The following is a 72,089-nucleotide window of genomic DNA, read 5'->3' as shown; positions in this document are numbered from 1 at the left end:
GCCTTGCCAAGTCCATGCCCGAAGACAAACCTCCGGCAGCTGTTGGTTTTGCTCTTCGTTAGTCTACAGGGAGGGGCAAACCAGAAACTCCTGTTGATCAAAGGGAAAAATCAGACAAATCACATCTTGTCTGCACCCACTGTAACAAGAACGGGCACCTCGTTTCTGGATGCTTTGAGTTGATTGGCTACCCCGAGTGGTGGCCCAGTTCGTTCAAGATGCAGGGGGGTGCTGGTCGTGGAAGATCAGCAACGCAGCCACCTAGCAACAACAGAGGTCGTGGTGCTCCGGTTAACACAAATGCAGTAGCTGGTCCAAGCAATACCCATGGCTCATCTCCTTCGACTGGTCCGTTCAATTCACTAGTCTTCTCGGCCGAGCAATGGAAAGCCTTGGCTGGATTTATTGGTAACACTAAAATCCCTCATGATTGATTAGCAGGTGAGTTTGATTGTCATATGTGAATCATCGATACCGGTGAATCAAGGCACGTCACTTGTATAGATTCCTGGCTTCATAATGTACAGCAAGTTTCATGTCCAGTAGGTCTTCCTAATGGGAAGACTGTGCCAGCAACAAAAGAGGGCTCCGTTTATTTATCGAGCAAAAGAATCCTTAAAAACGTGCTTTATGTTCCGGAATTACAATGCAATTTAATTTCTGTATAGCAATTGATAGATAATTTACAATGTACTGTACAATTCACTTCAAACTCTTGTGCTATACAGGACCAGTCGAGGATGCTGATTGGAACGAGTGTTAGACGTGATGGACTTTTTTATTTTGATGGTGTCAAGCAAGAGCAGCAGATTTCAGTGCATGCAGTTTCTTCTACACTGGAGTTATGGCACAAACGAATGGGTCATCCGTCTGAAAGAGTAGTGAAGCTTCTTCCCCCTGTTAGTAGTAGTACGGGTAGTTTAAATAAAGCATGTGACATATGTTTTCGTGCTAAACATTCTAGGGATTAATTTTCTTTAAGTGAGAATAAGGCTTCTAGAATTTTTGAAAAAATTCATTGTGATCTTTGGGGTCCTTATAGACATACATCCTCTTGTGGTGCAAGATATTTTTTAACCATTGTTGATGATTATTCTCGAGCTGTTTGGCTTTATTTGATGGTTGATAAAACAGAGGTCTTTCATATGTTTATGTCTTTTGTTGCTATGATTGATAGACAATTTTCCCAGAATGTTAAGGTGGTTCAAAGTGATAATGGGACCGAATTCAATTGTTTGCTTGATTATTTTAATTCTACTGGTATTTTGTTTCAAACCTCTTGTGTTGGGACGCCACAACAAAATGGGAGGGTTGAGCGAAAACATAAACACATATTAAATGTCGCGAGAGCCTTGCGATTTCAAGAAAACTTGCCGATATATTTTTGGGGAGAAAGTGTTTTAGCAGCCGCTCACTTAATAAATCGTACTCCATCACCTTTTCTCCAAAACAAAAGTCCATACGAAATTCTCTTTAATAAACCACCCTCCTACGACACCATTCGAATTTTTGGTTGCCTTTGTTTTGCCCAAAACCAAAAATCCAAAGGGGATAAATTTGCAAGTAGAAGTCGAAAGTGTATTTTTGTCGGATACCCATTCGGTCAAAAAGGATGGAAACTTTTTGATTTGGATTCAAAGGTTTTTTTTGTGTCTCGTGATGTGAAATTTTTTGAAGATGAGCTCCCGTTTGTTGACCCTACTACATCAAATATTGATCCGGAACATATTGTGCCTCTGTTTGAAAATATTCACTATGATTTTACTGCATGTGAAGATGATTCGTGTGGAATTCATGAAAATATTGAAGTGCAAAATTTAGTACAAAATGAAAATGGCAATGCACATTTTGAGGGGGGGTTCACGCCTCAAAGAGAGGCTCACACTAGTGGGCTGCCAACGCAGGCCCAATCCAGCAGCCTGCCAGCAACTAATGACCAGCGTGAGGCTTCAACTCCGCAACTCACTGACCTGTCCGATGGATTACCAGCATCCAATGGGCTGGATCAGGCCCAGCAGTGTACTCCCACACCTTTTTTCTTCAAATCAGCCTCCTTTGCTTCATGAGCAAGCCCAGCAGCCTAGTGAAAGACAACATGATAATTTTGGGACGTGGATTTAGGGAGAAATTTCCTAATGTTCGGCATCGTGATTATGTAACTCACACCATCTTTACGAAAAGTCCATCTCCTTCATCTTCTAACACTTCGTCTCCTAAGCATTCCTCAGGTACTCCTTATCCTATAGCACATTACATTAATTGTAACAGTTTTTCTTTGCAATATCAGAATTTAATTGCAGCTATAATTTCGGGCAAAGAGCCACGTTCGTTTAAGGAAGCCACGAAAGATGAAGGATGGAGAAAGTCTATGCAAGACGAAATTCGAGCCTTGGAAAATAATGGTACATGGACCTTGGAGAATCTTCCTCCTGGAAAGCGTGCTCTTGGGAGTCAGTGGGTCTATCGTATCAAGTACAAGTCTGACGGAAGTGTGGAGCGGCTCAAATCCTGACTTGTTGTGCTTGGCAACCATCAAAAGGAAGGCATTAACTATACTGAAACATTTGCTCCTGTGGCTAAAATGGTCACTGTTCGAGCGTTCTTAGCAATTGCGGCATCCAAAAATTGGGAGTTGCATCAAATGGATGTTCACAATGCCTTTTTACATGGAGATCTTGAAGAAAAAGTGTACATGAAACTCCCTCCAGGGTTTGATTCCTCTCACCCCACTAAGGTATGTCGCCTTCGCAAATCTCTGTATGGATTAAAACAGGCTCCTCGATGTTGGTTTGCCAAGCTTGTATCCGCCTTGAAAGAATATGGTTTTCTTCAGTCTTATTCCGACTACTCATTGTTTACTTATACACGTGACTCGGTGCAAATCAATGTTCTTGTTTATGTTGATGACTTGATCATATCTGGGAATAATTTCGCTGCTTTAAGTACTTTCAAAACATATCTCAGTGATTGTTTTCATATGAAAGATCTCGGGACTCTGAAATATTTCCTTGGCATAGAGGTGGCTCGTAGTAAGTCTGGTCTTTTTCTTTGTCAAAGAAAGTACACTCTCAATATCATCTCTGAAACAGGTCTATTAGGGTCTAAACCATTTGGTTTTCCGATTGAGCAAAATCACAAACTCGGTCAAGCATCGGGTGAATTACTTGTTGATCCTGAATCATATCGCAGACTTGTTGGCAGGTTGATTTATCTTGCTGTCACCAGGCCAGATTTGGCTTATTCCATTTACATACTATCACAGTTCATGCATGAACCAAGGACAGAACATTGGGAAGCAGCCTTGAGAGTTGTACGATACTTGAAAGGTACACCCGGCCAAGGCATTTTGTTGCGATCAGACAGTGAATTGACACTTCAAGGATGGTGCGATTCTGATTGGGCCGCGTGTCCTATTACACGTAGATCTTTGACTGGCTGGCTCGTTTTTCTAGGTCAGTCTCCTATATCATGGAAAACAAAGAAACAAAATACTGTTTCCCGTAGCTCTGCAAAAGCAGAGTACCGATCAATGGCTGCCATCACTTGTGAATTGAAATGGTCAAAAGGTTTGCTTTTGAGCTTGGGGGTACATCATCCCAAGGCAATCAGTTTGTTTTGTGACAGTCAGTCAGCATTACACATTGCCAAGAATCCTGTTTTTCATGAACGAACAAAACATATCAAAGTAGATTGTCATTTTGTCCGTGATGCAATTACTGAAGGCCTAATTGCTCCCTCCTACATTCCTACTCATATGCAACTTGCTGATATATTCACCAAGGCTCTTGGAAAATCGCAGTTCGATTCTCTATTAAGCAAGTTGGCATTGTACCTTCACATCCTCCAACTTGAGGGGGGGTGTTAGAATATATTGTTAGAATATATTCTTAGGATATATTTATTACCTAATTATTTGATTTATCTTATTTTAGGAAATATCTTTCCCAATATTCTCTCCTTAATTCTAGGCCTAATTTGATTGTAATTGGGAGAAGATCTTTTTATAACTATTTATTGCTGATGAATGAGAACACTAACACAGACTTCAAACCCCAAAACCGATTCTACAGCTCTGAAATCACATGGACTATTCGTTTACTCGAAGAACTGGGCATCACTAAATTACGTCTTGTTACCCTCCACTGGGATAATCAATCGGCTTTCAACATTGCTCACAATCTGATATACATGATAAAACAAAACACATTGAGAACGACTGCCATTTTACTCGAGAAAAGGTCATGGAAGGTTTCTTACTACTTTTATATTTGCCCACGACATCTCAATTAATTAGCTGATGTATTCACTAAGATTCTTTCTTCTACTCAGTTTCAAACTCTATTATCCAAGCATGGCATGTTTAAACCATCTCAAGCATGAGGGGATGTTGATATTATGCATTGCAATAGTTCGTTCATGCCAGCCCTTTTAGTTTTGTTTCTTTTGTGTTAATTACTTCTCCTATATAAAGGAGAGCTTTAGTCTTGTACAATTGTAGTATTGTAGTAAGACAAAATAACAAATTTAGAAAATATTTTTCTCTCTCCAAACTTCTTTTCTCTGCAAATAATTTTTTTCATGAATGGAGGTATTCTAATCATGTGTCCATATTGTAACAAGTAATTTGAGTATTTAGAAATTAGAAGGTAGTGCGTTGTGCTACAAGTTTTGTCTAAAAGATAAGTGCATTTTCTACTAGTTATTTTAGGAGATAAGCATAATTTCTTCTAAGATGTATCTAGGCTCATAAATAACCTAAAAATTAGGTGTGGTATACTTCAAAAAAAATAAATTGATTTGTCTTATTTAAATTCCAAGATTTTATTTTCTGTTTAACTCAAGTTTAATTTCTTGATAAACAAGGGTTTTGGAATCTTCTAAAACAAATGCGAAAAAAAAGTAATACTCTATATAACCCCTTTCTAAATTAGTCTTCCATACAAGCCATCACAATTCTTCAATTAGCATAAGAGCTTTGACTCGTTTAAAAAAGATTTGTTTATCAGCCAGTCTCTTGAGAGAGTATCTATTTAAGAGATGTATCTCAAGCCCAACCCATTAAAGATTAATATCTACTTACTGTATTCTTAATACCTACTTACATTGCCTTTAATGCTTACTTATCTATCCTTAACGTCTACTTTCAATATTTTAAATGTCTACTTATATCATTCGTAAAGCCTACTTACAATATTTTAAAAAATATATAATGGACTGGCCCATTTACAGTTCATTTCTCACAAGAATTTGCATTTATCTATAGCAGATGGTTGTATATATAAATGCTCTTCAAACAAAACTCATTACTCGAAGCAAATTGATTCACTATTTTCATCAACAACCTAAACTCATCAAGCAAGAGTTTACTAATGAAGAAAAAGTCCTAATGTTACTGCTATAGAAGCGGATGTGAAAGGACCACCTTCTCCACCATTCTGGCCTATTATTGATAGGGATTTTACTAATGCTGAAGGTAGCTTGCTTACCAAGTCACCCACTTGAGAAGCTAGTCACCAGAAAGAAGCGACGAGGGCTGTCTACGAAGCCCATCCTGATGCAAAACGAAGGCTTATTGCGGCCTTTGTTATGCACTGATAAATGTGTAGCGGAAGCCTTTATTGATTACACACACAAAACTACAAAATGACAATGAAAAGATCCCTTGACACACAGGAACAGAGCCAAGAAATCCTTTCTTGGTTTTCTGATGATGTTGGTCAGTGGCTATTTCAACGCCGTTCTAACAATGATAAACGTACAATGTCTTCCAGACTATGCACACACGGTTTTTCTTGCAGTGCCAATGATTGTTCCACAATCCTTGAACCTACAAAGATCAAAGGATACTCCGTATACCTATGATGAAGTCACCGTCAACTTCAAAAAAGGAAAAAACAGAAACAACTTTCTGAAATACATCTATGTATTGAATCATATGAAACTGAATGCTTGAATGTCTATTACATGGGGGGAGGCTCTCCTTATATGGAGCACTCAACTACCTTAACGGCTAAAACTAAACACACGCTTAATTAAAGAACACGTGCTAAATACAAGGCGCTTTAAAAACAGAAACAGAAGACAAAATACTTAAGTACATTCTGATCTGGAGAATCTGTCAGACAGCCCTCCTTTCACTCAGCCTCTAGGATGCCACGTGGTCTATCAATGAGATCCTGGGACCTAGATGGTTTGGTCCATGTGCAAAGGTGACATCCCAGCCTTGATCAGGGTCTGGGTGATACGGGTCTGCGCTCAGGGGACTCAGCAAGGTCTGTTGGTCGACAGAAAATGCTTTGGTCTGGGATCTGCTGTCTGTTCCCATTTCCAAGTGTATGCTATTGTTCCTTGTTGTAGTCTTGGCTTCCTTGTTCCCAACATAGTATCTTGAGGTCATGTTTAGTCCTTGGCAAGCATCCTTGACCCAGTTCTGCTCTTCATGCACCATTGGCGTAGGTGACAAGTTAGGAACAGTGTCTTGTACTTGTGAGCTATTTGCAAAGTCCTGGTCCCTTGATGCATTTGCATCAATTCCTCCTTCTTGGGAAAGAATTGTGCTCAATTCTGATGCTGTATAGTATGGTCTCAGGCCTTTTATGTTGAGTATGACAAGGGCTCCATATTGCTCTAACAGATTTGTTTTGAAAGCATTATCCCCAATCTGATGCTTGTTAATCCCCTGCTGATATATAGCAGTAGCTCTCTCAATGATCCTTTGCATTTGCTTGTGTATTTCCATCCTTTTTCCAGCATGTTGTGTAGCATCCCCATGTTTTCTACAATGTAAAGAAAGAGTAATTAGTAATACAGATAATGTAATATTCATTTCACTTACGCATTCAACCCTTGTGTAAACAGTTCTGAAGTTTGGATCAGCTTGATGTTTTCCTTTAATCATCTTAAATCCCAAAACCTTGGCTTGTGGTATAGCTAGTAAGCGTTCTTTCCTACTTAATGCAACTGTCACCTTGTTAGATTTCCCATTTTTATTCTGAGCAACAAGGTTGAAATTTTGCATAAACTCAACCTTCTTATTATGCTTGGCATTAAGTCTATTTTGTTCCCAAATATTACAAAAGTATTTATGGTCTGAATTGTTAGTGAACTGTTCGAAGAAGTTAACATTCCCAACATCTATATTGTTACTCCTTTGTTTAACCTTCTTGTTAATTAACAGAAAGGTTTGCCCTTCCCTACTGTCTTCTTTAATCTTTGCCTTCTTGTTTATCCAGTGTATAGGTGCCTTAGTAGTCTTAGATGGAACAGTTCTGTGTGGAGGCAAAGGCACTAATTCCTTCCTCTTCCCACTGTGCCTAAAGGTATAGGTGTTAGTGTAACCATCATGTATGGTTCTTCTGTCATACTGCCAATGTCTCCCTAGCAGTATATGGCATGCATCCATATCAAGCATATCACATAACACTTCATCAGTGTAGGTGCCTAAGGTCAAGCTCACTAAACACTGCTTGCTCACAAACCCACTTCATTTATTGTCCAACCATTTTATCTTGTAGGGATGTGGGTGAGGCTTGGTTTCTAAATTCAGCTCATTCACCAACTGTTTGCTCACACAGTTTGACTCACTACCTCCATCTATAATCAGGTCACATATTCTTCCTTGTACCTTACACTTGGTTTGGAAGGTGTTCTCCCTCTGATCTGAATTTTTTGACCCAGGTGTAGTGTGGAAGCTCCTTTTACTAGACAAACTATACTGTTCTTTCTCAGGTAATATCCTCTCTAGGTTCTCTTCCTCTTCTTCCTCAGTATCCCCTTCAAACCTATGTCTATTCCCATTCTCATCTATTATGAAGATACCATCATCATCACTAAGGTTAGGTGGATATATTTTTTCTTCCTGCCCATTTCTAGACACTAGGATCTTCTTGGGTCTGGTGTCCTGTCTGATCTCATCCCATTCTCTCATGGTGAAGGCGCTAGCATTTGGGCAATCCTTCTTGTAGTGTCCCCTGCCATTACATTTGAAGCAAACTATATCTTTTGAAGGTGCTACCATCTTCAAAGTGTTGGGCTTGGATAGGTTTGGTTGTATATCCCTCTCAGGTGCTACTGTGGTGCTAGTGCTCTTAGAGGTGTAAGTCTTAGTGGTTCTATCGTAGGAAGTGGCTGCCTTACCCATATGTTTCTCAATATCAATGGCCATTAATCCTGCTGTGTGTATGGTCAGATAAGGTGTGTTAATCAGTTTCCCTCTGATTTCTTCCCTTAAACCTGCCAAGAACTTGCCCACTCTTAATTCCTCATCATCATGGACATTACAAATCACAGTGAGCTTCTCCCACTCTTGAATATACTCTTGGACAGTCTTATTTCCTTGTTTCAATGTACTATACTGCACATACAACTGCTGCCTATATGTTGGGGGTACATACTTCTCTTCATGTGTTTCTTGAGTTTATCCCAAGTGTGAATTTTATTCCTACTCTCCCTAAGTCTCATCCTCTGTATTCCTTCTAGCCAGGTTGAAGCTACCTTCGTCATTTTCACTTTGGCAACCTTAAATTGTTGGTCTGGCGGTGTTCCTTTGAATTCAAAGTATTGGTTCATCCTACTTTCCCAATCTAAATAACGTTCTGGGTCATGGTTAAGGCCATCAAAGTCAAGAATGTCAATCTTTATGGTTCTATCATTGTAGGGTCGAGGATTAGGGTTTTACGGTCTATCGTTTTGATTATCTAATCCCAAGTGAATCATCAGTCTACGCATACCATCCTCTAACATACCAAATCTTTCCTCATGGTCCATGGTCTCTAAGTCAACAGCTAATAACCAGCACAACAATTTTCCAACAATCAATCGAATTTATCAAAAAACAAGAATCGCACAATCGCAATATCAAATAATAATTTGTGCACTGATGTGAAATGTTTGATTAAATTGAATGAAAAACTTAAAATGAATGACAAAAATGAAATCAGAATAGGAGGAATCACTCCCTGAATATCGTAGAAAGCAATGTTGATTGATTCTGCAATTTATCGCCTGATAATCGCCTTCAGATTCTTCCTTCTGAAATTTCCCAAAACAACTGACAATGTTCTTGAAATACCCGTTTTCTATACTACCTTTGTCCCTTTCGTGAATTGGCTCTGATACCAATTTGATGCAAAACGAAGGCTGATTGTGGCCTTTGTTATGCACTGATAAATGTGTAGTGGAAGCCTTTATTGATTACACACAGAAAACTACAAAATGACAATGAAAAGATCCCTTGACACACGGGAACAGAGCCAAGAAATCCTTTCTCTGTTTTCTGATGATGTTGGTCAGTGGCTATTTCAACGCCCTTCTAACAATGATAAACGTACAATGTCTTCCAGACTATGCACACACGGTTTTTCTTGCAGTGCCAATGATTGTTCCACAATCCTTGAACCTACAAAGATCAAAGGATACTCCGTATACCTTTGATGAAGTCACCGTCAACTTCAAAAAAGGAAAAAACAGAAACAACTTTCTGAAATACATCTATGTATTGAATCATATGAAACTGAATGCTTGAACGTCTATTACATGGGGGAGGCTCTCCTTATATGGAGCACTCAACTACCTTAACGGCTAAAACTAAACACACGCTTAATTAAAGAACACGTGCTAAATACAAGGCGCTTTAAAAACAGAAACAGAAGACAAAATACTTAAGTACATTCTGATCTGGAGAATCTGTCAGACAGCCCTCCTTTCACTCAGCCTCTAGGATGCCACGTGGTCTATCAATGAGATCCTGGGACCTAGATGGTTTGGTCCATGTGCAAAGGTGACATCCCAGCCTTGATCAGGGTCTGGGTGATACGGGTCTGCGCTCAGGGGACTCAGCAAGGTCTGCTGGTCGACAGAAAATGCTTTGGTCTGGGATCTGCTGTCTGTTCCCATTTCCAAGTGTATGCTATTGTTCCTTGTTGTAGTCTTGGCTTCCTTGTTCCCAACATAGTATCTTGAGGTCATGTTTAGTCCTTGGCAAGCATCCTTGACCCAGTTCTGCTCTTCATGCACCATTGGCGTAGGTGACAAGTTAGGAACAGTGTCTTGTACTTGTGAGCTATTTGCAAAGTCCTGGTCCCTTGATGCATTTGCATCACCTCCCCCTCCCCCTTTAGTCTTAGTACTCGGCTCATTGCTACTTTGATTCAAAAGGTAATCGACAGTTCCCGACTTTCTCCGGTTTTTGCAATCGTAACCATTTGTCATTCCAATTACCTTTTTTTCTTTTTTGAGTTAGAAAGAACAAGGCCTTACTTATTCAGGGAAGATGAGAGACAAATATAGAGATCAGAAGGCTTTATGATCGGAGAAAGGGAAGTGGCGTGGTTGGTGTGTCACTAGATCGGTAAGGGAACCCATAGGAAGGCGGGCTAGGTGAGGCCGAATTCACAAACGAAATCTTGAATTGCATTATAGAAGCAAAACGAACCACTTCTATTCTCGGAGCTGAGGTAAATGAGGCTTTTTGGTCCCTTTTGTTCAATGGTTAGGACATTGTCTTTTCATGTCAAAGACACGAGTTCGATTCCCGTAAGGGATAGGTACTCATCCTCAGCCGCTTTCAGTTAGTGTTCATTGCTAAGTGATTGTTCGCTATCTGGCTGAAAAAGGTGGTCCAGAAGCTTCCTCTCTCCCAGCAAGCAAGACGAGATCACCACTTCTCTCAGTAATGTACTTTCTTGAACAATTTCATTGCCTTAGATGTCTTTTCTTTTCATAGATTTTTATATTCGACAGAAAGAATCTCCATGCCTTCTTTTTCTTCTCCTCTCAGCCGTGACATTTTTGTCTTTTTAGATTTGTTTTTGTTAGGCATTGAACCTTACCTTAGGGGCTGAGTGGTGTCCTCTCTCTCCTCTAATACCTAAAAAAGAGTCCCGTCTATAGAATAGGGCTTAAAGCTTCAACCATGGCATGGCAGTAAGTTGGCTCAGTCTTCGCCTTCTTCAGTGGCCTAGTTGAAGCTCAGGATTAGCACACTGGCACACGATGATCTTCTTAGAAAACCAAGTACTCAAGAATTATTATTAAATGAAGATGGCAATATACATTCCTCATATCCTAATATTGATCTTAAAGAAACGAAGGTGGATGTATTATTTAAGAAGAAAGCATATGAATAAATCTATAACTAAACTTAAGTAAGAACGAAGTATTAATCTTTGAAGCGATCAAAAATAACATATTACAAAGATTCAGAGAATGTGATACCCAAATTATAGTGATAGACAATCAACAGTCAACTGACAACGCCCGAAGTAGAACAGGCTTCATTCCAAATGGGAATCAACATGTTCTAGAATGAAGCTTAAAGGAGCAGAAAGCCGAACAAAAAGAGTTACAACGAGGCAAGTAACATCGCCCGGATTTTAGCTCTAAGCTCATCAGGAACTTCCGTGGTTTCAAGGGGAAGTAAAGACGAAGTATTTTCTTGGTAAGATGACTTTGAAGCCTCCACAGAAGCTTCAGTGCATGTATCATCACCTACGGCTGAGGAAGAGTGATCTGTAGATTTAGTTCTGATCTCACCTTCTTCCAACTCCACTTCCTCCCTTTGGGACCTTTCACCCTTCCTCGATCTCCCTTTAAGCAGGTCCTTATCTTTTTTGGAATGCTTGTGCTTCCGTTTACGGTGTTTGTGCTCATCTTCAGACGAACTACAATGCTTATGCTTTCGCTTATGGTGTTTGCGCTCATCTTCAGACGAACTACAATGCTTGTGCTTTCGCTTAAGGTGTTTGTGTTCATCCGCAGAAGAGCTATCATGCCTATATCTGTTATGTCTGTCATCTTCGAGAGAAGATGAACTCTCTTCTCTGTGCCTATTTCGAGAATCTTTAGTACTGGAAGATGAATGCTTTCTTCTATCTCTATGTACATTCTTGCGTCCTCTATGGCGCCGCGAGGAATGGCAAGATTTCTTCCTAGAACGCCTCAGATCATCTTCTTTGTCTTCCTCTATCTTTTCATACTCATCATCTTCTCCGCTTCCATCATGATTTCGTGACCTATAATGACGCCTCTTTCTTGCTTTCACTTCTTTCTCATCATCAGAAAAATTCCTCACTGATATATCTTTTCTAGTAAAAGTCCCAGCCTCAGCTGGAGCAGAGCTTCCCTCCCGATCTTTCACTTCAGCAACGTCAGTGGGCCAACAAGGTAAACTAAAATTGGTTGGCTCTGTGGAAGAAGCATGCTTTGGTTCAGTACCCAATGGTGCAGCACCACTCTTAATCATTGCCGCAAACATCTTCGCCCGTCTCAATCTTTCAGCCTTCAGCTTCTGTTCCCTAGTTAAACCTGCTTCAGAAGAGTCCGCCTCACCATCTGCTGCACGAGCAGCAGTTTTGGCAATTTCTTTAGCAACAGGAATAGTGATGCAGGGCTTCCTACTTTCCATTTCCTTCTCAGAAAAACTTTGATGCTGCGACGATTGAAGACTTCCAAGACTTGAAGCCTGTCCCCCGTCATTGCTGGAACCAGGACTTGCACCACTTAAAGATGTTTGGGAGAAAATATCCAAATTTGGTTTCTTTATGCCTCTGGTGGCAGCCTGAAGTATAGCTGCAGCAGCAGCAGTATCCACAGTGATTCCAGATTGTTGACGAGTCTCTTTGGATGGTTGATCCTGTGTGTCCTTTTTTGACTTCCCAATTATCATTATGAACTTCTCTTTCTTGTCATTGTCCAGAAACAAATCATTATTTCCAGATCCTAAGTATAAGGCACTGCTTTCGTTTCTGGGAGCAGTACCAAAGCTTTTGCCAATCAATCTGGACTGAAAAAACAAGAAGACTAATCAGAACTTGAATACCAACAGAGTAGGCGGAGAAGATGCATAGTAACAGGCCAATTTCCTACAAAAAAAATGGTGATCTATAGGAAACCAATTGTGCAATGACACAGCCGTCATATTAGAAGGTAACGTTTCCTGCAGATACACATCATGGTAAAAGAAGATTGTTTAACAAAAGGCCTCAACACGACGTACCACTACCTCAAAGACATCAAAAAGTCCCTTTATAACAATTTACTAGTTTGAAGTTTAAAGAGTAACCTCATCAAAGTAATGCAGACCATCAATTGTGTAAATGTCAATTTTTCAACAGATAAAAATATAAGACCAAAAATATAAAATATCACACTATTAAGGAGCAAACCTCTTGAGCTTTCTTCAAAACCATTTGATAGTATGCATGATACTGGTTGGATGGCAATAAGAATAGAAACTTCCCATGCTTTTTGTCCTGCTCAAGAAGCACCGCCTCAAAATCTTTACCATTTTTCAAAATGAGCTCAACAATCCGATCAATTAGCCTTTTTATTTCTGATGGAGGGTCTACAAGCAATGTTTCAGCTTTGGAAAGTGGAAACAAACTTGAAGACATGGATTTGTCCATGATAGAACCAGAAGAATCTACTATGTTAGCGTCTTTTTTGAAAGCACTAGTACTCGCAGACTTAATGCTACTCACATGGTTCTTACCCAATGTACAGAGTTTAGGTTTGGAAAAGTGTGCAACTTTAGAAACCATTTCATCATTTCCAGACATGTTTCCAGGACCAGCGATTTTTCCTGATTTTTGAGACCTTGAAATAACAGCTTCTGTAGAAATTTTATCAGAGTCTTGCTTAGTTTCAATGTCATTTACAGCAGAAGCATCTTCGTCTTCCTCTGTCCCATAAACCGAACCCAGTAGGGAAAGTGCACCACCGGTCCTATCTTCACTAGTCTTCTCCCCCTGTGACTTGCCACCATGGTCAGCTTTTAAAATCTCGGGATGATCAACAAGATATCTGAAGTATGGGTGTAGATGATGATGTGGCATCAAAAACCCAAATGTTGGGTTATCTCCCTGTTTCACCCTTAAAACAATTTCAGATTGGCCACCATGTTCACTGACAAACAAAGCAGTTCTTGCAATAATCTGATGCACTTTTTCTGTAGGAGGCTGAAAAGAAACAAAGAAAAAAATATGCATCAATGAAGTGAAAAAAATTCTCACATTCTAGATCAACCTAACAAAACTCTAGAGAACCTAAAATTACAAAAGCCAAGGGAACTTAATTAGCATCTCACATAGAGCTCGAATAATCATAAAACGATAAAACATCAAACTCTATGAAGAAACATTTCATTCCATATGCTCCAAGCTGACTACGATAATTTGCATTTCCAGCTAAAGTAAAGAACTCTATCCTCCTAATCCCACCTGCATGGCCCATCTGTCATGACATCAAAAGGCAACAAGGTGCCCCACAATGGCAACCTTAGGTCAGAAGAACTTCGTCCTGCTCCAAGCATCTGAAATCTTAGACATAATAAGCCTCAGAATAACATGCACATCCAACAAATATCATTTGCCCACATCATCTTATATCCAAAAAGAAAAAAAGCATCATAAAATTCCCACAACACTTCATATAAAGAATATGTGAGATGTATAGCTAAGAGAATAGCTTACCATGTTCTGAACTAAACTTTCAGGCACGGAAAATGATGGATGAAATGCAGAGAGGTCCGTAGCCACATCAGGATTCTTTTGATCGCTTGAATTAGCATTTTCACCATAGGAGAAGGGTACAGAATGAAATCCAGAGGCTTCCATCCTTGGCACATCAGTTTCTACTTCTAATAGAAATAAGAAAAAAAAATTAGTCAGCAAAATTACATTTTGTACAAATTAGATCAGCATGATTTTCCAAAAAAAGGGGCCCAAGACGGAAATAAGTACCAAATAAAATCAGGCGTATTATGATACTAGCAGAGTGAGAACACATTCTTACTTGTCATTTTGAGAGCTCAACCAGTTGCATTAAGTCATGTTTCCTGCAAATGAGGAAATATGTAGGAAAGAAGCATAGCACGGACCTTTACCTAATACTTTTACATGCAAAACTAACACCTCATCACTTCCTCATCTTTCACAAGGTTTAGCAAAGACTATGTTATTTAACTATAGGTAAATGTCACTCTGTCAAACACAAACACGATCACAGGTATGGATGCATGGATACAAGTGTCACATTGGGCTATTTCATCAAATCATCTACTTTGATGCTCTAAAACAAACTGAATATTGCTCATACTACAGCATGAAAAAGATCAAAAATTGCATTATAGCCTAGAGATAAGTTTAAAAATGGACTAACAGGGCATTTAGACAAGCTTCGTTTAAGGGCAAAGGCAAAGCAATGAATTTATTCCCAAATATGTTAATACACTTACGCGAATAGAGACTCTGCATACATTTTAGTAATTCTAATAAGTACTAATTATTCCACCCCATAATTGAGACTACATGTAAAAATTCAGCCCCAATAAGACCTTAATGTAGAAGCATCTTGTTTGCTCTGAGGCAAATCAAACACTACATACACCTAGAAAAGTCATTCTTGTAATCACTATTGTTATGCCAAATAATATTTATTTTTAATCAGACTCTTTCGAACAACACCCTGATATGACAATCTTTTCTGACTTAATACTCGACGAAATCTATTCTATACTAATACTCCCTCCAATCTTAGTTGTTCTTTTCCTTTGGAATGAGAAGAAACCAAGGAGAGTAGTCAAGTTTTGAATGATTTCAATGTCATGTAATTATTGATTATTGGGAGTAATGAACATGTACTCGAAAACCATATATTCTAATTATAGGAGTGAAAATAAAAATAAAAGAGCCTCTTTCACATCTATTAAGAGGGAGGGGTACACATAAAAATATCATGTTACTTTTGGTAAAACTTTAAATATATGTTTTTTTAGCAATGTTTCAGGCAAATAGGATTATTTTGGTGAAAAACACATCACAAATTCAAAAGATTGTAACTAGAAAAACTTAAATTTCCATTTGACAAAATAAAAGAGAAAACAAATACGCATATAACTAGAAATGTCCAAATTTAGCCATATAACATAACCGAATATGGTTTGACTCAACAAAAAATTACAATATAAAAATCAAAATATCTAAGAAGAATTGATATTAATAATCCAACCTTTTAGTTAACCGCTGAAAATAATATCACCTTTAATTATTTTTTAATAATCTCAACTTTAGCATTGATTTGCTCACATCATACCCACATTACTTCTCACCTGCTACAAAGGTTAATTACATCTTCTCAACCCCACCTACACCACAACCCCTCCGGAATCACCATAGCGCTACCACCACCACCACCTAGCCCACCTTACTTTCTCTCTCCTCTACACAACTTCACTTTAAAAAAGCACCACCACAACAACTATGGCATATCCTCCACCACCAAGCCCACCTTACTTTCTCTAGCCTCTACACAACTTCACCTTAAAGAAGTACCACCACGACTATGGCATATCCACCACTATCACAATCACTTTCGCTGTACTATCTATCTCCTCTTCACAACCCGCAGTTGATGTTGGTAAGTAAACCCAGAAACAAAAGATCAAAAAAAAAACTAATTTTGGGTAATCTCAAAATGAAGATCTATCAATAAAGAATAACTCAATTTGTTTATGGCTTTATTATCCATTTTTGCAATTACAAATATAAGTTTCAATTGTAGAAGAGGATTTTACAAATGTAAATAAATTGAATCTCATTAAGAATTTTTTTAGTGATTTTCCTTCGGCTAAAATAGAGTTTTGAAGAGATAGAAAAAAAGGTGGAATTGGTGGTGGTAGTACATATGCCACGTTTATTGTGATGGTTTCAAAAGTTAGTGCAATTCCTTTTACATCAATAATCTCTCCACAAACAAATGATTTTGAAAGCTCCAATCAATCCTATAGTAACATATAAGCATTTTTATGGCTGGGTAGCGGTGGTTGGATGGCAACGCTCTGGTGGGCGTCGCGAGGGTGGCGTTGGTGAAGGGTTTGGCAAGCGTGAAGGGTTAGGCTACACTGGGACTATGGTGGTCTTTGACTAAGGTGGATTTGGGGTGGGTTTTTCCTCATCTTAAAAAAATTCTTTTATTTCTTTTTTTTTTTTTGGGAAAATATAGCAGGTAAAGTATTAAGGGTATGCAGAGAGCAAACCCATGCAAAGGTGAGATGAGGTAAAATTATTTCCAACATATGTGTGTATGGTCGGATTATTAATACTCCCTCCTTCCCACTCACTTTGCATCAATTGTCATCTTAGGTCCGTCTAACCCATTTTGCATCACATCATTTCAATTTTTAGACAATCATCCATTACTTTTGTTTCATTGACATCCATATATTTTAGACCCATTACTTTCTTTTATTCATATCCATACATTTTAACTCTCTTTTGATTTCATCTGCACATTTCATACTATATTCATTTATTACTAATATCCACTTCTTTTTTATATCACCATTTTTCTTTTTGCGCCTAACAGGGAGTATCAATTTTTCCAAATATCTACGTACAGATAAGCCCTAAGTTGAACCAAACCGAAACATCATACTCCAAGACCCATCCCAACTTCCGAATGTGGAGCTCTATATATAACGAAGCATTTTGAAATTCTAGAAACTAAAATAACCTGAATTTTATCTCCAAAAATTATAGCTCTACATCATAAAATCAGCTAAATGTTCATACAATAAATTAAATAATAATAATATCATAACAATCACTTCAATTACATGATTCGAGAAAAAAGAAACAAATTATTGAGAAAAACAGATTTAGGTGAAAAATCATAAAAAAAACAAAAGAAAAATACACAAACCTGGTTCATTGGAAGGTGGAAGATCTGCATAACGTTCAAGGTCAAGCTCAGATTCAAGATGAGAATCAGGAAGAGATCCTCCATGACTGGAAAGCTTGCGAAAAGAAGAAGGAGGATTTGAGAGAAGATTACGAACATCAAAACGGTCGATGAAGAGAGAATTCCATTCAATTAGGGCATCTTTGGAGTTTACGAAGGCGGCGGTGGCGTCATCGTCGAAGAACATCGCATGACGGCCAACAACTTCCAGTTCAACCTCCATTGCTGAGGTCGACTGTAGAAAATTAGGTTAAAAACGATTTTAATTGAAGGGGAAAAGAGGATGGAAGAGTAAGTGGAGAAAAGAGGAACTTTTGCAGAACAAGGTGACGAAAAAAAACCACCCAAAATCCTACGAGCAAGTTGGTCCTTTTTTCGGAGAGAAAGAATTGTAAAATAACAGACTAAATATTAAAAAGTAAAATATTTTTCCAGAATATTGCAAATTAAAAAATTAATTCTCACTTTGCTTGAAATGGGAAACACTTTTCCACATTACCATCCACATAGGTGTGAGAAATTTTTTTTTTTAATATAACCGCTACATGAAATTGCGGTTTTGTTTAGGGATCTAAAGTAAATCGCTAGATGAAATGGCGTTTTGTGAATTTTTTTTTTTTTTTAAAAAAAAAGAATGGGTAAACCGCCACTTGAAGTGGCGGTTTTGTAGCAGTACAAAACAGCACAGCAGCTTCGAGCATTTGTTCACGCATTTTATTTTCCTCTTTGCTTCTTGCTGCCGGTAACAGTGTAAAAAAAAATTTCTTCACTCTCATTTACTTCAAATTTACAATTCCTCTCATTCAACTAAACTAATCAACTACATTCTCATCTTCTCCTTGTGTACTACTTCATTTTCATCCTCATTTAAGGTATGAATAAAACTAATTTTTTTTCAATATGCAAATTGGTTTTTTGTTCATATAGTTTTCAATTGAAGTTATAAATACATTGATTGTTTGTTACATTCTCTTGTTTTCATGATATAAGCTTACATTTTACACATTTGTAGTTGAATTTTAGGATTTGGTTTGTATGCATATCAAGTGTTTGATGAAATGCTTCAATGAAAGTTTATTACTTTGTAGGGTTAGTTTAATGGTTTTAGTATATATTCATGATATTTTTACCTTTTACATTTGAAATGAACCTTCTAATAAGTGTTCTAATACCTTAATATCACAAATTCTTGTATTCAAATTTACACTTTCCTTACTCACAATCAACAATTAAGTGTATGTGAAATCACATGAAAAACAAGTTTGTATTTGCAGAATATGGATCATTATCCCGTTATAGTGTATTGGGGTGGGGAAGTAAGTTATACTGGATCCGATGTTGGGTATAATGGAGGATTAAATACAGTGATGTTTATCCATCGTCAAAATACGACTTTTGAGGTGTTTGTTAGCAAAGTCTATGATGTAATTGGTTGTGATCGCAACTCTTTTATGTTAAAAATGGAGATGAAATACCCGGTGACTGGGAAAAATGTGTTAGTCCCGATTAAGAATGATGAAAGCATAAGTGCTCTTGCTTATGCTGCATCACAAGCCCCTGGAACGATAATGGAGGTTTATGTTGAATTGGTTGCAAATTTGGATAATGTGAGGGAAGTCATGACTAGCATGGAACTTCCAGAATCAGGTCCTAGTGTACGCCATGATACATTCACAGAAATGTTAAGTAACCCAAATTACGTTAATGAGCACTTGGATGAGTTTACCTCTCCAACTCATTCACGTGGCATTGGTGGTGGTGTAATGAACACCTTTTCCACGAGTCACTTGGGTAGGCTTAATGCGAATGAGGTTGACTCTTTAGATCGGGAGGATGAGCATATTGATTCTGATTCAGAAGAGAATGATGAAAGAAGAGAAACTCTAGATGAAGCGATTAGAGATGGTGCTCCATCTCAAGATTGGCTTAGAATTGACGAGGTTGATCAAAGATTGATTGATGCATGGATGACTTGGAACGATGACAACTCTATGAATGAAAATGGAGACTTTAGGATAGGGCAAGAGTTTAGCTCCTTAGACCACCTTAAGTAGAATGTTAAAGCATGGCCGATTTCTAAGAATAGAAACTTCCGTGTAATTGAGTCGGAGCCTTCAAAGTACGTTATCCAATGCACTAATGCGAAGGATATAGGTTGTGAATGGAGGATGCGAGCTGTTATGACCGCAACCGGATCATTTAAGATTGTGCAATATAAGGGTCATAATCAAGATTGCTCAGTACATTACAGTGATGACCATCCCCTCCTTACTTTTGAATTTGTTGCTGATCTTATCGTGGATATGATCAGAGTTGATCCAGCATTTAAGGTGAAGTTAATCGTTAATTTTGTAAAAAATAAATACGGATTTGTTATAACATATAAGAGAGCTTGGTTGGCCAAAAATAAGGTTGTAACGAAAGTATTTGGGGATTGGGATAAGTCCTTTGAGGAGATTCCAAGGTACCTGCAGGCGTTAATGTAATCTAATCCAGGAACAATGGTGCAATGGGAAGTCCAACCGACAATGGATCCTACCATAGTGATATTTAACCGAATTTTTTGGGCTTTCGGACCTTCCATTAAGGGTTTTCCCCACTGTCTTCCCCTTATTTCTATAGATGGTACACATTTGTACGGAAAAGTACAGAGGCACACTTATGATTGCTATGGCGATAGATGCAAATTCTCAGTTGTTCCCACTTGCCTTTGCCGCTGTGGAGGGAGAGAGCAACGACACATGGAGTTGGTTCTTGGATTGTATAAGGCATTATGTCACTAAGAGGGACGACTTATGTGTTATATCTGATCGTCACAAGGGAATTTTGCATGCAATGAATAGAGTTGGAAAAGGTTGGGAAGAGCCATTTGCATTCCATCGATTTTGTAAACGTCATCTAGCTTCGAACTTGCATAAGAAGTTCAAAAACATAGCAGTCAAAAACTTATTTGGAAAAGCTTCTGAACAGACAAAGATTTGAAAATATAATTTCTATATGAATCGCCTTAAAGAGTTTAATGAGGACGCGTATAAGTACTTAGTGGATGGTTCTATTCCTGAGCGCCAATGAACTTTGATTCATGACGGTGGGCATCGATATGGAGTGAGAACTACAAACATGTCTGAAGCGTTCAACGGCGTTATGAAAGGGGCCAGGTCACTCCCAATCACTTCATTGGTTAGGATAACATTCTTCCGGGTAAACGAATACTTTGCCACAAGGAGGGATTTAGGGAGAAACAGATTAGACAATGGACATGTGTATGCCAAGAAACCAACTGATACGATTGATAATAATGCTGAAAAAGCACGCTTTCATGATGTTAGGATATATGACATAGTGCGTGGGATATTTGAGGTCACCACTGGTTGTGGCAACTGGATAGCAGGAAAAGGTGGAAAATCCTACATGGTTGACCTCACAGCAACATCATGCTCATGTCAGAAACCAACCATCTTCAAGTTACTGTGCTCACATGTTCTTGCAGGAAAAGGTGGAAAATCCTTCATTTCGCACTACAAAATACGTATCGACATATAAGAAGACTTTCATGCCCGTTCCAGACATGTTCACCTGCGATCCTTGGAACGCTCCTACAGTTGTTCCAGATTCCTTAACGAAGCGTGCAAAGGGTCGTCCGTGATCAACTCGTATACGGAACGAAATGGATGCACCGTTGACGCGTTCTCGTAACACGTGTAGCTTTTGTGGATTTAGTGGTCATAATAAGAAAACATGCCCTCGAAGGTCAACAAAGTATGTTTTTTTTAAAAATAGTAATAACATGTTGAGTCTGATAATATTTATATGATTTTTATAACACTTATGTATGTAACAGCGATCATGGCGATGCCGAGCCCAGTTGATCCATCAGTGCTTACGCTTCAGGCGATACACAGGAGCTTAGCTGCGTGGGAGGGCTCCACTGCCCAATTGGTTACTCGTCAGCACTACCAAGCGAGTACGTTACAGTGGGAGGTGGATGTGACGGTTGATAGACATGCGCGAGCTTACATCTTGTACCTGTTTGGATGCATCTTGTTTCCAGACAAGAGCGCCGACTCGGTACAGTTGATCTATCTCCCTCTACTGGGAGACTTGGAGCGCATAGATGAGTACAGTTGGGGAAGTGCTACCCTAGCGTATCTGTATCGTAACTTATGTCGAGCATCTCATAAGGGTGCCAAGGACATTGGTGGCTGCTTGATGTTGTTACAGATATGGTCATGGGAGCACATTCATATAGGGAGGCCCATTATTCGGACGATTCGACCCGATGGGCTACATGATCAGGAAGATGACGCGGATGATTTTGAACCAGTGTTAGGGTCACAGCATCGGCGCGGGATGGATCCTTTAGCAGTAAGGTAGCAACACTCAATTCACTATTCAAATTCATAATTTCACTATTTTATGATACATGAAAATGTTAAACATTGTTTATTTGTTTGCAGCTGGCTTCGCGTATATCTTTCGAGATCCCACTCCCCACATACTCTCGTCTACTACAGAGACGCACTTGATCGACAAAGGGACGAGCAGGTTATTAACATTTACTATTTGTATTAGTTATGAATAAATTTTATATAATACTGAGCATATTCATTTCTATTACAGATGACATGGCAGCCTTACACAGCGGCTAAGATGGACGCTCTGCCGCACATATGTACATCGGGCCACGAGATTTGGAGATCGCGTTGTCCACTTATTTGCTTTGACATCATCAAGCTACATCTTCCGGATCGTGTCATGCGTCAATTCGGTTTGGAGCAGGTCATTCCGCAAGGCTGTGACACCCAACCTCAACTACATGCGATCGATCGGAGGACTGGGGACAAGAACTACCTCGTACGACATAGATCGCATGTAGATGTGTGGAATGACCGAGCATTTAGATTGGTTCGAGGAGATAACTTCACAGGTCATAGCTCTGCTATGTACATGAGTTGGTACAGGCGTATCTCCATATTACGCCTAACGAACACCACATTTGCGCAGCCAGGATCACATTAGCATCCGGCATCTACGTTACTGGTACGTCTTCTTTCAACACTCATAACATATAGTAATAGTTTTAAGTGACTGTTTTAACAATATAATGATAACAAACAGGCTGAGCGTATCCGATCGGTGCTCATACAACGCAATGACACGATTCAAAGGGCCTCTACATCGCCAGTTGATGTGGGGTATCGGCTATGTTCTCAGACCCTACGCTCCATGAACGCGTCGTTGACCGATGCATTGAGTCAGGCGGGTTATGAGTACCTCATACCGACTCCACCCGTCATTGGCGAGGTAGATGACACATTCCACACTTCTTCTCCACGGAGTTCAGCCCACCGAGGTAGCTCTTCTGGAGGATCCAGTTCTCGGTCCACAAGAGGTCGCCAGCGTTCATCTACTCGAGGTCGGTCTTCTAGATCGCCATCGACATCCGGTACTATGTCGCCATTCGTTCCTCCAGCTTCCATCACCACTCCTCCTCCACATCCATCTCCTCCGCAAAGGATCATCACATATCAGCGTGCTAGTCAACGACGAGCTCCTGCTCTTAATGTCATTGCGGAGGTTGATGAGTTCACACCTTCATCATCCACCGGTGCGCAAAACAAAAGGTGTCGGGGGTTGTAGTTTAACAAACTTTGTACATTCTTATATGATTTGAACTTCTTGTATGACTTTCCATGATTGTAATATATCTTCGCATTATTTTCATAATTAATTTTTTCAAATCAAGCTGGTTCGTAAATAATTATTATGGAATAGATGGTATTGAACTAGTTTAATGCAGGTTGCGTTCAATATTTAGGGGAAATGAAAAAAAAAATAATTCCAAGTACAATAAAACCGCCACATGAAGTGGCGGTTTACCAGGGACCAAACCGCCACATGAGATGGTGGTTTGCCTTGACCAAACCGCCACTTCATGTGGCGGTTTAGTGCTTAAGGCAAACCGCCATCTCAAGTGGCGGTTTTGTCTGAAAAATAAAAAAAAAATAAATTTCCACGTGGACAGTATTGTGGGAAATAATTTCCCACATAATGCAAAGTGGGAATTATTTTATTTTTTAGCAATATTCTGAGAAAACTTTCTAAAAAGAAATACGAATAAATCTTATTTCATTTAAAAATAAGTACATTTTTTTATGAGAGAAGATTTTCAAATTAAATTTCTCCTAAGTTTTACCTTTTCTCGATATATCCTAGAATCTAACTAATATAACTAATAGTCTAATTAAAAAAAACTAATAGGCTAATAGTCTAAATATGGATTTGATATACTCCACGAATTGATAGTTGACGGAATAAGGATTTGATGAAAATATTGTTCTTCCAATAATCAACCATAATTTCTTTAATACACCCCACAAGATGGACGAGCCTGAAGCAAGGCCAATCTTGGATAGCAATTTGTTAAATATGAGCTATAAGAAATGGTTTGATGAGGAAATCGGCTAGTTAATTATCACTTGCAATACGCGTTATTCGAAATATGCGATGCTCGATCTTTAATCTAACTTGGTGAAAATTGATAGTTAGTTCACAATATAAGCGATGTCGGGACGAGTTATGGATAGGTATTGACGAGACCGGCCTACTAGATTTGGATATGTAGTGGGTGATGATAAGGGAGTACCTTTAATCATGTCAAGGGAGGATGATATAGGTGTGGGAGTGGCTTTGCATCCTAACATATTGGCATAGTGCAATATGTCGACAATCTATTTTCTTTGGGTTAGAAGGATTCCCTTGGGGTGAGATAAGACTTCTCCAAGAATGTAGGATAGGAGTTCTAAGTAGTCCTTTAAAGAGAATCGAGTGGGTATAGTGAACGAATGAATCAATACGAGAAGGAGAAGGTCCGATGACAATGATATGTCAACATATACAAGAAAAAATATGGGTGTGGTAGTTGAGTTAAGGATAAACAAGGAAGAATTGGTCATAGAAGCAGTGAACCTATGAGATAAAACATAGTAATTTAACTCATAATACCAGGTGTGTAAGGCTTGACAAAGACCATAAATGACCTTGTAATTTGCAGACATGCTTGGGACGAGATGCAGTTCTGTAACCTGTAGGTTATGTCATACAAACATCATTATAGAGGGACCCCTATAAGAATGCATTGTTGACATTGAGTTGGCGAAGAATCGAACCATCAGAGACAACGTGAGAAAGAATTACTCTAAGGGTGACCGGTTGTAGAACAGGACTAAAAGTTTCAATATAAACTAGGCCAAGGTGTTGGTGAAAACCTTTGGCGACTAATTGAGTCTTAAGGTAGCAAATCGAACCATCTGATTTATATTTGATAAGAAACACCTATTTGATCCAATCATATTAGAGGTAGAAGAAGATGGGATAAAGAGTCCATGTGTTATTCTTTGTTAAGGCTGCAAACTCTTCATCCATAGCTTTGCGCCATAGGGATGTTTGGGAGCTTGACTAAGAGTGGAGGATTTAGTGGTAGACTGGTAGGTGTGGAAAGAGCTCTGTTAAGAATAAAATTAATTTGAATTATTATATTTTATAATGGGTTTAATTATTTTGTGCGTTGATCTAGTAAAATAATCTAAGTTTCAAAATTATTCCAAAAGTAAGCGTTCCAAACCTGTGGCTTGGAGCTGTTCGCAGTTAGTAACTGCGAACAACTATTTTGTCTTGTTTGGCTGTTCGCAGTTACTAACTGCGAACACACCTACTGCACAAAAACACGCATCAGCTTCCTTTTTTTTCATTTTTCCCCATTTCTCAGAATCCTACCTTCACACTTGACATTCTCCCTCTAAAACCATTGATTTAATCCATCAATTCTTGCATTTCTCTTTCAATTTGGCACTTCAAAATTAGCGTGGGATACTCTAGCTTGCTCAAATGTAAACTTGTTTGTGTTTTTTGGTGTATATGTAGTTTTTTAGGGTTATGATCAAATTTTCTTATTTTTTCAAATGTAGGTTACTAGTTGTTAAATCAAGACTCTTCTTAATTATCCATAAGTATTGAAGGTAATTTTTAATTGTTTTTATAGCTTTATGTTGTTTTATGAAGTAATGTTGTTGAATTAGTTGAATTCAATGTTGATAATATTATTAGAAATGTTGATGTTGATGTTGGTATTATAAATATTATTTATGAACTTATGAATTGATTTATTATTTGGATTTTATGTGTATTATATATGTATGAACTTAGTTACATTATGGATTTTAATAATTTTTAGACTAAAAAAGATTTTAATCAAATGAATATAATGTACTTGTATGGGCATGAAGTTGATGATGATGTTGATTTTCTTTGTATTAATGTAGAAAATGGCATCATTTCGCGTGACTATAGTATGTTTTTGGAATGGTTGTATTCGAGAAAGTAATGGCAAAGTTCATTATGTTGGGGGAAGACGTAAGTTGTTTGCATGCAATTCAAACATGGATTTGAACCACTTTAAACGTTTTATATGTTCTAAGATTGGATTGGACCCTACTAGAAGTACCGTAATATAAGCTTTAAATATGACTTGAGTGGAGAATTGCTTGTCTTTTCTGTTGAGGATGATGAGGTTATAAATGCAATGTGGGAGCATGCAAAGTCTCCCCAAATTCCCTCTTTGGAGTTATACGTAGAAGAAGTACCATTAGGGAATGTAGTTGCTTCTAATCCTACTCCTACCCCTATGCATATTTTAACTCAGGAAACTGTAAATCCCTTCGTTTCTTCCGCATCTTGTACTTTTTCTCAACCCCCTATGAATCAAGTTTCAATTGATTCAATGGTTAACTTAGGAGAAACCGCCGAGATGGGACCTTGGGATGATGGAAATGAGAGTAATGAGCTCATTGACGATCCTTCCGAGGACGATGTGGATGTCGATGAGGATGCGCTAGCAAATGACATGACCCTAGGCAACATTCCTATAATCATTCCTCCTACACCTTATGCCCTATGTCCACCTTTAGACGAGTATGAGGAGGACAACTCATGGAGGACTTGAGCTTGTGATACCACATACGCCGAAGAAGGAGAGTTTGAGAAGGGTATGATGTTTGATAGCAAGGAAGCGTTGTTGGAAGTTATCAGAGTATATCATATTCGCAGAAATGTGGAGTACAGAACAAAGACCTCGAACCAAACTGTCCTTAATTTGAAGTGTAAGCGGGGTTGTTCGTGGAGACTAAGGGCTACGTTTGATTCTTATTTATCTTAATGGCGTATTGTTATGTATAAGGGTAAGCATGGTTCTTGTGTACTGGGTAGTGACACTTTTTCGGCTGGACACATTCACCTGACATCTTCTGTCATTAACAATGTCATTAGAAATTGTGTTGCTAAGACCCATCCATTAAGGTATCTGTCGTACGGCAGATGGTTAAAGATCGTTTTGGTGTGGATGTGAATTATAAGCGAGCATGGTGTGCAAAGCAACAAGCCCTGTTGTCCATTTACGGGACCTGGGAAGGTTCTTACTCACTCCTTCCACGCTTTTTAGAAGCTTTGCAATATTCCAACCCGGGGTTAGTACTTGAGTGGTATTTTGAGGACAATGACACGGGTGTAAATGTGAGACCTAATATTAGGACCTTCCAACGTGTCTTTTGGGCCTTTAAACCTTGCATTGAAGGCTTCAATTATTGTAAACCTCTTATCGCCATTGACGGCACACACTTGTTTGGTAAATATCGTCATACCTTATTGACTGTCATTGCCCAAGATGGTGATAAGGAAATCTTTTCATTAGCCTTTGCCTTGGTAGAGAAGGAGAATATAAGTGCATGGTCGTGGTTCATGGCTTGTATTTAAGCATGTCACACAAAGGATGGGTTTATGCGTTATTCTAATAGACACGCTGGTATTTTAGCAACCATGGAAGAGCCGGAGTGGCAACCACCTAATGCTTATCATAGGTTTTGCTTACGCCATTTGCTTAGAAACTTCAATCGTGCTATGGGTAATGTTCAGTTGAAGAAGTTGTTTGGTAAAAAAGCTGAGCAAAGACAACAAGTTAAGGTAATGAATGGTTTAAAGGCAATTGCGACTGCAAAACGAGAACCAATTTTCTGGATTGATGACATGGGTGATATGTCTAAGTGGTCGTTGTGTCATGATGGAGGTCATAGGTATGGCGTTACTAACACAAACTTAGCTGAAGTTTTCAACTATGTGATGAAGGGTGTACGTTTTCAAAGACGTGAACGTGCTAGCGCATGGTTACTTAGAGGACACATGTACACAGCGCATGCCACTAGGTTATCAATAGAAATACTAAGAAGTCAAATTTCTATGACATAATCGCATTTGATTATAGAAGTGGTGTATTCGAAGTTAAGACTGCAAGGGGAACTAGAGGATCGTCCAAGGGGAGTAAGATTCAACATGTAGACTTCAAATGAAGTGCACATGTAACAAACTTGAGATATACCACCTACCTTGTTCACATATACTTGATGTTTGCGTCAAACGACACCTTTCATATGAGAGGTTCGTGGATCCGTGCTATACATCTCAAAGTTATGCAAGTACATACGAACATTACTTATATGCCAATGATCGATAAGAGGTCATGGCCGCAATACACGGGCTTTGAACTTAGACATGATCCCGATCAAATTCTGGGTAAAGGGAGGCCTAAGTCTAGGAGAATTGCCAACGAAATGGATGAGGGTAGAAAAAAACGAGCTAATTGTCGTTGTTGTGGGAGCGAAGGTCACAACACTAGAACTTGTAACTCAAGGTAATATGTTATATATATTATACTAGCATGATAATTTATAACTCAAGGTAATATCTTATATATATTATACATAATTACATAATAGTAATATTAACTAAAGCTACTGCGAACACAGTAGTAGAGGAGATGGATCCAGCAGCTCCAGGACCCCTAGATCCTAGTGTCTTGACTATGCAGCATGAGCACAGGAGTACTCCTCTTTGTGATGCCCAGGTTAGGTGTACGATAGTTGTGATTTGCATTTCACTAATGCTAACATACAAGTAACTTACTTATATGTCAATATTCATAGGTGTCCGATGCAGAAACGCTAGGCACCAGGCATTCAGATTCCGTTCCATGGGTAATCGATGATAGGATCATCCCGTACTTAGAGCTAACAAGGTTATACGACTTTCACCTCGTTGCATACGGCAGAGTTGACCGTGCCATTATCACAGCACTGGTCGAGAGATGGCGTCAGGAGACGCATACATTTCATCTCCTTCTAGGTGAGGCTACCATCACATTGCTTGATGTAGCCTTACTAACGCGGCTTCCCATTGAGGGACGTGCCGTGTGTACATTCGGACGCCAGCTATCAGGCTGGCGTGACATGGTGCATCGCATATTGGGAGAGCACCTTCCACCGAAAGTGATCAGGGGGAGCGGTTTTCGCTGCACGTGGTTAGTTCAGACCTTCTAAAGATGCTGATGAAGGCACCATTTCGAGGTACGCCAAGGCGTACCTCTTATACTTGATAGGAGTTGTGTTGTTTGCCGATAAAACAAACAACCAAATACAGCTCCTTTACTTAACTTTACTTGACGACCCATGGGAGCGCATCGCCGAGTATAGCTGGGGCTCCACAGCCCTTGGATACCTGTATAGGAGGCTATGTGGTGCTGCCCACAAGAACGTCAAGGAGATTGTGGGGCCAGTAGTCATATTACAGGTAATAAAAATAACATTTAATTATAATCCGCTGTAGTTGAATTACATACTAATTAAATTTCCAATGTTCAGCTGTAATAACATTTAATTCTAATCCGTTGTAGTTGAATTACATACTAATTACATTTCCAATGTTCAGCTGTAGGCGTGGGAGCATATTCTTATCGGCCAACCTTACAGAACCGTTGGTCGTGGTGATACTGCTCCTCCACCACAACCCCCACCAGATGCTGCGTACAGTTCAAGGTGGAATTTTGCACGCTGGACGCGCAAGCACACCGGCACCGGTCTCGGATTCTACCGAGATCAGTTAGACCTGCTACGACCAACCAGGTAAATATTTCAGTACTCATTAACATTAGTACAATTTAATTAACATATCACTTAAATTTTCATAACATGTATTTTAGCTTTTTTGTGGGACTCATACCTTGCGGAAGCCTACGCAGTTGTACCCGAACACTCGGGGAATCATTCAGGTGCATGGAGGGCTTCTGTGCCACTCATATGCTTCGACATTGTAGAAGTACATCTACCAGAGCGGGCATTGCGCCAATATGGGTTGGTACAGGGCATTCCACCGCCTTGTGACACTGAACTTCAGCTGCACCAGATTTCGCGCAAAAATCAGGGTACGAAAAAGTGGATAGACATCAATTGGCGTCACATCGCTCGTTGGGATGGTAGAATAGAGTCGCTGGCACAAGGTGCGTCGATCGATGTTCATGGCGCACCTATTACACCAAACTACATGCCGTGGTTCCTCTCCATGACGCGCCGATGGATAACACCACGTGCCATCTTCCAGCAGCACATTACTCACCTGCTGCGCCTACAATGACCCAATTTGTAAGTCTTCATTTGCATTTATATGATTAAGTTGCCGATTAAATAATATAATGTTACATTAACTAAATATTAATTGCAGGCACAAGGTGCGGCAACAGTGATGCGGTACAGCCACGACGAGCTAGTGAGGGAGATTGCGCATGGCATGCTCGTCGGCTCGCAGTTCCAGCACTTCATACCGAAAGTCGCTGCAGAGTCCTCACCGACTACCGCTCATACGCACATCTCATCTCCTGCTTATGACTATCATTTGGAGGAGATGGACCATTCATACCCCGTTGACGTTGCGGGGACCTCGTAAGCTGGGCCATCACAGCCATCACAGTACCAGTCCCCTCCACTGCCAGAGCGACACCCGAATGCCTCTTACTATCGTAGGAGGTGTAGAAGACCAACTCAGTTGGATAGGGTAGATGAGGGTCGTGAGCGTCAACGTTTAACTTTTGTGTATTTGGATCGACTATATATATATATATATATATATATATATATATATATATATATATATAGTTGTATATTTCAAACATTTGTATGTATTTTGTTTATATACATGTTTAATTACTTTATCATAGCCTACAACGGCTACAAGCTTTCACTTACGAATGATCGGAGTTTTGGCAATGAATCATGCCGCCTGAAACATACATTAACTTGTAATTACTTATTCTAATGTCTCTAATGCAAATACAACAAATAACAACTCAAAAATTAGGAAAAAAAAATATTACATAGCTGTTCGGAGTTACTAACTGCGAACAGCCAAACAGGACAAAATAGCTGTTCGCAGTTAGTAAATGCGAACAACTATTTTGTCCTATTTGGTTGTTCGCAGTTAGTAACTGCGAATAGCTCCAAACCACAGGTTTGAGATTTTCACGCTTACTTTTGGAATAATTTTAAAACTTAGATTATTTGGTTCATTTTTTTTTAAAATTTTTCACTTATTGATTTCAAATTTTCTCTAAAATGATGGTTCCATAATACATGAGAAGACATGTACATTTGAGCAAGAAATTGGAGGACTTCATGGTTGCCATTCATAAGTTTCAAAGTTATTGTATCCGTAGTGAGAATCTTGTGAGTGTTGATGTCCTTTATAAGAAAAAATGATGAAAAAGAGCTGTATTAGAATGGGATTATCATGACAAAGACAAGAAAGAGAAATGATATTACGAAGCAACACAAAAAACATTGGTGAGAGGTAAAGACATAGAAATAGTGATATTTAGAGAACCAATATGAGCAATGGAATGATAAGAATCATTACATGTGATAAGTTTTTCGGTGACATCATATGAAGCATGAAGGGATAAGTTGTTAAGATCATTGGTGATATGATGGGATGCTCCACTATCATATATAAACGGTTTTGAAGTTTTTTTATATGGCCTCGGATGGATTGGCATTAGTAAAAGAAAGGATATTCCAAGTTTCTACTGAAGTAGTAGCGCCGGTGATAAGAGTATGATAATGGAGGAGAGAGACACATTCCACTTCATCTATTGCCAATCTTTTCATTCATTCACTCCATGTTTACAATGAACACAATCAAATTCAACTCTTTTTGTAAGAACTTCTATTCTACTGAATCACATACAACGCCCTCTCATTTATTCTTACTCATCTAATAGTACAACAAAGGTGATAGAAGATAAACTCTAGATCAATGTATTCGAATCTTTCAAATAATAAAGAATAAAAATTACATATTTTCGTGCCCTTTTAATTCTTGTAAAAATGCAGATGATATCTGTTATCAAAGATCAATCAAACAACCTGTTTGCTATCATTAAGATAAGATTGCATACATTTGACTATTTAAATCGCACCTTTATAGAAGCTTATGGAACTTGGGAGCCGCTTGATTACACTAAGGTTGTATTTTCATTTTTCACAATTGAGAGAAACTCCCAAAGTCCCAAGTTATATTTTCAACATTGTCATGACAGTTCAGCAATGAGCCTACACACAAGATAGACATGTATGGCAAGCCTCACCACAAATGAGTACCAACATCACACATAGTATTCGGACCTGTTCAAAGATCTTCAAAACGCGTTCCAGAATAATCATCTGCTTTGATAGATTCGATAAAGCCCAGGCAACTAGAGCAAGAGGAAACTTTTGCTGCATATAAGAACCCAATAGGACAATTAAAGGTAATAATTCTGTGTCATTCTTTCGTACTTCAATCAGACACTTCCTATTGGAGTTCACTCAAAATCACCTCTGTTTAATGGATCGAACTCATCATTTACTGAATGTTTTTCAGTTTGCAACTTGTAAGTGTTTTGCAAGAAAGTTGGATGTTGACAATAAATAATTGTGCTTCGTACTCAAACAAGATTTTGCTATCTCCACCAATTCATTGCATAAGCACATTACGCTATCATCCATCTGCGGAACATCAACAAACATTTTAATAGCTTGGGTTTGCTCTCTTGACTGAAAAATTCTAAAGTAAACTTGGCAACTTGAAGAGAATAGCAGAACTTGGCAACTCGATATTGAAACATGTATAAGACATTGAGTTTGTTAAGAACAAAACAAATATGTTAGCAGATTCAAGTATGATTTTCATTGCTTTATTGAAAAACAAGTAGTTCGCCTTCCTTTGAAATTGATTGCTTTATGTTAGCATCAAACCAATGCTGTTGGTCTCTATCAACTCCTTCCTTCTGTTCCCAGTGATGTCATCCTTACTCTTTCCCTACCTGATCCCCTCTCATTTTATTTGGGTAGGCAAAAGTGATATATAGAATTTTTATCAGAAAATGAGCATATAAGATAAGAAGTTTATAAAGGTGAACATTCACTCGCGGCTCGCCTGATAAAAAGTTTCTACTGAAAAGACTATTTAGTGAATTCAGCAACAATAATCATATTTTGCCTGAATCAAGCCTAGGTTCAGGAGAAAGAAGCTCCACTGAACAAACAATAGTTTTGACGTATCAAATTAAAGCTTCGTTTTCAATCTCTAATTTTTTAATCAATAAAGTGTATTTGTATATAATACACTCTTTCTTGTCAGGTAAAATCAAGATTCAAAAAGGACTCACTTGGACATTTCGACTAAAAAGTATTCCTTTTTATTTTGTACGTAAAGCTTTTGAACATCAATATATAAGTCTTTTTTTAAACATCAGTTGATAAGTAACCGTTTTTTGCACAAAAGTACACCTATTCAGTTAACAAGTTGAACTATTCACTTGAAAAGGCATTAGTTCTCAAGTTCTCATATAAGGTTAGTTCTCATGTGAACTTCCTATACAATATACCATCACTTATTACCCTCATCTCCCCCCTAAAACCGAAGTCTTCTCTATGATATGCCACCAATGTCTCGAAAATTGCCTAAATGTACCCATTGAAAAGACAATTAGTGGCTCTCTGAAAAAGTTCATAAGTAATAGATCTCCATTAAATTTCTTTCATTCCTAAAAGGAAGTTGAATGCCCTCAATCTCAGGCACACATAACCCTACAAGGAAGAAGAGGAACCAGGTGTGAACATAGCAGCAATGTACCTTCTTGTTATGTACATTGCTGATGGTCCTTGCATACAACTATAAAAAAATAGCATTTGGCTGATACTAGTAAAAGACAGCCGTAATAGTTTTGGGCATAATTAGGACAATACCTTGAGAACTGATGCTATGCAGTTGCAGGCTTCAAGTGCAAGGCTTCCACGAGCAGTCTAGAAAGTAACATTCAACAATTCAGTACAAATGATGACAAATATCATAAAGTAATGATAACGACAGAGAAACGTACTGGAGAAGATTCTTGTTTAATAGCAAAAAGCAGATCCTGAAGTAAGTAGCTGCAAAATGATGAAAGTTCTTCATGGTAGGACGGTTCATCAAAATATAGGAGGTTATTTCCAGGAACCTGCATACACAAAATTACATATATGACAAGCAAGCAAGAAACACAAAGATTTTCCATATTCTAATTGAGTGAATTCACAGTAGCCATGATTTAAGTTATATCAAGCACTGATTATTAGAACTTTACCAAAGAAAATAAGTGCAATCTACTTTAAAAAGACAAAATAAAAACCAATACATTACTATGAGATGATGGTACTATTTCATATAATTTTACAGAGATGCAAGTCATGCAACACATGTTCATTCCGACGTGATGTCAAATAACAGACAGAAAACATGTATTATTAAGAGCATTTAGGCACACATGGACAAGCTTCATAGGAATTAGGACAGACCATGCTATTCTCCTTGACTTACAAGGATCACCAAAGATAAATAAATTTGCAATAAGCTAGAAGGTGAAAATCAGCATGCGATTCAATAGAGACCTTTCACTGGGGTACTAAAAAAACAAACACAGAAAGCCAAGATTTTAGGACTAAGGAGCTTTTCAGCACTAAGATCAGACAACAGGAGTACACCAGTAAGCCATTGGGAATGCTTCTACAGAGAATACTGCAAATAAGATGATAAGTACCATATACAACCACTTATCAGTGAAGTTTCTATGAGAGGATTCTAAGAAAATAAGATGTGCAAGGTATTAACTTGGAAAATAACTTATTTTGAATAAGCAAAGAACAGACTTTTATACAGTAACATAAGAAAAATATATTTAAACCGTAAAAGAACATAAGACATTTTAGCATATCGGAAAAGAACCTATCAAATAACTTAATAACGTACCTCTTTTATGCCAGTAGGATAGTATGGGAGATTATGCTGTGATAATGCTGCCAATAATAAAATGTTTGTGCACAATGTTCTGACTCTCAACCTTGGAGTTATTCGCCTGATAATACTTTGCATTAAAAAAAGGGGGCAACATAATCTAAAAAGCATGATTATTTATTGTCAGTAAAACATTACCATGAGTGAGAATTGACCAATGAGAGCAATTTCTTTGGGATGTGGGTGACTCCATGCATAGGGTTACCTACAAGTGAAGCAGACCATTTAACAATCTATCAAGAATGAACTTTGACACAAGACAACATCAAAGTATGCCCTTGTCTCCTAATGTTTACCCCATACCTACACATAAAGCAGTCAATAAAGTAAAGCAATTCTGGCAAACAAAAGGGGATTAAGGGAGTATTTAATTAAAAAAACTTCAATATAAGATGAAGCAGTAAATATGTTTGGAACCAATTATTTTTTCAAAACAATAAAGGTATAACGTTGGTACTTCGAATTTCGAAAGGATACATTCAAGTATAAAATCCAGATAGAAAAACTCAAGTAGATGAATTCGATTATATGATTTTTTAGTGTGATCACTACTTTACGGTGCATAAATCTAAAGTTTCGTGCGCATTGTTAGTAGGCAGTAGAAAATAAGTCCCATGGTTATGCAACACGACATATTAGTACTTTTATTGATTGTTGTTTGCCTAAAATTCGTCATCTGAGTTAACAGTTGTTGATTAACATATCCCAAAGCTCTCTTTCTCTCTCTCTCTTGATTTCTTTGTGTAGAAGCCAGTATAACTAGTTCCACTATAAAACTAGACTATATGATTGGGAGAATTGGTTCAACACAAAATTTGAGTGGAGCTTCAAATTTTATCCAAATATTGGGACTTGGGAGTAGCTTCTCTTGCAATTTAACCATTTCCAACTTAAAATATGAAACTACCTCATGTGGTCAAAGAAAGTTATAGTAAAGAGATTTTTCTTTTTCAATTCCTCTACAAGTCTATAACCCCCATCTAATTGACCACATCAACTAATTAAGACTCTTCAAGCACATCCCTATTACAAAGCCTCCCCAATACATGGATTGGATCACTAATTGCAATCACATGTGTGGGAAACCACATGGCCACCAACTGCTAAACAATTCAATTAGACCAGATATCATCATGGATTTATGGTCAACACCACACAAGTTAAAATAATAACATCATACATATTCCGTACCTGAACTTTAATTACAAGGCCTTTTCATTGATAAAAACCCATCTATTCACCACAATCCCACCTTTAAAAAGTTCAAGGGGTATCCAACTTAAACACTTAATATCTAAATTCAAAACTATGTGGTCTATAAATCTATCACCATGAGATAAAGATAGATGTGCAGGTTGGACCATAGTGTAAAAACAAAGTCGTATCGGCCTCGTTGTAAAGGTTTTCAAAACAAATAAATTGACATTTCTCGTGTTGTAAAAGGTGTAAATAAATTGCGTACATAGCAGGGGATATCTTATGATTCAACCGATATTTAACCGTTACGATAATCAATCACTCCGGTTACCACGATCGCGACAGTTATTGCATTTTTACACTATGGAATGGACTTGAATACAGGAGAGTTGATAAGAAATTCACATTTGAAGAAGATGAAATGTTCAACCATTCAATATCAATTTTAGGCCTTTTAATATCAAAGAGTGGTTAACTGTGTGGAACAAAAACTTAATAGCACCATTATACCGATTTATAACATGTTTGTGAAACACCGTACCATTAAATCTCATAGTATAAAAAGCGTTGCATTCATCTTTATGTAATGGATAATGGCCGATAATCACCCTTATTGTAAACAGTTTGTGATTTCTTAATTCTTTATTTCTTATGTAGCTTCTTCTAATATCGACTATTCATGTGTACTGTTTATATACCACATTCAATATTATTGTGATTTTCCAATAACAAATAATGCAGAAAAAGATTTTAAAAAAGTAAATTGTCAATTATGTAAAGTATGTATTGACTATAGAACCAAAAAAAAAAAAAAAAACAAAACAAAAGAAAACATATAACGAAACTTATATAAACCCTTTTGGGCAAGTCATCATACTACAAATTGAAACTTCATATTCAAAAAAATCTGAAAATTTCATAAAATTAGGTTTTGCAAAATTCATAATTAAATGTGATAGAGAAAGTGTACTAATGAAATATTTTAACTTTGAAAAGCGAGTCTCTTTCTTCAACCCGTAATTGTTGTTCAGGTTAGTTTTCTCACTTTGTTCTTTATGTTTTGTCTACTTTGTGTCTTCTTTTAGAATTCGTCGTCGTAGTACAAAAGATGGTGCGTGGTATGTGGTGATGTTTGATGAATAAAGCAGTACACTGCATTTAAGAAGGTCGTAATGATTAATGGATGAAGCAAAGATGTTTGATGGAGAAGATGACGAATGAATCAGAAGGTGGTGATGTTTAATGGAGAAGATGTAGAATCAGAAAGTTGTGTGATGTTTGATGGAGAAAATAAAGAAAGTTGTGTCTACTTTGTTCTTTTTGCTTTTATTTGTTGGATACTTTTATGATTTGCTAATCTCTAATTCATATTTCTTTTAGTACTTAATCCATGTGTTTTCTTTTGCACCATTGAAATGTTAAGTTTTACTTAAACTTTGTTTTCTTTTTTTTACAACTCAAACAAAAATTTTTAACTGGTGTGCTTTTGTTGAGTTATATTGCTTCTTTTAATATGTTAAAAGCATATTTTCAAATATATTTGTAATAATACTTAATTTAATAGTTATTAAAAATGAATGAAGTTTTAATTCATAATTCGGCTGCAAACAGTAATGATGTGCCCCATGCCCCCATTGCTAGAGACAGATCATGATTCCCATCTCCAATTTCGTGGGAATGTCAATCAACTTACCAGATACATAATGGACATATGTGCAAAAATCATTGTTAATGAGTAAAAAAGCTATTACACAAGTTATTTGAAAATAACTTAACACTGTGAAATCTAGAAACATATGCAGTACCTGGAACCATGATCAAAAGGCCAGACAGTTTTTGAATTATGCAGATGATTCTGTCAACATCAAGTTGTAACCGTGAATCTACAATAGCACACAAATGATGTAAGCATAATTTTTTAACGTGCACATCACATAATTAATAATAAAGCAGAAAAGAAAAGGCAATAGCAATCAATAAAATCCAAATACACAAAATAAATAATATTCATCACTAACAAAGTAATAGTGCATGTTCTCGCCACCTCAAAACAATCATATTCACTAACAAGTTTGTGTTTAGCAAAAAGTACGTTCATCTAAAGTATAAACAAGTTTGATTTAACAAATCATTCGCTTTCGTAAGAATGGTAACCACACGGAAGAGAAACAATAGCGAATCACTAAAAATAATTAGTCATAAGTCACTTCAGTGTAAGAAGGTGAGGTTTCTTTTACTAGGATTCAAATGTCAGGAAAATTCAAACCTTATAAAGTGAATGGTACTTTCGCGTCATTTTGATCATCAACGAAAAGTACCAATGACAAAAAAACCTAGCTTGAAATCCATTATTAACATGTACACATTTCATACAAGCATTGTTTTGTAAATGAAGGTAGAATCAGAAAGCTAATCATAAAGAAGTATTAAGTTAACCCTCTTGAACAGTGAAAAAATTGGAACAATTATCGAGGGGATAAAACACCATAAGAATAGTAAGAAGACAAAATAAGATAGGTCGTCATATATGCTACTCATACTCTTCATTTCACCAAAGATCCTTAAGGCTGGCATGCAAGAGTACATACAATCGACATTCATTTTGAAATAAAATAACGAAATGGTCTCATAATATATCCAAAACTTAATGTCTTGAAAACTTGTTTCTGATAAATGTTTCGTACCATAAAAAAATTAATAGACAATTCAAATGAGCTTTTGATGAATCAGATCTTCTGGTTGACAGATATAATTTAACAGCCAACTATGTGCATCTCATGCAAGAAATAAACTTTGAATAAAATGCTTTATGAATTAAAAAAACAGCAGGCTAACCCTCAAAAACAAGACTTTGAAGAGAGCTTAGAGCTGAATCTATCAATCCATCTGAATGACAAACTAAGCTACTGGTCAGCGCAACCTGACATACCAGAACAAGTAAGCATATGATTATTTTATCAGAATGAGGTCAACTAGCTTAGCCATCTCTAGTACCTCAGCAGTTTCAAGATAAAGAAATAGCTGCTTTGCAGGAGTCGTAATAGAAGGAATTGTCGCCTCAGAAAATGCTAAACATGATCTTGCAAAAGAGAGATGCTGTTTGGCATCTTTCAGTGTCTTCATCACTAAGCAGTTTGCATGATGAACAAGAGATTCCTGTACGATACAAGTGCTATTTAATTCGAGACAACTGACTATAAGTAGCGTTAGAAACTGCCAAGATCTAGATGTTTTTCATAAAAGATTTTTTTTCCTTCTCAAAACAATAGGTTATACTCAACTTGAATGATTATGGTTTGCTAAATGATGCCAATTGATCAGTCAAAATATGAAATAACGTAAAAAATAATTAAATTTCACGTGTCTCTTAAACCTTTTTAAAGCATTTCTCTATAAGACTATCATTTAATTATAACATACCAATGTTTACTTATAGAAATAAAAAGTTCAAAGTCGAGAATACAAGCACATAAAAGTATAAATGTGGCTGATGCATTCTGTAACTAAGAAGGTAGTAGCATACTAACAAGCCAAAACATTGCACCACCGCCTGTCATGTATAGAGAAAAATTGACGTTTCGTTCACAGTGGTAACTGGTATTAGCTGAGATATTGCTTTTGTGGTTGACGCGGATGATATTGTGGTTGTCTTGGCCAATATATCGTTAACAATAAACTCAAAAAACACTTGATAGTATGGTCAAGATACGATGATGTTTTCAAGCGTAGCCGTAGTAATGTTTAGGTCGTGAAATGGCTTTCACAGTCAATATGGATGGTTTCACAGCTGTTTCAGCCAATTGTTCAGTCGCGGCAAGCTCAATAACTTTTGAATACGGTCATGTTATACATGCGGGCAATAATGTTGATGCAAGCGATAATTTGTAATATGCCGTCGTGAGGCTCCCACTTAAGTTACGATAATCTGAGAAGCGTTTTATTTGGGCGAGGGAGAGGGTTGAGACTCAAACTATAACCAAAGCAGGAACATGCAAACACTTCTACTCATCAATTCTGTAGAAATAGATACACAGTATTATACTTCAATGCCTTTGAAAACATTGAATTCAAATTTACTCAACTAAAGAATAGATGTGATTCAGAAAAATTGGAGAAGCTAACAAAAGCTATAGATACCTTAGTACCAACTTAGTCAACATATGGACCTGCTCTCTCTCTGCCTCTCATTATTTCTTGCATTGGCAAAGTGCAGATTGATTGATCAATGATTTGATTAAAAGAAAAGGGAAGAACATTAAACTACTCGTCATAGCATTGTTTTGCTCTACAGAGGCAATGTCTGCTAGAGAATACAGATTACCGACCTTCATTTCATCGAAACTAGCAAAAGATGCGCGGCATTCAATCAGAAATGCCAGGTGGCGTTCCCAATCTGTCCCAAAATCTACCTGCACAGCAGTAACAAAAACATGATACACATAAGTCATAACAGCAAATGAAGGCAAGAAAGGTCCATAAAACAAAAAATAGACATTGGGGTAAGGGTGCAAGAGATGTTGATTTGATATGGTGAATGTACAACTTATTACCATATGCACGAAACGCAAAAGTAAACGCTGCAAAGATTGATTATCAGAGTTCAGCATATTTGCAGAATCTTTCCCTTTATGCAGACTTTGACCAACTTCAAAAAGGAACTGTATAATAGAAGGACTCTTGATAATGCCATTCCTGCAAAATAAATATAATTAAGCCATAAGATAGCTTGTTTTTTTTAAAAAGTTGCATCTAGAAATACAACCTGAGCATACTACTGGACTGGTACTACTCCTCACACTTGTAATTGCAGTGACATTGATACAGCACAAGTGTCATCGTATAATATCCAGCAGACAGATGCCACTGATGTGCCACAGTGATTCACAATTTTAACTTTCAGCATGAAAAATTATCAAATACAAATAATAAATGCACAAGAACTCTGCGTCTCTAAAGCATGCTTGTGCTATGATCTGGGTTACAAATTTAAGGGAAAGATTATTTAGAAGAAGGGATGAAGAGAAGATGGCATTAGAAAGAAAAAGAAAAAGGTTACAGCAGCTGATTTTTTGAGTGTCCGTCACTCCTACCACAAGATACTGATTACACTTTCTGCACACTTCAGCTACCCTTAAATGCTACTATATATAGTGCTAGATTTCTATCTTGCATCCCCTAGAAGGATCCAGTAAATACAAAACAGAATGCACTGCCATTACAATTTTATTCTCAAAATCTGTTATTACAGAATTGTAGTTTGTTTCTCCTCTTGTGCCATGTCAGCCTAAGTTTGTTGCATTTCCTTGATTGCTCTTTTTCTTCCTCCTGTGATACGTAACCCACTCTTTCTCCTTAATGAAGGGCATAGTAGCTTGATCAGTTGGTTTGCAAGTGACATATTTCACTCTTCAAAAATGAACAAATAAAGACAAGATAAATTTCAACCTTTACTTTCATGTATATTCAAACGCTAACTGATCTTATATGTTATGATGTAATGTAAGTGATCGTTCAAAAATATATATGAACAAGTCTAAACAAAATGTCTTCAGCTATCCAGCTTTTAAAAAACAACTTTGGCAAAATTTTCAAAATAAGAAACGGTATAGTTGATACCACATGTTTGTGGTTTCAAACATTTATATTCTCCTTGAGCATCTTAATTAATCTCGTTCCTCTCTCTAACCTCTCTCTCCCTCTCCTCACCACCCCTTCTATCTTTACTTTGACAGTTCCCCTCTCACCTCACCACCTCTTCTCTCTTTACACTATCAGTCTCAACCCTCTTTCTTCTTCTCTACCAATCCTATTCTTATTTTCAATCACTCTCTTTTTTCTTGAATGGCTAGGGGTTAGAGTCGGCAATATCAACAATCCGGTAAGAAGATTGTATTTTTACTTTAGGTTTGTTTTTGTTTTTGAAAGTTTTCTAATCTCCCTCTTCAACGGTACACTAGTTTTTCACCATGGTTGGCTTTGAAAAGGGGTTAGAGTCGACTATGTCAGTAAGTCCGTGAGAAGTCTATCTTTTTTACTATAGGTTATTTTTCTTTTTTAAAAGTTTTCTAATCTCCCTTTTCACGATAAATTGATTTCCACCATGGTTCCCATCCCTCGCTACCACAATGCAAAAATTAAACCACACTGTCGTATTGCATCGAGTAGTGAAAAATCAGGATGCCACAAATCCTAAAAACCTATTTAAAATTACAAATGTAGGACATGCCAAAGCCTTATCCCAATTATGGAGTTCACTTCATACACCAAAACAAATCAATTAAGGAGATTGTATAATTATGATTATGAACATGTTTTCGAAAGCTGAAGCATAATTTCACTTTTAAAATATAGCTTCTGCAAATTAGCCAGAAAAGGGCTTCAGGAGGAGTATTAAAGGTTACAAACAGATTACGAGAAATCTAAAGGAACTTGCACCCATTCAAATAGAGTCAAAGCTCAAAATGGGTGTAAGGAAGATCTTGATGAAAATGGGTATTCTAGGCATGAATTTAAAGAACTAACTCAAGGATATTTTCTTCTCAACTTCAATGAAGGGAGAGAAAATGAGTTTCTGGTCACGGTAAAACTGCGATTATTTTTTGAGTTTTTGGCCAAGGTGAATGTCGCGGGTGGAAAGAAGAGAAAATCTCGCGGGTGGTGTTGGCTTTGGCAGGAGATTAATGTCGATCTTTTGGATTGATGAAGGTTTTACCAAGAACACAGAAAACAACTACAAAACAGAAAAAATAGTAATACAAGCATTCAAGAGGCTTGCAACTCTCCCAAAATGAGCATAAAACTCGACCAAAAAATGTAATAATATTTCAAGATATGTTCCTCTACTTAGCCATTCTTATTTATACTAGTTTTTTTCCTCCTCTAATATTATAACAAACTAGTAATAGTTACCCATAATACCCTTGCAGCTAATATATCACACACCGCTTGTTTTTTCTGTCAGAAAGTACTCTATCCTATTCTAATCAAGTTTTGCACACTTGCCCATGCGCTTTTTCAATCCTAAATTTCTCGAACAGTGCTTATTTAAATATTATACATTCATATTAATAAAATTTACATTAGATAAAATCAAACAAGATATCATTTGACTATGTTTTAACTGATACAATGAGAATAAAATACAAGCTAAGAGTCATTGGTGATTAGTGCCAAAAAACAAATAGGAGGAAGTACTAGTTAATACGAAAACAATAATTGTCTCTCCTATGAGAGGCGTTTGGCTCTATCTGTTGGAGGGTAACAAAGTTTCTCATAGTTGAAATATTTTTTTTGATTCCCAACTTTATGATTTTGCAATGGGTGTCAGTTATATCATCAATATGATGAAAAGTTTCTCGTCACAGAATTTAGAAGGCTATATGAGATTGTTAGATTTCCTTAATTAGGTAGCTTCCATAAGCAATAGAATAATAATTCTGTTCCATAACAGACTTCATACATAAGATTTGATTTTAATAATTAAAATGTATTTAAATGCTTTTGAACTATATGGTAGATGTCGTGCAGCTTTCAACGAGCAAAAGTGTTTCTAGGGAGAAAAATTGATCCCCTCTCCCCATTCTGAGAACTAATCAAAGAGCCCGCTTATTAAAAAAAAATGTGCGACCAGATTAGTGTAAATAAAAGGATGCATTGCCTTACATCACACAGTTTTTCAAAAGAGTACCTAACTAACAATTCAGATTACTTTGTTATTTTATTCTAGACCTAAGTGCTCTGCGCATGCAATTTAGTCGTACGACCTTTCAAGCCACACAACAAATCATATGGAAGAATAAAAGAAAAAATAAGCCCATTCTCCTAACGCAGAGTGAAATGAAAAGGTATTAACCTCCAAAAATACACAAGCATCAGTATGAAACATTGATATTAGGCAAAAGGTACTATGTACCTTGTAGCAATTTCAAGAATACGCATATTAATGGAATTCTTCGATGTCCCGCGCATGGCATCTATGATTTCAGCCAAAGCATTCTGCAATTAAATCAGACAGTGATTACAAAAAACAAGAACATCGTAACTTCATTTAGTGGCACACACTTCCAGTTGAATACTTCACAACTACTTAAAAACTAATTCAAGTTTCAGGCAAAAATATGTCAAAGTGTTAGGCTCAGAAGGTTTTTGGTAAACTGCAAGCTGCAAAGTAAACCCAAAATCTGAAAAAGCATTTTCTCCAGGAAATGAAATCTGAAAGCAAAAAAATAAAAAATAAATAAATAAATAAATAAATCTCCCCCTCTTTTCCCACTGGGATCCTTGGGCTAAGGGAGTTGAGGGACACCAGAGACGCAGGGATCTAACGATAAATGAAGAATTATAGGAAGTCTAAAAGCAAAGAAAAACGAAATGACAGAGATACAGAAAGAGTATATGAGCACATGGATACTCCATTTGATATCAGCTCAGCACTCAACAAACTTTTCTCATGTCACATTACCTTACAAATGGTCATTGTAGCAAAACTTATCTAGTTCCAATAGCAATGCGATAAATATTTCTGTGCACCAGATTACTCTACATGAATCTTACCATAGAGATTACTTATTAGAGAATAGTAACTAAACACTAAAAGTAAAAGACTTGATGTACACTTCAGAACAGAGTATCTATGCCTTAAATTGAAAATTATTTAAGCACTATGTAACCAAGTTTAAAAACATACTTCACTCCAAATAACATAGCAGATGCATTTACTAGCGAGCCACATCCTTGGAGATGCATTCAGCATTTTTCAAGAAAAAAGTAGGATTAACCTTAAATGTTAGAGAAGTAGAAGCATACCAGCTCTAAAATATCTTCCAAACACTTTGTATGACCAAGAATCTTGATAAAAACTGATTGCAAGCTCTCAAGCTCAGCATCACTTAACCATTTGTTGCTTGCTCGCTCTGCAATCCCTTCAAGAAGCACTTCCAATTCACTTTTCTGCCATTAAATTGAGCAAAGCAGGAACAACTGTAGGGTCAGTTAGTTCAAGATGACCACTATATAGGATAGAAGATTCTAAATCTTAGCTGATGATACACTGATGGTTAAAAGCCAGACTGCCAGAACATTGCTGAGAATTGAGAACCAATGTAAAATCTGGCAAGATATTTTGGAAAGAGTGGTCAAGGTTTGACTAAGTTCATGCAATTAATTTTTGGGCTTCTCATGAATGGGTTCCCAAATCCCTTTCTATTCCGCAGTTTGAGCAGCACTCAACTACAGTCACTCACTTTTTAAATTATTGAGGTGGTAAATTGCATGAAAATAGAGAATATAAGGTTAAAGAAGTAAATTTGGAAGCAGCTTTCGCAACAAAGCAAGGTGGTACTCAACAAAAAATACTATTCATTACATAAAACTGAAACCACAGTGCCTCGTTCTGATAGTAAAATCACTAAAAAAATATTAAATTCCTTCCTTTATTCCTAAAAGCTATCCTCCCGTGAGAGAACATATTAAAATGTGAAGCATGAATCAAATATAGAGGACGTTAAAGATTTTTTTTCATCCTTTATCCGGACAACGGAAAAGAGATTATTCTAGCAAATATTTAGATCTAAATTCTAAACTACCACAAAAAAGAGGACCAATAAAACTGAAATCTGACTCACCATTTGATTATGGAGGATGATATCAACATAACCGTCCACAACTTTCAGATAAGTATCCAGGTCTGGGTACTGACAGATATCCTAAATTGAGACAAAATTCAACATATTCACCAAAAGATGTAAAGAAATTTATGGTAGTATTCAACAATAAAAGAGGCAACATCAAACAGTCCGCCAAAAGGTCATCATCGACCATCGTAGAAGCTCAAAAAATGTAGAAGTATATACAAAGATCAATGAGTAACCAATTCATATTTTCACGCAATAAAAATTTTAAACTTTAGCAGCCAAAAATATGAGAACAAATAAAGTAAACACAAGCTACCATCAAGCAGAAAAAAAAATTGAAAAGGTTCACCCGTAATCATTAGATCTCTGGTCTCCCCAATACAAAAACCTTATAATCACCAGCAGTGCCAGCAAACTATATCTGACAACTCACTGTATGAAAGGAAAAGCTCTGGAAAAGCACTTGACCTTTCTTACCACAGACTCTACAATCTACATTATAACCCTAACAGTGTTGTGCCACTTCTTAATCTTAACTCTACTAGACTCTCAAATGAAAGAGCAGTCAACCCATATTATTAAGAAGACAAACCAAGATTCCTCCCTCATAACAAACCATCTCCAAAGATACCAAGCTACCTTACAGCGAAAGAATGACACGCGGACATAACTCACTGTAAATGCTGCAAAGCATACAGAAATTAGGTAAACAATCAATTCCGGACTTCTCTTTGGAGTGTATCAAGATCTCATGCTAAAGGAACCCTAGCCTTTTGAAATAAGTTTGCTTTCGGAAAAGAGGGATTATTGAGGATAGTAATCAGCAGATAAGACAAGCCCTACAAAAAATAGAATCCAAAGAATCCCACACGCACCAAAAGAAGTCCCGTGATATTTATAGTGCAAAATATTGCCCACATCACTGTATGTAGAAATGAGCTTACAATGAACATAATATATACTAAGACAATATAAAACCGTCCACATTGACTGTAAAAACCGTTTTGAAGCCCTTACCACGACTATGACTCAAAGAGTGTTTTTGCACTATGCGAACAATAAATAGTAGTCGGAATTTCGACTACAAAAGAAAGCAACTCAAACTCCTTGTCATACAGTCGCCTCTGAAAATATGAATCCCCAAGGACCGCCAACATAAATGCAAACACAAAAGTATTGCAGTGCAAATAGATAACCAAGCAAGAAGCTGTACAATGGGCACAAAAAGGTTGATATCCCTGTCAAACATCTTCCTAAAATTCCATGTGACATGACTGACACCCTTCCCCAATTTTGAACTCACCAAGAGAGAGAAACATGAATTTAATAGTGATTGTCATAGAAAAACAATGAGGTTTCAGTTTTGATTAGAATAACGGTCACGGTGATGCGGCAATGGGGATGATGCGCCACTACCAAATACTGGTCGAGATCACTCATGAGATATCCCTTGAACCAATCTAAAACCTAATTTCTTTACACCTTTACGATTTTTGTAGATTTGAAACTCTTTAACACTTGACTGATACGAATTGATGTGGCCCTTTTTTTTGCACTATGGTGTTGACTATTCTATGTTACTTACTTTGACGTTTTAATTTTCCTTAATTTCTAAGCAAACACATGGCATATCACATACTTGAAGCTCCAACAAAGATATCAAATCCTTATTTCACTTGGTGCTTCAAGTTTAAGTGAGACTTCAGTTACCTTTATATATGATCAATAATGTGAAGTATTTTACAATCATGAATTTGTTTCATTAATGTGATGTCCCCATACCCCATCATCTTGTGAATTGTGGAAAGAATTTCTATGAAACATACATTGAACCTCATAATCTCTAATTATTAGAAACGTATTTATACCAAGTAACAACACCATACTCATGTGTGGCCGTGTCTAAGTAAAATAGACTCTAATTAATCTAACATGCACAATGCTAAAGCTCTCAAGAAATCACTCATAGTTTTTTGTTTAAGAAGCCATCTACCGACTAGTAATTTCTTTTATTCATAAATTTCAAGGAATAAAAAATAAAAAGACAAAAAGAACTTACAAAGGGATTAGCATGAGGGTATCTTCATAGGAACATTTTGTTGATTACGAGATGTATTGGTAGTTTTCGAGAATGCTTGTTTATCGATAGAACATGAAAGGCCTTTGTTGATTACCGTTATGAGAAGGTGAGTCTTCTTTGGGTTTACCTAGGTGAAGTAATGTCCTTTACACTTATGTATAATCTTCTTGGAATGAAGGAACTAAATTTATTTAACATAAAATCAATAAATAAAAAAATAACTTCAAAATAGGAATAAACAAGTGAGCCTACACATTAATCGCACACATAACTACTTTCGTTGTTTAAAAAGTGCGCCAACTCAATAATGAACACTATTCATGCACTTTCATTTGACCTATTTTATGTTTATCGCTATGAAAATGCACTAATCTGGGGCTTTGTTGGATTTTCTATGCTCTATACTTTTCATGTCAAATTAACATTACATAACTTTTACTAAAAATTATTTAAGAGATATTAATGATTAAAGATGTGCATTTGCAAGTGTTAAAATCAAAATTGTGCATAACACAACAATGTCAAAGCCTTAATCCCAAAAGATTGGGGTCGGCTACATAACCCAATACATCAATTCCAGTGGCCATCCACATGAATATTATTAATCAATTCAGTTTGATTTTCTACCATGTCAGAATATAAGTTTTAATCCCAGAAGATTAGGGTTGGCTACATGAACCATTAGAAATAGGGCACTTTGAAAAAAATGGAGGAAGTATATGGTTGTGAACTCCTCTTGATATGCCACAAAGGAACTAATTTTCAAGCCCTAGTACCACTAAAGAACTATATAAAATTACATCTCTAACCCATAACATTAAAGGTCATTTACCATAAACACAATCGAATGCAAAAGCACAAGGAACATCTATACCTATGTCATGAAAACAATTCAAGGATCGCAAGATAATAATGAAATTATAAAATGTAAGACACCTGAATCACTCGCTCTAAAACCATGTTGACCATCTCCATTGGAGCATCTGTTTCATAAAGCCTAAATCCAAGCAACCTGTAGTTCAAGCACTAAAAAAAAGGAGAAAATTGTAAAATCACTATTTCATTTCAAAGAGAGCATTTTCTACTACTTAACCGCTATCTCAATTTTCAGATAGCAATTTAATAGAAGTATTAATTTATATTGAAACAAAAAAAATGAAAGACAATGGTTGATATACGAAAATTATATTTTCTTAGTTTTTGTTCCTATTCCTCGCCATCTGCTCATGGATTATCATTGTTTCTCAATCTCTGTGATCTCATTGGTTCAATCTTAAATTTTTTTCATTATATTGCAAAATCAACCAAACTAATTAACGATGTACATGCGGCTGAAGTTAGCATACTAATGGCTCTCATCACCTCCACATCTAACTTAGTTGAAGATTGTACTACTAACTCCCTTTCATTACTCCATGAAGAGGAGTTTTAAGCGATCAGTTTTAAAGAGAGTTAGCAATTCTTCCTCAGTTTTGGAGCTCATATCACCACCACATACAGCATTTATGGTGGACCTGTGTTTATCATGAATACCGAAATAGAAAGGATTAAATGAGAAGCCACTTGGGTATTGCATGGTGGGGGCATCATCTCAGGAGATCTTTGAACCGTTCCCAGGCTTTGTAGTAACTTGCAAAAGGAATTTGCTTAAAAGTCTGGAATTCTGACCTTAATTGAGAAGTCTTTCTTAGGGGGGGAGAACTTTGTGAGAAACCCAGTAGCCATGGAAAAAATCGCATTCACAGATGCGTTTGTGAAAACGGTCGCAATGTCGCGGAAAATAGCTATAACGGAGATATAACGCGAATTGTAGCCGATGCGGTGTGATTTTTGGAAAAAAAATCACATAAGGGGTTTTGAACTTATAATTGCATTTTTGTTGTTGAACTACTATTATTATGCAATAATATGCAACTAGCTATTATAAATGCAATATTTGAGATTCTTTTAGTGTATAATTGATTAACTTAGTGAAGTTAATTAATTTGTTTATCAAATATAATTATGAGTAACTATAATTTAAGTAATTGTAATTATCAAAGTTAATGGGTATTAATAAAATTTTAACGGGAAGATAAATAACGTTGTAATGGTGAAATATTGTTATAACGGTAAAATAACGGGCGCTACACGTTATATAACGGTTAACGCGACCTTTTGATTGTGAAATTTCGTGCACCGTCATATAACGGAATTTAATGTCGCGGCAACTTTCAAACATGATATATAACGAGCATTACGTAATGTAACGAGGGAATTTTTATTCCATGCCAGTAACCAACTCTTCCCATGTCGCCTATTTGTTTCGGGGCTCAGACTTGAGCCAAGACTTGGCTTTGTCTCGTAGACTGAAAGGAAAAAGTCTTAGTGTCTGATGGCATCTTCGGAGACATTGTTGATGTTAATGGAGTCACATCAAATATCAACCTGTTTTTTTAATAAATATTCACACCATGACTTATTTCTTCAGCCATTGAACATCGACATATAACCCATCTCCTCCACTCTCGAACAAGTGGGTTTCTCTCTCTCCATATTCATCCTCTTTGTCTCTCAAGTTTTTGATTATTTTCAAAGAGATCGTTTATTTGCACATAAACTCCATGGAAACTTTAATTTCTTAGAAAGTTCATATTTGGAGTTTTTTTGTTTAACAGAATAATTAAAAACCATAGTAATTTAGAATCCCAGAAAGTGATTTTCCCACATCTCAAAGGAATATTTGAAATTTTTAGGAAATTAAAATTGCTTAGCATCAAAAAACAACTAAAGTAAATTCCTAGGAATTTAACAAAGAAAATAACTAATGACCTCTCAGTTTTTATTTATGAACTTATAAATCTTATGCTACTTAACGACGATTTGTCATATATGGGATAAAGGGGTATATTAAGTATTTTAGTACCAATTAGGTATAATCTTAGGGGAGGGAAAACTAATATAAATAATAATAGGGAAGTAGAGAAACACATTAGAAATATTTTGTATACACTTTAAGTTGAGTTCTAAGGAAAGTTGCAAGCCAATCAAATGCTTCTTTTTTTTTATTCCCATCATTTGCAGTTCTTGAATCACAATAATACATTTTCTATTACATTTCTGCATTTTATATTGTCCTGGCCTATCAATGGACTGTTCCAGTTCACTTCAATTCATTTAGGGCATAATTTTGGGAAAGATTCAAATTCAACCACAAGATATAATTGAAGATCCAAAATACCTGATCAATGGATGAACCAACACTGCACTCAATGAGGTCCAGTATGCGCAGAGCATTAGATCGGATTGCTTCAGTCGGTAGTTCCTTGAGTAAATGGTTGAGAACAAGCGAAACACAGGAACTTTTTCCAAATAATTCCGACAACGTCCTTGCTAGTCTGTCATTGACCAGTATATTGCTTCCTTGCTTTCAGAAAGAGGGAATACTGAGTGTCAACTAGCAGAAGTTCAAAGCAAGTTCATATGACTTTATGTTACAGAATAATAGAGAACACTAAAAACATAAACACTGGATACAAACAAAAAATGAAATGAAGCAATGTGAGATTATGATCAGGCAGCAAGCATAAACCATTTTCCCCATCCTCCACCCCTACCCTAAGCCTCATTATATAAGAAGATTTTATTCATTAATAATGTACTAATATCTTATGAAAAGCTTAGAAAAAGGAACAACCAACAGGCTGTCTATATAGGCTGGATACCCAATAATGAGTCTCATTGAATTATGGTGTCTTCTATTCCTAATTTGCAGGGCGAGGTTCCTTCAACAGAAAGAGCATATGATATGATAAACTCGCTGACCTTCCGATCCTTAAATATGGATTTCACGATGTACTCCATAGGTGGTTCCAGAAGGTGAATAAAAGATTCTTTGCTCACATCGCTCCCATCATCTGTGGTTTCTTTTGATGATATGATAGAAACCATCATAAGATTAATGTCTCTTATGCAAGTAATGAGATATTCTGCAATGTCAATATGTAAGCAAATGAAATCAACGATACTTTATAGTTGAGATAACAGGTAGACCTACAAGTAAGGCCATGGCCTTATAACGAACGGAAACCAAAATCCAGGACCAATATATAAGTGAATATTAAACCAACAACAAATTAATAAATTAAAGGTACTCAATCTTTAACTACTTCTAACAAGTGTATTGAAACATCCCAAAAACAAAAAATGGACATCTTAATAAAGGACAGTTAGTAAAAATTTTATTAGAAGTCATGAACACAAAAGTTTCCATATAAAGAAAAAGGTAAACTTAATTAGAAATTTCCCAAAAGTTAAAATGGCAGACTAAAAATAGGAGGTATAATGTAGCAACTAGCCAACTACCACATATTATGGTGACAAGGACAAGAAGTAAGAAAAAGTGAGGAGAGAGAAAGTTGTTCGCGGGTGAGTTATGAGTATGACAAAAATGGAGAAACCAAGGCCGTGTTTCTCACAAGACAATATACCCCAAAAAAACAATGACTACCATAATTATAACCATCATAATTTTCTAAATAGACTATAATTAAGTTGAAGCAAATAGCCATCACATGTAAGAAAAATTATAATTCAAAAGACAGGTATAAAGCTAACAAAAAAAGGTTGCACAAGTTTAAGCTGATTATACCATTGTGGCATGCCGGTAATTTCTGAACACGGTAGACCAAATACAGATGACAATATGCAGATGCCAAAGGAGAACCAAAACCACGCATCATTGCAAGCAAGCGTTGGACCACATCAGTAAAGTCATCACGTAAGAATCGCCAACAAGGCAATATTGCAAGCTCCATGAAGCTGAAGTAAAACAATTTTTCATTAAGCTAAAGGTCATCAAACAAACCAAGGCTCAAACAATAGAACCGGGACGGATACAATACGTAAAAGAGAAGCCTCAGTACTGTTCTTGTACCAAATTCAATAGTTATAATATTTCAGGGTTATGAGACAAGTTATAGTTGACAGCATGAAAAAAAGTATACCACACGAGAAGATATTAGTTGCGCCGACAATAATTCCAGAGAAAACAAACAATACTATAACTAGAAAAATAGCTCAGCCGGCATTTGAATAATTATATGGCATAACAGAGGTATGCTGCTTTCCCGTTCACCTTTTAAGATAAGAGCAATATACAGTATACACCATAAAACTAGTCTTGAGAAGAGTATACTCAGATTTTCTTTCTCCATAAGTATGGCTCCAAATACTCATATAGTTAAGTATGTGAGTGTATGGATTTCAGTTCAGGCTTATCTGCATTCATACACACTTCTGTGCATATGAATGCAATCAAGATGATCAACAACAACAGCAATGTCAAAGCCTTGATCCAAACAGATGCAAAAAGGAGAATAAAAAGTTCTATCAAAAATCTCACATGCGAGGCAGCAGATCACGTATGGAACCGATCTTACAAAACCAATTGTGACAGGTTTCCTTTGCATCCGAGCAAACATCACTTGCTTGAAAATCCTCTACATAAAGCAAGCAAAAACACAAGATAAATATTGATTCCATTAAAGAAAAAAGGAAAAACATACTACATTAATCCTCCATGCTCCCCGAAAAGCCCAACCCCCATCCAAACAGCCCACTAGTGTTTTCTATTTTTTTAAGGAAACCGAAGTCTGCAGAAAGTATGATATAGAAAAAGAGCTGTTAAATTTTCAAAAGAAATCTTGATCCTGAATTCCTTGTACCAATTTACTAATTGGTTGGACTATAAAACGATGGTTGTTTACCATTCTGAGGTGGAACAGATTCTAGTATGATTTGAGCAACAAAAAAATAAATGTATAAATAAACAGGAAATGCAGAGTTGCTGTCTAGGTGCTTCTGTATATTTATAGACATGAAAACGCAATAAGCCTCCATATTACGTCAAAATTAACTATTTTTATTGTACTCCAACATAAATTTGAAGAAGGCAACGAGGATTAGCAAAAACAGAATATCAAAAAAGAAACATTAACACAAGGAGCTACTCTTTCCAAGCCTTTTTAATTGATGGAAAGGGAGATGCAATGCACTCATACCTGATACATCCTTAAAAACATCTGTCTTTCCAAGAAAAAAGAGTTAAGGTCCCTCCAACACCCTAATTTTCCTCTGTTCCGTTATACTTCCAACATAAGGGTTTTAATGCAATCCAATGCGTTATTTAGATAATTTATATCTTTAAGTTATGCATAACTGAAAATAATAAATTATTAATATTATGAAAAATTGCAATTAGACGACTTATACAAGATTCCACTTGACTATATTTTTCTTACACATTAATATATAAAATAAGTTTGAATGATGAATTGTAGCAAAAAACCTAATGTTCCAAGTAGAGATGGCAATGGGTCTAATCTGGACCGGGTCCAGATGGACCCGGATCCAGATCCTTTTTCATTGGGAAGACCCGGATTCGCGGGTCTGAAATTTCAGGACCCAGATCCGTATCACGAATCTTACGGATCCAAGATCGGATCCGAGTCCATCTGATTTTCGCATGTTTGATTGAATTTTGCTTCATATTGAGATTATGATAGAATTATATACTTGACTAACGATAATAATATACTTCATATAACTACACAATCTAACATACAAAATAAAGCAGAATAATCCAATCGAAACAAAAAAGACCAAGCCTTTTTTGTTTGAAGGGAGGAACAACAAATTAGAATATAACTTCAAAGCAAGCAACTTATTCATACGAAATATGAATATCAACCCAGTTTTGTGAGTGAGCCAAGTATTGTTGGCCTTTTGAGTGATAATAATACACCTTATACCTTATGTTTGACAATGACATGATTAATATAAAACGGATCCTAAGGATACACGGGTCCGATTCTGGGTAGTTTTTAAGACCCGGATCCGGATGACCCCACTCGGATACTATAGATCCAAAATTTTAGGATCCAAACTCGCCGAAAAGGATCTGGATCCACAGATTCGAGCCGTGTCCAAGATCTATTGCCATCTCTAGTTCCAAGTATAATGAAACAGGGGAAGTATAAAAGAAAGTTGTGAACCTATCAAAGTCTCGAAACAAAACCCTCCATAGTCCTTTCCGATACATGTTTCAGAAGAAAAAAAAAAAAAAAAAAAAAAAAAAAAAAAAAAAAAAAAAGAAATTAACAACCTAACAAGAACAATGAGAACCAGATTATGCAAATTGTAAGACGTGTAAAAAATATTGGGTGATTAGAAAACCCGGTATTATCTACATTAGAAAATAATGTACAAATTTACACAAGTTTGCACAAAATTGCTTCCAGATGCAACCAACTGCTAATGAACGATGTATTAAATCTGAGAGACAGATCATACGAATATGTTTGATTTCTAAACTGAGCTAGTCTCTTGAGAGATTGTCTCTTAAAGAGATGACTCTTCATGCCCAGCCCACTAAACTCTTCATGCCCAGCCCACTAACATTTTACAATTAAAAAGAAAAAAAGAAAAACTTAAAAACAAACACGCGCTTCTTAACCTGATATAACCTATTGAAGTTGATGTTTTAACCTATTGGAGTTGGTATTTACCAATTTGAGTTGGTATTTTAACCTATTAAAGTTGGTATATAGAGTTGGTATTTTAACCTGTTAAGTTGTTAGTTTAATCTGTTAAGTTGTTAGCCTATGATGTTGATATGTTAACCTAATAAAGTTGGTATTTTAACCTAGAGGAGTTGATATTTTAACCTATTGAAGTTGGTGTTTTAACTTGTAGTTGGTTAAAACCCCAACTTTAAAATACCAACTTCAAGATGTTAAATACCAATTTAACAGGTTATAACACTAACTTTAATAGGTTAAAATACCAACTTCAATAGGTAAACACCAACTTAAATAAGTCAAAATACCAACTTAAGCAGCATAAAGAACCAACTTCAATAGATTAACAACTTATAAAAACACCACTCCAAATAGGTTAAAATACCAACTTTAATACGTTAACACCAACTCGAATAGGTTAAAATGCCAACATCAATAGGTTAAAATACCAACCTCAATATACTAAAACACCAACTTAAATAAGTTAAAATACCAACTTAAGCAGCATAAAACACCAACTTAAATAGGTTAAAATACCAACTTCAACATGTTAAAATGCCAACTTCATAGATTAACAACTTAACTAGTAAACCAACTCCTTAAAGGTTAAAATACCAACTAGAACAGGTTAATATACCAACTTTAATAGGTTAAAACACCAACTTCAATTAGTTAAAACTGGTTAAAAAGCGCATGTTTGTTTTTATTTTTTTTTTCTAATAACATTGGGGCGACCCAAATGGACACGTATCTCAAAGAGACCGTTTCTTTCAACAATTTGTGTTCTAAAATTTAGAGGAAACTTCAAATCAAGACAGTAGGCCATTATGCCTTGGTATCCCAACCATACTATGAACTAGTATTAAGAAGAAACTGAAACATATTCACCCTGGTGCATCTTCAGCCTGAGACACACCTGACTGTTATAGTTGAGGGCTAAGGAGTTTTTTATGCCTTTTTGCATGGAGATTCCAACTATAACTATATAAAGACCAAAGGAATGATGGAATAAATATTATTGGAAAATACAACAAGATACCTGGCAAAGCATGAAACTGTATGCCATCTTCCAAATATTCAGCCTTCCGCTTAATGCGCTCCCATACCATATCACCAAGCATATCCAATATATCAGTCGCCAAAGAAAATAAGGTAGGATAAAATTGTAGTAATGTTGTGTCCCTCAATAGCCTAGCAACCTTCATTAATAATGATAGCTGGGTTACAAGTTAGATAAAGAAACTTAAGTAAATGCAAGAACGGTAGTGGTAGTTTAAGAAAAGCCTTTTATATTTTTGAAATATCTTGACTTAAGCTTCGCTCATAAACTAACTCAAGCTCATCTTTCTAATATATAATTTCTGAGGCGAAAAGAACAAGTCCTTAATCTAAAAAGAGACGGCTTAATTCCCACCAACTATGCAAGAAGCAAAAAGAATATTGTTTCCCAGCAAAATCACAATAAATGCCAAAGAAGCCATAAATGCTTGTCCGACAGTTACTACTAGAGTAGATCCCGAAAGACAACAACAGCAGACTCAGAGACAGTAAAGTGACCAAAGATGAAGCCAGACTACAATCTTAAACCACGTTTGAAATAAATAAATAACTCTCTAGCACACCCAACATAATCCTCATTTTTCCTAATAGAGAGTTTTAGACTCTTACTTCATCCTTAAACATTGATATATTAGGTTGAGAGATCCTTTATCTGCAACATGTCTCAACAGTTTAACGAAAATGAAGCACATTAATGCAAATCAGTGCTACCTAATTCACTAATCACCCTCCAAATTGCAAGTTGATGCAACTGAATTTTAAGCCATTTTAGATTACCTTTGGACCATTTTATGCGAATTCACACCTAATTATGAAACAGCGGCCAAATGACCAAAACATAATGAGTTACCCTCCTAATTGAAGATAAGCAAAGTGTTCTCTTGACGTGCATCAAAAAGAGGACTGAAAAAATAAACAAATTCACCTAAATTTGCAAACAACTCGTTCCTAAAGAAATTTCGAAGCTCAATCATATAGCATAATTATCAGAGAAAAGGAGTCTTTTGCCACCTATTTCGACAACTTAATATCGGTGTTCAATATGCGATAAATCACCAATTACAAGCATTACCCTTCAAGGGACCTTTGGTTTCTAGATATAGCAAGATGAAGAAAAAAAGAGACTTAAGACGTCCATTTAAGAATTTATTGGAATTTCCCAAAGAACAGAAGAAAATTAACCCAAGCACCGATGTGGAAGGCATATGTAAATTTTTGAACAAACAATTTGTTTTCAAGATGTGAGAAACCATAATTAGTAAACCAGAAAATTTCTCACCCCCAAACTCTACGGTACAAGACGTCTGTAAGGTAGTTAAACTTGTGACATATATCAAATCTCAAACAAACGGGTTTGATGTCAAAAAGGGAGGACCAAAAGATGGATTGCCATTCAAAATTCAAAATAAAATAATAAAGAACATAGTTCAAAGAAGAATCATAAGATAGAGAAAGTGAATAGAAAACATTTTCTCTGAAAAACATCCTAGTCATGCTTCTCAAAGAAATTAAATTCTAAACCATCTGATATAACAAGGAGTCATGAAAAAAGATAGGAGAAGAAATAATTGTGTGAAAACATTCCACAAGCCAATAAGAGAAGGCGAAATTGTTTAGTTGCAAAAGCAAACCACTTTACACCTTTTTTTTTTGGAAAACAAACCTAGTAATAGTTAATGCAACAAGGAGTTGGATTCTAATAGACTTAAGACTAAATTTGGATTGCCAAAATAGGGAAATGGACAATTGAATAGCTCTACAAACCAAGTATTGTCCTATAATTTTATTCACTGATCATACCAAATATTAAAGCAGCTCTATGAAAAACAATGGTAAGTGGTTCACTTTTGCTATACCTTTCCCACTCAATTTACAACATGGAAAAAAAAAACTCCCCCATTATGTTACATAACACCCGTTATGTAACATGTTTGAAATTTGTTGGTGACGTTAAATCACGTTATATAAAGGTGCATGAATTTTCACAGCCAAAACGCCGCGTTGATGCTACATAACATGTAACGCATGCAATTATAAGTTCAAAACTCTTACGTATTTTTTTTCAAAAATTCACATCGCAACAACAGTAATTCGCAATTCATAGTGCAAAAATATGGTTTCAATCACGGCCATAGACTAGGTCACGAAATGGAATCGCAGTCAACACATATAATTTTCGTTCAATGCAGCCAATATTTTGGTCACAGTAAACTCAAAAACATTTACAATACGGTCACAATGCGGAGATGCGGCTTTGTTTTTGCATTATAATTCGGATTATTACGCTGTTATATCCATTTTTGCAACACCACGACCGATCAGCAAATGCATCCGTAACCACGGTTTTTTTCCAATGGTTTATAGACATTTGATTTCAAAGAAAGACTGCTAGACAACACAGGTTTAATTGAAAGATACAATTATCCTTTACCAAGCAGACTTACATTTTAGAGAACATCAACATCCTATACTTCTAACTCCAAAATCTTGAACCCAAATCTCCTTCAGAGTCCAAATTCACGCCAACATATCAAAACTCGCAAATTGATTTGACCTTGACAGTTGACACATCTATTATTTTGCAGTAGCAAGAAAACACACACATTGGCACCTTGATAATTTTCACTACATTCTCCTATTACATTCAGTTGCTTCAAAAGGAATAAGAGTCTTGATGCCTTTGGCTTTGCTAGCTAGGAAAATAAAATAAAGATGGAATCTCTAAATAGTTGCTCTCACCCTCATAGAAGCATCTATCACTACTCACAGTCTCATACCCCATAAGAAAGGAAAAAAAAGTATAATGCACGCATGAATGGATGCCAATAATAGCAGCTAGGAAAATTTAATAAAAAAAGGTTGTAGTAGCTTAAACAACTCTCAATGATGGACAAACAACACAAATGCCAAGGCCTTACTCACAATATATAGGGTTGGCTACATGAGCAAATACAAATCAACATGAGGGATCCTCGGTAACAAAGATTATACTTTAGCCCAATCTAATACAAATCTATGATTAAAAAGATAAATTGCAATGGCCATACACATACATTCTCCACCTGTATCAACTAATCTTAAAAAACTAAATAAACAAGAAATTTGAACTACCAAAAGTAGCCTCATCTAAGGTTAAAAAGGCACTTTTCTTTTTCCATACTCATGTCCATTCTTCTATGCTTGAATACAATCATTGAAGTCTTGTGTTCTTTGTGATCTATCCCTTGGCCCAGGGAAGAATGTGAGCTAAAACAAACCCACAAAAACCGTTTGGTGTATCATACATACTCCAAATTTCCTTTACTTGTCTTGTAGGAAATTGATTCAAAAAGTTTCAGAGGCAATATGAAATAGAAGTAAACTAGTACCAAATTAAGAGTTAGCAGCATAACCAAAGATGTTTTGCAAATGAAGAATTCAAGGTTCCTACTTTTATGAAATAAATGGAAGAATGGAGATAATATTAACAATTTATATTAAGAAAATCACAATTTACGTAACAAAGCTTTTGAAGGCTTCCTTTACCCAAAAGACATCTAACCACAATACTTGCATCCAATTCTTGGAGACCCCCCCCCCCCCCCCACACACACACACACAAGCATTGTTGATCATTTAGCCCATTCGATAGCCAAGGTCCTATGGTTGATCTAATCCTAAGATATGAGGGCTTAAAAGAGAACGAGAAAAGACAAGCAAGAAAAAATAAGATTAAAAGGAGAACGCAGAGGGCTCAATGAAGGCTTGACAAATCTTTAAGCATACGACATTCTACCTCTAGTATTAAAAGAAAATGTTGCAAAGTTAAAGAGACAACGAGAACGAAAATTGAAAGTATTGTTCGAAGGGATGGAGGGAGTATATTTTTTCATCTTTTATATGATTACCTAGTACTATCATGTTCATTATTTCGTTGTCTTAATCTCGTCCATGGATAAGCTACAACAAGTCACTCGTACCAAACTTTTCAAATAAGCCATGTATGCAAATAACCTTACCTTCAATGGAGCCTCTACTTTCTTTCAAAAACAAAACATATATCATAAGCCCAACCCCTCACAAGGAACAAGCTTAAGCTTAAACCCACTGCCCAGTACGGTCACCCAGCGTAGAACTTCAATGTTAGTGCAGTAGCTCTCCTTTAGACAGAGATTCCTCAGCATTAGTGCTTCACTCTTTTACTCTTATACTGTCAATCATCAAGGAAATTTGATCCCACAACCCACCTACCCACAAAGACCCCTAATTTTGTTTTTGGACTACTTTTGTTCTCAACTTCTCATTCCGCTACATACATCTCAGCAAATGTCAAAATCTAGGTAACCAACTAAATATTCTTATTACAAACAGAACACTAAGATTAAAAAAATTTTAATGTGATCTTTTACTCCCCAAACGAAATTTTTGAAATTTTTTTATAAAAATCAATTTGAACCGTGAAACGTTTACATGTTGCGATGATGAAGCTACACAATTACCAGATGGTCTCATAATGAGATTACAAAAAGAATACCAAACCAATAATAACTTCAAAAATTTTATTGCGCACAAAGGATAACATGAGAAACCAAAACAAAGATATTATCACAAACCTAAGCTTCATCAACTTGCCTTAACGGATAACTTCAGCGATTTAAAATGATCACCGACACTCCAAGCATCAAGAACTTCATTCTTCAATTCATTTATTTTTGCAATGTACTCTTGCTGAGTGATATATTTCACATCCTCGTCAGGGATTAGTGGATCATCTAATTCATCCGGAAGCATATTTGATGATTTCTCAAAGGCTGCAAAGTGCAAGCATGCATATTTTAGAATAAGTACGACATCATCATACCATCGCAAACAAAAGACAACCAGCTACAAATACGAGAAAAGAGTTTACATCATCAAGGAGGAAAAAATTAGTATTCCTGGACAGGTAGAAAAAGAAATGTTAATGGAGTTAAATATTTACCCTTATGGCTTCCAATCACTGTGTCAGCAATCTGAGAATAGACGATAAAAAGTGTCAAGAAGTCTTAATTCTTAATATTGATACATAAGCAAACATTAGAAAGAAATTTCTTATTGATAAGTCTTGCTTTTCAATATTTCAGCTACTGACAAATTCATACCTCAAAAAATAAAATAAAGTTGATTCTTCTCCCTTAGCTTATTATCTCGAATATTTAGGAGTCTTGTCACATGAAAAAGAACTCTATTATAAATTTTAACATAGAATGAGTATTTACTATCGAACTAAATCAGTTGGGCAAGAAAATTTCACATAACTAAATAGCGCAATTCAAGCAAGACATAAAAACTTATTGGACGTATATGAGCTAGAAAAATGTCACACATACCGATGAAATAGCAACAGTTTTAGACGGAGGAAACTTCTGCACCAAGAATCTCTTAAAAATATTCCAATCTTTCTCTAAACGTTCGACAGAACAACTGCCTGAGATGTCTGAATTAGAACCATTTGAAGCATCCTCTAAATCCTCAAAAGGAACAATTATACTGCTGCAGGGTACTCTCAAAGGATCCAATTTCTCATTCTTATCTTCATTAGCGTAATCAACCTAGAAAATAACATTAGTGTAAATACAAGTTGTCGATTCCCAAACATCGATAAGTAATATAAAATACATGAAAAGTAATTTAAGTAAAATGTACAGAGATAATCTAGCATTATAGCACTGAGTTTTTACATCTACTCCCAAAAGATACTTACAGAGTGTATGAATTTTTGAGGAAATGGCATTGTATGTAGACTCCTCGAGAGACATTTTTTAATAAGGTAAGTCAACATTAATAATGTTTTACATATACTTAAAAATTCTTGAAGAAGGAAAAAGGGTAACAAAGAGAACAAATTTGTCACTGAATATAGGTTACTGAAAGTTTGGATCCAAAAGAAGAGCTTCTGGTGCTTTTTGTTACATGCTACAACCGATTACTCTGATGTAAAACTTCATGGAGAACAAAGAAATGTTGCAAGAGAAATAACTATTGCCTTAAAGGAAGAAAATAGAGAATTCATGGGAAAAATTAGAACTTAAGAAAGCACTAAAGAAAATGAAGCTAAAGAAAGCATTAGAGCCAAATGGTGTACCTATAGACATATGGAGATGCCTAGGGCTGATTGGAGTTACTTGACTAACTGATATTCAACAATATTTGGAGGACAAATAATATGTCTAAAGAATGGAGAACATGTACTCTAGTACCCATTTACAAGAACAAAGAAGATGATGTCCAAGATTGCTCTAACTGCCAAGGAATAAATTTATGACTCATACTAAGAAGTTATAGGAAAGAGTGATTGAACAACATATGCAGGCGAGATCCAATTTGGGTTTATGGCTGGAAGATCAACTATGGAAGCAATTGATCTGATAAGACAAATGATGGAATACTATAGAGCTGGAAAAAAAGATGTGAACATGGCATTCATTGACTTGGAAAATGCAAGCAACAAGGTACCAAAGGAAGTACTTTGGTGTTCAATGACACAGAAGGGTATTTCTTGAAAATACATTAATATAGTGAAAGATATGCATTAATAAGAGAAGACAAATATTAGGACATGTGCAAGGTCAACACAGATTTTTCGATCATAATAGGCTTTCACTAAGGTTTGGCTCTAAGCCCTTTTCTTTTTGCAACAATCCTAGATGCTATAGCTCGATTGTTCTAAGAAAATGTGCCTTTGTGCATGTCGCTTGCTACCAACATTGTTTTGGTAGAAGAGACCATTAATGGTACAAATGTTAAGTTAACAAAAAATACAAGAGCCAAAGAAAGATAGAGTACATGATATGTCATTTTAGCACAAATGAGATAAGTAAAAACACAATAAAATTAAAAACTAAAAGAGAAAGAAAATGCTCCAAGTAAATGCTTCAAATACATTGGGTCCTTATTCTAGCGAAATGGGAATATCCAACAAGATATGACTTATAAAATTAAGTGTTGAGTGGCAAAATAAAGAGCAAATGTTCAGATATTATAAGCAAATATTGAGGAAAATATGACTGAGAATCATTTAAGATGGTTTAAGCATGTGCAAAGACAAAGTATGAGCAAATCGATATGGAAGATAAAATGTTGGAACTTAAAGGACTTAAAAAGAAGGTTGGATCACCAAAGATGACTTAGAATGCTGGGGTGCAAAGGGATATGAAGGATTCAGACTTACAAATTGAGATGCTAGAAAATCAAAATGAAGGGAGAAGAAAAATCCATGTGGACAACCACTTAAATTGATCTATTAGTTCAAGAAGTCGTCCCTAATCTTTTGGGATTAAACCTTTGACATAGTTCTTATTGTTGTTGTTGTGTACAACTAATTACTCCAATGTCTATCCACATACCAATTTTTGAATTGTCTTAAACACCCACCACTTTTGTTTTTATTTCCTTTTATTCAAGAAAAATCAATCCATGTTCCGAATGTCTTTCACTAGGCATCCTAATGTTGCGTTCTGAAAAGTATGGACCGAGCTTAAGATAACAATCAACAATTAAATTATGTCTTCCAACCTCCAATCTCTATAGCAACGCTTGGCATTTTTGCTTAGTTTACTAATTTATTAGTTAATGGAAGGATCTAACACGTAATCCAATGTTCAAGAATTTATGTCATTTTTGAAAAATGGACGAATAAGGAGCTTTAAAACTCAACAAGAATGCGTAGTTCAATTGATTCTTTAAATACCAAAGTACAGCATTGTTAAAGTTCCATATCCGCAAAAGAAATTTCATTTTTAAAATAAATTATCAATCACTTTATGACTATAAAATTACCTGTGAGTGTAAATTTTCTTTTATGATGAATAGCTAGTGATAGATTCTTCATCATCACATATAACAATGATTCCATATCCCTCTTTAAGGCTTATAGTTGTGCATAAATCACCATCATACTACCTTAATGTATTTTTCATCATCAAGCACAAATATTCTTAGAAGTAACTTTCAAGCTGCCATAGTTTGATTAATGAAAATTTTAAGTATTTGCTATTAATTCCTAGGGCAATCTAGCTTAGCACCTTGTTTGATATGATAGAAACAAAGGGAGAAGGAAGGGAGGAATTTGTTGAGATATAATTTCTGTTTTTTGGATACCACTTTTGAAGGGAAGGGATTTGGAAGGAAGTGATTTGAAGGGATTGAGTCCTTAAATTTGTTAATAACTTAATCTCCCTTTCTTATTCTCCAAAATATTCAAGCAAGACTTCACCTATTATTCTCTCCCATTCCTTTCCCTTCTCTCCCTTCCCCTTCCTTCCCCTTTCCCTTCCATCCATTTCCCTTCCTTTGCTTTTCTTTCTCTCATAAATTCTTAACCCAAACTGTGTGATTCTCATATTTACATCTGAATTGTCCCTTCCAGTGGCTCTAGAAATCTTGATTAAACAAAAACACAAAACTCAAGTTCTACATTAACATGCTCCATACCATGAACAAGCACGACTCAAAAGTGGTTTGACCAGGATAGTAAAAAAAATATCATCTTTCTGTGATGCTTCCTGCTCGAATCATTCGGCCACAAGTTGATCCTCAAAAACTATACTTATAGAAAATTCTTCAATGATTTTCCCTTGAGGCCAATCATATTGAGGAATCGACCAAAAGCATTCATTTTTATTGCAATAAAATTTTAAATTACATAAATAAATTACTAAACAATAAACTGAACTAGAACTATAAGAAAAAATTATTCATCTTAGAACACCTAAAAGTTTATAACACAAATCATAAAAAGACGAAAAATTACAATTTCAAAAGGCCTGATGAAATACATTATTATAAATAGCAAGAAAAATAAATTACGATGAATAGCTATGATATAAACAATGCATTTATCCTCATCATCTACACATTAATCAAATCAATTCAGCAGTTTCCAATGCAATCAAATGCAATTCAACAAGAAAATTCCTCAGTAGATAGAAATTGATCTAAGTATTATGAAAAACCAAGATAATCAAAGAGGAGGAGGAATGATTACCGAAAGAGAGAATGAGCAAGTAGAAGAGAGAGGATGAACATCGACTGGAATCCGAGGGAGAGAGTGATCCTTTGCTTCTGTAGCGTAATCTCGAGCACGGAACTTCACAATCATGGCGTCGGATTTCGTTATACCTGTAGTGTCAGTGAACGCCATTATTATTGCAACAAAAGCTTCAAGCTTTGAAGAAGAATCGACTCTTTGTTTGACAATCTACACTTCAGTCATGCTTAGTTTTGCTGTAATTCCAGGGGTTTGTCGAGCAGGTTAAGTTTCTAAAACGACGATCAATTAGAGTTCGAACAATATGTTTCAAACTCCAATATTGCTAAGATCGAGTGTATGAGGTTTTGTGACAAACAAATTACGCTATCAATAATATCGATGTTTGTTGGAGAAAATAAAGCAATAAAATGACACAAAGATTTAACGAGGTTCACCCAACTAAGGCTACGTCCTCCGGTGTGTAGTATCTCTTATATTATCAAAAGGAGTTCAAAGAACTCTCAAATATGGAGAATTACAATAGAGAAGAGATATAGGCTAGTGTTTGACTTAGGGTGTATTTTGTGGATGTTTTCACCACTTACAAAGTGAATGAGAGCTCTTTATTTATAGGAGAGATCATACTAAGTAACATTAAGTACATTAAAGCTATGATTAAATGATAATGAAACATCCCTAAGTATATGAAGAGTCAAAAACAGCATCCTAAGAGCCCTTTGCACTTCTCCATTAAATCCCATAACTCTTCACACTTCATTACCTTATTAATCCATACTTAATCACCATCATAAACCACAATAATCAACTTAATATACCAACTTAACACATTCATGGGATTCCATCCCAAAGGTCACACATGAATGCACTTCATCAAATGTGCACTCAAGTCACACCAATCACAACAGTTTCAACTTTATTTTACATAATAATACAAAGGAAATTATCAACGGTATCCAGGTATTTTTGCACATTATCAATGATATTTATCTGTTTTTTCGATTATCAATATATTAATTACAACCGTGATATTAATGATAATTTTGCCGTTATATATATGTTTTTTCGTTTATCCTTGTTAGGTCCTCAAATAGGTGGAACTCCCGCAAGTCGATAATAAATGATAAATAACTAAGGTGTATTTATTGTATTTTCTTTTTTTTGGAAATTTTATGTAGTAATTCTGAATTTTCGACTTTTTCATGTGGTAAACAAACCTTTTAATACACGTAGTGACCTTCACCTTCCAAATTTTCCACGTGGTAGACAAAAGAAAAGCTTTTTTGCTAACTTTGTTACCCAACGAAATGACACTTTTTCAAAACAGCAAACGTCGTGATCACCCCACTTGATCACATATATCAAATTTGGTTTAAATAAATACTTAATCTAACCAAAAACTTAACATTATGTCTACTACTTGGAAAAGTTGGAGGCTCAAGCTCAACACGTGGATTCCAAAAAAATCTTTGAAAAAGCCAAAAACTCATAATCACCACGTGTAATTTTTTTATTAAACCATTACACACAAAAGAAAAAAAAAAACAAGTTTAACTGTGATTTATTTTATTTTTTTATTATTATAGCAAACGCATTTAAATAAAAAATCTATAAAAAATCCAAAAACTTAAAATCACTATGTGCAATTTCGTTTTTTATTAAACCATTACGCACAAAAGAAAAAAGACTGTTTAACTACAATTTACACTAATAAAAGGTTGTCTAAACCTACACTTTATTTGCCTTACTTAATTAAGTGTGACACGCTTATAAGCGTGAATAAAGAACAAGTAATTTTAGGCACGCTTAGTGTAAGCATGACTAATACTGTCAAATTAAAAAAGAAAAATTAATTCGAAATTAAAACCAAGGAAAAATGCGCTATACAGCACTCGGCGGAATTCCGAATGGATAGATTTATTTTGTACCCAAATTTCTTCGACTTCTATACACACAAACAACCCTAACCTCTGCAAACCCTAAAATTTCGGCACATTCAACCTAACAACTACATCGTGCTCGTCATCTGTGACTCCAGGATTGTAATTTTGGCTTTCATCTCTTTCAACTAAGTTTTTCATATGGTCTTCTATTGTTATTTTGTCTTAATTTCAAAATCTGGTACTATAATTCCGAATGGATAGATTTATTTTGTTTTTTTACTTGTTTTTGCATAATCTTATGTTTGTATTATTCAATTTTGAATTATAGTAGTGTTTTCATAATCTTTGTTTTGATGCTATTACATCATTCTCTGTTCCGATGCTATTACTGTAAAGAACTAAAAATTTTTCTCTTAATTAAGCTTAGCTAAATACATCAACCTCAAATTTAAGCACGCCTAAATGCATTTATTTTACTCCCTCCGAACCAATTTAGATGTCCCATTTGTTTGAGCACGGTTATTAAGGATGGTGTGAGGTCCATTAAAAAGGGTAAGTAGTAAAGGGTAAATAGTGAAGGGTAGTTGGGTAAGTAAGGTATATGAAGTTATATTCGTAATTATTTGTGTGAACTAAGTATATTTGGGTAAAAAAAGATTGATAAAAATAGAAATGGGACAACTAAAAAGACTTTGCCAATGGGACAACTAAATTGGTTCGGAGGGAGTATTTTTTATTATTATAGTATACTCTTAAACATGTTATGTAAGTTAATTAATGATAAAAGTAATTCTTCTTCGTAAACTTTGCTTCACATGATGGATAATTGTCATTGACTTTTTTAGTTCTTCCTAATTCTTTATTCTTTTTGACAATTATAACAGCAACCTCGCAAGTCAATATATAGATTTCAGGAACATCAGTTTAGTATTTATTAATTTCTTATGAGTCTCACGCAAACATATTAAAATTTATTCCTTTCTAAAAGCTTTATTTTTCTTTAAAAAGTTCCAATAAGAACGATAATATAAGTGTATTTATTATATGACTATATATGAACATGCAATTGCAAAACATAATAGATATACAAATTTGCTTTAAAGTTTCAATAAAGTTTAAAGAATACGTTTACGACATTGTTTATGTCCAATGTAATAAAGTTTTAATTAATAAAGTTTTAATAGGTAAGTAATTTAAAAATATAAGTCTATAACATTGTTTATGTCCAAAACGTAACATATATAAAATATACTATGTTAGGATAATAATTTTGAAGAAAAAACAAAGGTAGGGAAAAGTGACGTATCTAGATTTTCCGACATATTATGGGCCCTATGCAAACTAAAAGAATTTGGCCCTCTCTATGGAGGGTCGATTCTGAACTTTAGCGAGTGTTGGAAAATAATAGAGATGGACCCTATATGTTATATAATTATCATCTTAAATGTAGACGTTCTATACTTCTTAATTGATCAAAGAACTAATCATAGCAAATTTTTAAATGTCTACTTCATTAGCCCATATTTTAAGATATTAGGGCATTTTCTAATTGTGGACCTTAGGCAAATACCTGCCTAGTCATTGGTTAGGAACGACCTTGGTAGGGAAGAGTAGGGGAGGGGGAAAGGAAACAAAATGGAAGAAAAATAACTTTTTATTGTTTAGGGGGGAGAGGAGGGAAGGAAAGGAAGGAATATGAGAGTTTTTCCTCTAAATATTTCGAACATTAGAGAGATTCATCAAATCTCTTACCTCTAAATCCCTCTCCTCCTATTTTATTATCCAAATAAGGAATCCTGCATTCTTCCGAATTTCCCCCTTCATTCCCTATATTCCTTTCCATCCAAACACATCTTAACTCGTATATACAATACTATAGTACTAAAAAGTAATATTTCAAATGAGGAAGACAACTCTCTTAAAAAAGATAAAAATGAGTCAAGTCAGGTAAAATAAGTTGTGAACCCAATTTACCCTATTTAAAACTTTTGACCAATTATTTGACTAATAAGAAACCATCCTTTCCCTCTAGCTATTTTGACTCAATGTTATGATTTGAACATTTTTTAAAAATAAGGAAACATATTATAAAAGCTTAAAACAGTTAAGGTACATCGTAAGAGAAGGACTAGACTCTTGCTCCGCAAGCGGCATTGACAGTTATCTTCATTCTCAAATCAGCTTTTCTGATGGTATGTCTCTAGGAATCTCTGGTAGGGGGAGAAGGGGAGACAACATTAGAAAATAAAGGGGAGACAAAAAAAACAGTCACTAAGACAGTGAACAACAATTTCCACAAGAGAGGGGAAAAAAGACAGTTGGATAGTAGGAGAATGGATCGGTGATAAAGAGTACATCTTTTAGAGAGAGCATTCCATACTAACTTCCATAGGAAGAAAAATCTAAGGGAGCCAATTTGAGATCAATTATAAAATTAGCCAAGAGGTATGTAAGAGAAAGGGAGCAGTCTTGGATACACAAAGGACCAACAAGAATGGATCCAAAGGAGCCAATCTGAGATCAATTATCAAATCAAAGGGAGAGGTTAAAAGATAAGCTCATGTTCTAGGTAGCAGAATGTTCGAAGAGGCCCAAACTTTCCTCATATTTTCCAGATATGGGACCCTCGATTGAAGGGGTGAATGGAAGATTATTAGTTAGACAATTTGATTGGCCAAGTCATTTTGTCCGATACCCAAGCCCTCAAGGTTTTTAGTGGCAGAGATGTATTTCCAGGCAACCAAGTGAAGTTTTCTGAGGGAAAAGATAAAGGAACCCCATAAGAAATTTCTAATGATTTGGTCAATTTTTAAGCTTAAGGCTTTGGGGCACCTAATGCAAGAAGATGTGTAAGAAGGGATGTTGCTGAGGACAAAGTTAATGTTCACAAGGCAACCCGCTTTGGAGAGAAGTTTTGATTTCTAGTATGCTAGTCTCTGAGAGATTTGTGGGTGATTTCATAGAGAGTAGAGAGAGAAGGACGCTTGTCTAGGAGAGGAAATTGTAGGTAAGACTAAGAGCCAAGGAAATTAGAATTTGGGATGGAGATGAGGACAAAGATAGCATTCTTGGTTAAACTAGGGGAATTTCTTGAGAGGAAGAGGGTACATTTTTAGTAGACAGTCTAGATTCAAACTAAATTCAAGAAGAACATCTTTAAAATATAAGATAGTTTCGATGTCAGCTTCACCAAAGAGGAGGAGGTCATCAACAAACATAAGGTGGGAAATAGAGGCTATATTACCTTTTAAGGAGAAAATTATCTAGAGACTTCGGTTTATCGTGAGCTTTATTTTCTAGACAAGGTTTCCATGTAGAGAATAAACTGATAGGGGAAGATGGGGTCTTCTTGGCGAATCCCTTTAAAGGGTGTGAAAAGGGCGAATGGAAAGCCATTACTCAAAATAGAAATATTGGAGGAGGAAATACAACACATAAATATAGTTTATAGAAGACTCATCAAATCTATGATGGAGAATTTATTGTCTGAAAAAACTGCAATCGTCACTGTCATAGGCTTCTTTGAGATCAATCTTAAGAGAAAAGAAGCCTTTTCCACCTTTTTTGACATGCATGAATGGAGCACTTCAAAAGCAGTTAAATAATTAACCTTTGTCCGCCTTCCTGGCAGGAAGCTATTTTGATTAGGATATATGAGAGAGTTGAGAGAAGGACGAATTCTAGATACCAAAAATCTTAGTTATAATCTAGTACAAAACATTAGAGACTAATCGGAAAAAATTGGCTGGGATTAGATAGAAGATCACTTTTTGAGATAAGACTTAAGAATGTATAGTTGATTTTAAGGTTACTCTAAAACCCCTGAGTTTTGGAGAAGTTACTTTGAAAACCCCAAAGCTACTCAAGATGAAGAACTTGAGCGGTATATGCATGAATTTTAGATGTTCATACAAGCTCAACTCGACAAGAACAACTCTACTTGAGAATCTATACAGGAAATGCGAAGGCACTTACAAGCTCTTAAAGAGACATGCCAACAATTACGAAATGCATCACAAAGAGAAAACAGTAATGCAGGTCGTGGATCAGGAGTAGGTGGTCGTCAAAGTTGGGATGGTGATATGGGAGGTAGCCCTGGTGGATCTAGTGGTTCTCGGGAGCGCATAATAGCTGCAGCGGTGGTAGTCTTTCTAGTCGTGGAGGTTATTTTTATGTTTTGTATTTTTATGTTTATTATTGTGTGTGTGTGTGTCTATATATATATATATATATATATATAATATTTAATTTTTTTTAAGATTAGTGTATTTATTAAATTTTATTTTAATTACTTTTGTTGTTTATATATAGTTTTTGAGTATTATTTATAAAAAAAATTGAATATTTGTTATTATTGTTAAATAATAAGAGTAAAAATTACTATTATTATTTTATAATAATGAAAAATAGTTAAATTTTTCTTATAACCTGGAAATCATTTTAGCGACAATGTATGCGACAAATTTATTGCTTTTGTCGCCAAGATAACGTCAAATTTTTTTAGCGACTATAGGTTTTGTTGCCTTTTTTTGTTGTTAAACCCGTTTTGTGACAATATAAGCAACAAAAAACCCTTTGTCGCTAAACACTTTCCTAATTGTAGTAACAAGTTTATTTTAGGTTTAAAATTTTCATCTTAACTTAACCTAGTTAATGAAATAATTAGACTGGGTCGATCCATTTAATTAATTG

General features: G+C 36.0%; 3 protein-coding genes and 1 non-coding gene across 11 annotated transcripts; 2 read left to right on the top strand and 2 right to left on the bottom strand.

Annotated features, from left to right (window-relative positions):
- Positions 1-11,082: 11,082 nt before the first annotated feature.
- LOC130807403 (uncharacterized) lies at positions 11,083-18,126 on the bottom strand. Of its 7 annotated transcripts, none has more exons than XM_057672596.1 (5): positions 17,698-17,837; positions 14,739-14,833; positions 14,469-14,635; positions 13,164-13,955; positions 11,083-12,781 (listed from the first exon to the last, which is right to left on the bottom strand). In XM_057672596.1, exons 2-5 carry the CDS (start codon positions 14,782-14,784, stop codon positions 11,342-11,344), a joined length of 2,445 nt encoding a protein of 814 aa, XP_057528579.1. In that variant the 5' UTR covers positions 14,785-14,833; positions 17,698-17,837; the 3' UTR covers positions 11,083-11,341. The 7 variants fall into 7 exon arrangements, with proteins under 7 accessions (XP_057528579.1, XP_057528580.1, XP_057528582.1 ...); XM_057672597.1 differs by having other exon boundaries at positions 14,739-14,887; positions 17,698-17,836; XM_057672599.1 differs by having other exon boundaries at positions 14,791-14,887; positions 17,698-17,836.
- A 3,089-nt stretch (positions 18,127-21,215) lies between these two features.
- Positions 21,216-22,986, top strand: LOC130808741 (serine/threonine-protein phosphatase 7 long form homolog). Its single transcript, XM_057674218.1, has 5 exons — positions 21,216-21,495; positions 21,578-22,106; positions 22,194-22,281; positions 22,357-22,776; positions 22,855-22,986. The coding sequence occupies exons 2-4, from the start codon at positions 21,583-21,585 to the stop codon at positions 22,753-22,755; spliced, it is 1,011 nt and encodes a 336-aa protein (XP_057530201.1). The 5' UTR covers positions 21,216-21,495; positions 21,578-21,582; the 3' UTR covers positions 22,756-22,776; positions 22,855-22,986.
- An 8,930-nt stretch (positions 22,987-31,916) lies between these two features.
- LOC130807354 (uncharacterized) lies at positions 31,917-65,782 on the bottom strand. Of its 2 annotated transcripts, XM_057672538.1 has the most exons (24): positions 65,512-65,782; positions 61,856-62,077; positions 61,468-61,498; positions 61,119-61,297; positions 56,488-56,647; positions 53,273-53,369; positions 52,520-52,689; positions 51,694-51,857; positions 51,110-51,295; positions 48,826-48,915; positions 45,801-45,881; positions 44,983-45,126; positions 44,090-44,172; positions 40,728-40,869; positions 40,503-40,586; positions 39,172-39,333; positions 39,013-39,097; positions 37,983-38,060; positions 35,119-35,185; positions 34,936-35,041; positions 34,031-34,147; positions 33,897-33,953; positions 32,485-32,654; positions 31,917-32,384 (listed from the first exon to the last, which is right to left on the bottom strand). In XM_057672538.1, exons 1-23 carry the CDS (start codon positions 65,665-65,667, stop codon positions 32,526-32,528), a joined length of 2,790 nt encoding a protein of 929 aa, XP_057528521.1. In that variant the 5' UTR covers positions 65,668-65,782; the 3' UTR covers positions 31,917-32,384; positions 32,485-32,525. The 2 variants fall into 2 exon arrangements, with proteins under 2 accessions (XP_057528521.1, XP_057528522.1); XM_057672539.1 differs by lacking the exon at positions 65,512-65,782 and adding an exon at positions 61,628-61,689 and having other exon boundaries at positions 31,917-32,654; positions 61,856-61,995.
- LOC130809566 (small nucleolar RNA R71) lies at positions 49,459-49,560 on the top strand. The gene has a single exon (XR_009040868.1). It is a non-coding gene; the product is annotated as a small nucleolar RNA R71 (small nucleolar RNA).
- Positions 65,783-72,089: the final 6,307 nt, after the last annotated feature.

The sequence above is a fragment of the Amaranthus tricolor genome, chromosome 3 (genome assembly GCF_026212465.1).
Source record: "Amaranthus tricolor cultivar Red isolate AtriRed21 chromosome 3, ASM2621246v1, whole genome shotgun sequence".
In the NCBI taxonomy this organism is placed as follows: Eukaryota; Viridiplantae; Streptophyta; class Magnoliopsida; order Caryophyllales; family Amaranthaceae; genus Amaranthus; species Amaranthus tricolor.
Note: the sequence above shows the minus strand (reverse complement) of the source record. Positions and strands in the feature narration are given on the sequence as shown.

Bases quoted from the DNA above. Each gene is read 5' to 3' on its own strand.
- LOC130808741 (XM_057674218.1), top strand. From the start codon at position 21,583: ATGGCGATGCCGAGCCCAGTTGATCCATCAGTGCTTACGCTTCAGGCG. The intron at 22,107-22,193 runs GTAGCAACACTC...ATTTGTTTGCAG, and splicing joins ATGGATCCTTTAGCAGTAAG to CTGGCTTCGCGTATATCTTT. The intron at 22,282-22,356 runs GTTATTAACATT...TTTCTATTACAG, and splicing joins ATCGACAAAGGGACGAGCAG to ATGACATGGCAGCCTTACAC.
- LOC130807354 (XM_057672538.1), bottom strand. From the start codon at position 65,667: ATGGCGTTCACTGACACTACAGGTATAACGAAATCCGACGCCATGATT. The intron at 62,078-65,511 runs GTAATCATTCCT...GTTATTTTCTAG, and splicing joins CTTGCTCATTCTCTCTTTCG to GTTGATTACGCTAATGAAGA. The intron at 32,655-33,896 runs GTATTGTCCTAA...GATGTTCCGCAG, and splicing joins GCATAGCATCAGTTCTCAAG to ATGGATGATAGCGTAATGTG.
- LOC130807403 (XM_057672594.1), bottom strand. From the start codon at position 17,959: ATGGAGGTTGAACTGGAAGTTGTTGGCCGTCATGCGATGTTCTTCGAC. The intron at 13,956-14,468 runs GTAAGCTATTCT...GTTTCTTTTCAG, and splicing joins AAAGTTTAGTTCAGAACATG to CCTCCTACAGAAAAAGTGCA. The intron at 12,782-13,163 runs GTTTGCTCCTTA...TTGTTTTTTCAG, and splicing joins TTTTGAAGAAAGCTCAAGAG to TCCAGATTGATTGGCAAAAG.